The sequence below is a fragment of the Prionailurus bengalensis genome, chromosome B1, assembly GCF_016509475.1.
Source record: "Prionailurus bengalensis isolate Pbe53 chromosome B1, Fcat_Pben_1.1_paternal_pri, whole genome shotgun sequence".
NCBI lineage: Eukaryota > Metazoa > Chordata > Mammalia > Carnivora > Felidae > Prionailurus > Prionailurus bengalensis.
In genome coordinates, this window is record NC_057344.1 from 148,051,897 (window position 1) to 148,123,985 (window position 72,089).

General features: G+C 36.1%; 2 pseudogenes; both read left to right on the plus strand.

The window, feature by feature from the left end:
- The first annotated feature begins 25,057 nt into the window (after positions 1 to 25,057).
- LOC122469260 lies at positions 25,058 to 25,335 on the plus strand (annotated as a pseudogene).
- Positions 25,336 to 25,346: 11 nt separating this feature from the next.
- Positions 25,347 to 26,208, plus strand: LOC122469264 (annotated as a pseudogene).
- Positions 26,209 to 72,089: the final 45,881 nt, after the last annotated feature.

Below are 72,089 nucleotides of genomic sequence, written 5' to 3' on the forward strand. Positions count from 1 at the left end.
TGGAACATCTAATGTTATGGATTCTAGTGATTGAAGGGCCACACTTACCATGTGATTTCAGATTGGCTCTTGATTCATTAAGTATAAAATCTTTGAACAAGGCTCTAGGATTCTAATGTCCAACATTGTCTTTACCCATAGAAGGTTGTATGATTTTATAAACAAACAAATAATAAAGAATAAAGTCCCTTGTTTTGAAAAGAATCTGTGATTTCCTTTTTGTAAATACAAAGACAGTTTACAGAGCCTTTGCCTGAAATGCCATCTCTTTGATGGTTTTGAAAAACATGCTTTTATTTTACTATCAGAACAGAGAATGAGAAAATTAAAATAAAAATAAAAATAGGAAGGAAAATCTTTCTTTAGGAAAAAGATTGAGATCTTAAGGAACAGATTAGATAATGGCAATGAGGTTGTGGGATGCTAGGATAGACCTGACAGGCAAATATAACAGGGAAGAAGAAATGTATAGGAGAAATTGGTCTTAATTAAGCTTTTAGAAAATGGGATATTTCTTCCTTTACTAGATAAGTAACTAATTGAAGGCCTAAATAAATTTAACAGAGGAAAAGAAGCAAAATCTCTGAGAGCAGTTGTCAGAATCATGAACACAATGAAAAGTGCCTTCTGGAAGTCACAAGTAGAGCCCATAGTACCAGTTATTAGGGAAGACATCCTTCAAAGACTGAGGCAGTTATAACAAGAGGTTATAACACATCAAGCATATTTGTGAAAGGAAAAAAAAATCAGCATAACATTTTCAAGGTATTATTAGATAAGTCTTTAAAGTAATACTGTCATTGTAAGTAGAATTTATGTCCCTAGTCTGGATCACTTCCGTGAACTCTAGATTTATATCAAATGGACTACTTCTATTTCCCTGTGTTCTCAAATAGGCACATCACTTTTAATATCTCCTAAGCAGATCATATCTATGACTACGATGTCACCCTCAGTCTTTGTCATTGTTAGTTGATCAGGCAAAATCATTAGATATTGCCTAAGTTCTTTCTTTTTTATACCCATACCCAATCTCTCAGCACGGAGTACTGACTAGGCATTCACAACGTGTCTAGAATCTAGCCACTTCTCTTCACCTCCACTGTTGCTATTCCGGTCAAAGTTCAGATGACTATAGTTGCTCCCTAACTACTCTTCCTGCTTCCACCTTTACACCCACATAATTCATCCTTAGCAGAGGAGCCAGACTGGAGTTTGAAAGCAGATCATGACACTTGATGCATCTCTGCTCAAAACCCTTCAGTCCCTGCTGTAACTCTTACACATATACAAGAAAAAGTGAAACAAAATTTGTGAAACAAAATTATTCAACATTTTACCTGTATCTACAAAGATAAAAATATCTGCACATTCTTTGACCTAGTAGTTCTACTCCTAGGTATATAACCAATACAAATGTGTACAAAATATATGTGCAAGAATATGTATAGCATCACAAATAGCTCTAAACTGGGAACAAACACAAATAGCCATTTATAGAAGAATATATGTATGAATTGGGGAACATGTTGATTTATATCACTCACTATGAGAGATTTTACAAGAGAAACATTGGGCATGGCAAAAAAATAAAAAGCACTAAATTACAGAAAATAGCAATTGCTTTAAAGGTGTTAGAAAAAGAAAGAAATGAACTTACGCATATTAGAGTATTTGAAATTCAACTGAGCCCTCTCACAAGTAATGGGGGACAGCATAATGGAACAACAACAACCCCAAAAAACACTTAAGTAAATGAGTGCAGAAAACATGGACCATAAAGAAATGCAGCTTAAAGATCTGGAATGTAAACACAGGGAAGAAAACAGTGTGTGAGAAGAACATGACAGAGTTAGTGGTCCCCAGCAAGTACTTAAGGTTCCAAACCCTTCATTGTAGCTGTAGATTAGGATTCTGATTAATCTTGGGAATATCTTCAGTTTGGAGAAATGTGGGATCAGGAAGGAAATCTCAAGGCGTTAGGTTTTACAGGTCTAAGCAACCTACTGTGCAGTAAGAGCATTCGACTATGCCACTGTGTCAGAAGACACAAGATATTCGCAAGACACAATAAAGACTCTGTGGCCAGTAGAGCCCACCTCAGTATCACAACAGGCTGCCAGAAGTATGGAGTTCAATGAGGAAGTGGGAAAGAAGTGGGAAAGAAAGGCATATCTAAAAAGACCCGGTAACTGTGGTGGCCACCACTGAATATGTGTAAACATCAATAAGGCAGATGCTATTCTTTCACAGCAAAAAGAGCATGAAGGAAGTTTTTTCCTCTACATCTGTGAAATTTCTAATACAAAATTATCTTCTTGATGACATATTTCCCTACACTGAATATAAGTTCACTGGGCATGAATTCCAGACATCTGCCAAGGCTGAACGGAGAAAATTTTCTCCTTTATTCCCATGTTCCTTTCCCCAGCACATTCTTAAAATTACCAACTGTAAAGTCAACACAGCTGTCATGGGTGCCAGGGAGGGAAGAATGGAGTTGGGGAGAAGAGTGTTTACGTGAATATTTCAGGCAGAATCACTAAGCCATAATTTTTATTACTTAAACCAGAAATAGTGGAAAATGAGTAAGCATTCCAGTATTTCAGGACTTTATTATACACATCACCACTCAGCTGCCATACAGAAGTAAACACTGGCATTTTACAAGCTAAATAACTCCAAGTTGTGACAAACCAATAGTTTTTGTCCACAGTGATATCACACAGCAATTGCCACATGAGCTGTTTCTCTTTGCCTTTTACTTTTATACACATAATTTTGTCATTCTTGGAACAAAATTAGTACCCAAATAAATATGTAAATTCTAGCTGACCATTTGAAAGTTTTTTGAGAATCCTTATAATAGTGAAATAAATAGAATTTCTTTTTTTTTTTCCTAAAACCAGTCTGAAAATAAATAAAAACTAACATTACAGGCTTTGGGTATTAGAGATTAGAAACTTTTGATTTTTTATTTAAACCACTAATTTTCAGATCCCTGTTTTCTTAATATATTTGATATGAACATATAAATTTGTATTCATATCCACTTCAGAAATGAACCCCTTAAAATTACATGCATTTATAAAATAAAACATGCATTTATCTGAAAAGATAAACAAAACTGGTAAACCCTTAGCCAGACTCATCAAGAAAAAAAGAGAAAGGACTCAAATAAGAAGTGAGAGAGAAGTAACAACTTATATCATAGAAATACAAAGGGCTACAGAGAGTACTATGAAACATTATACACCAACAAATTGGACATCCTAGAAGAAATGGATCAATTCCTAGAAACATACAGTCTTCCAAAATGGGATCGAGAAGAAATAGAAAATCTGAATAGACTGATTTCAGGTAATGAAATTGAATTGGTAATCAAAAAAAAAAAAAGTACCAAAAAATGAAAGTCCTGGATCAGAGGGATTCACAGGTGAATTCTACCAACCATTTAAAAAAGAGTTAATATCTATTATTCTCAAACTATTTAAAAAAAACAAAACAAACAAACAAAAAAACTGGGAAAGAAGGAAACCTTCCAAACACATTCTACAAGGCCAGCATTGCCCTGATACCCAAACTGGACAAAGACACCACAAAAAAAAAGAGGACTATAGGTCAAAAACTGTTATAAATGCAAAAATCCTCAACAAAATATTACCAAACTGCATACAACAATACATTAAAAAGATCCCCTTCATCATGATCAAGTGGGATTTATTGAAGAAGTGTAAGGATGGTTCAGTATTCACAAATCAATGTGATACACATTAACAAAATAAAGGATAAACAATCACATGGTAATCTCAATAGATGAAGAAAAAACATTTGACAAAATTCAACATCTATTCATGAAAAAAATTTCAACAAAATGGCATTAGATGAAATATACCTCAACATAATAAAGGCCACATTGAAAACTCAAGACTAACATCATACTAAATGGTGAAAAAATGAGAGCTTTTCCTCTAAAATAAAGAACAAGACAAGGATGTCCACTGCCATCACTTTTATTAGACACAGTACTAGAAGTCCTAGCCACAGCAATAAGAAATAAGAAGCATCCATTTGGTAAGGAAGAAGTTAAACTGCCACTATTTGTAGATAACATAATACTGTACATAGAAAATCCTAAAGACTCGATCAAAAATTGGAAATAATAAATGAATTCAGTAAAGTTGCTAGATACAAAATTAACACCCAGAAATCAGTAGCATTTCTACACTAATAGTGAAGTAGCAGAAGGAGAAATTAAGAAAACCATTCTCTTTGCTGTTGCACCAAATATAATGAAATATCTAGGAATAAACTTAACCAAAGAGGTAAAAGACCAGGACTCTGAAAGCTATAAAATAATGATGAAGAATATGGAAGATGACACAAATGGAAAGATATTCCACGCTATAAAATAATGATGAAGAATATGGAAGATGACACAAATGGAAAGATATTCCACGCTCATGGATAGGATATTTACAAGAATAAATATTGTTAAAATGTCCATATTAGTCAAAGATTACATACAGATTTCATGCAATCCCTATCAAAATAATAATAGCATTTTTCACAGAACTAGAACAAATAATACTAAAATTGGTATGAAACCACAAAAGGCCCTGAATAGTCAAAGAAATCTTAAGAAAGAACAAAGCTGAAGGTGTCACAATCCCAGATTTCAAGATATTCTACAAAGCGGTAGTAACCAAAACAGCATGGAATTGGCATAAAAATAGACTCATAGATCAACAGAACAGAATAGGGAGCCCAGAAATAAACCCACACTTAGATGATCAATTAATCTATGCCAAAGGAGACAAGAAAATACAACCGGGAAAAGACAGTCTCTTCAATAAATGGTGCTAGGAAAACTAGACAGCCACCTGTATAAGAATGAAACTGGATCCCTACACATAAATAAATTCTAAATGGATGAAAGATCTAAATGTGAGACAGGAAACTATCAAAATCCTAGAAGAGAACACAGGCAATAATTTCTTTGACATAAACCATAACAACATTTTTCTAGAATTGTCTTCTAAGGTGAGAGAAACAAAAGCAAAAATGAACTATTGGGACTATATCAAACTAAAAGATTTTGCACAACAAAGGAAACCATCAACAAAACAAAAAGGAAACCCACTGAATGGGAGAAGATAGCAAATGCTATAGCAAATGCTATATCCAATAAGATATTAATATCCAAAATATATACAGAACTTATACAAATCAACACCAAAACAAAAATAATCTCATTAAAAAATGGACAAAGAACCTGAATAGAATTCTTCCAGAGAAGATGTGTAGAGGGCCAAAGACACACAAAACAATGCTCAACATCATTAATCAAAAGGAAAATGCAAATCAAAACCACAATGAAATATCACATTTTACCTGTCAGAATGGCTAGAATCAAAAGACAAAAAGTAAGTATTGGCAAGAATGTGGAGAAAAGAAACCCTTATGCACTGTTGGTGAGAACATAAATTGGTGCAGCACTGTGGAAAATAGTATGAGCTTCTTCAAAAAATTAAAAATAGAAAGGTGCCTAGGTGGCTCAGTTGATTGAGTATCCAGCTCTTGATTTCTGCTCAGGTTATGATCCCAAGTTTCTGAAATCAAGCCTTACATCAGGCTCCATACTGCGTGTGGAGCCTGCTTTAAGATATTCTCTCTCTCTCTCTCTCTCTCTCTCTCTCTCTCTCTCTCTCTCTGCCCCTCTCCCCCATTTGCACTCTCTAAAACTAAAATAAAAAATAAGCAAACAAATAAATAATTAGAAATGCCATATGATCCAGTGATTCCACTACTGGATACTCACCCAAAGAAAACAAAAACACTAATTTGAGAAGATATATATGCTCTTACAGATATTGAAGCATTATTTATAATAGTGAAGATATGGAAGCAACCTAAGTGTCCACCGATAGATGAATGCATAAAGATGTGGTCTGTGCGGCGCCTGGGTGGCTCAGTCGGTTGAGCGTCTGACTTTGGCTCAGGTCATCATCTCATGGTCTGTGAGTTCAAGCCCTGCATCGGGCTCTGTGCTGACAGCTCAGAGCCTGGGGCCTGCTTCCGATTCTGTCTCTCCCTCTCTCTCTGCCCCTCCCCCGCTCATGCTCTCTCTGCCAAAAATAAATAAACATTAAAAAGAAAAAAAATTTTTTAAAAAGATGTGGTCTATATGTACACACACACACACACACACACGAATGCAACAGAATATTATGTAGATATAAAAAAGGATGAGATCATGCCATTTGAAACAACATGGATGGATTTAAGGGTATTATGCTAAGTGAAATAAGTCAGACTGAGAAACACAAACATACAATTTTACTCTTGTGGAATCTAAAAAACAAAACAAATGCACAAACAAAATGCAGAATCAGACCTATAAGAGGAGAGACTGATTGTTGCCAGAGGGAAGTGGGGGTGGATAGGCTAAATAGGTGAAGGAGAGAAAGAGACATAGACTTCCATTTATAGAATGAGTAAGTCATGGAAATAAAAGGCACTACATAGGGAATACAGTCAATGATACTGTAATGGTGTTGTGTGATGACGTAGGTTATCTACACTTGTGGTGAGCACAGCATAATGTCTAGAGATGTTGAATCATTATGTTGTACACCTGAAACTAATGTAACATTGTGTGCCAAGTATACTTTTAAAAAAAGTGTAAATCACAAAAAAACATGGATTTATCTAATATATGTCAAAATAAAATAGATATATCAAATTTCAGTTTTACTGATATATATCAATTATTGGCAAATTATTAATGAAAATATTTCAACAGATTGATGATATTCCAACATTATGTGATGTTATAATCTAAGTTTGGAAGCTAATGGAGGTAAGAGGCTTATAGTTTTTTGAGTTAATTCATTCCATTAGACAATTATTTTTTTTAAGGTTTATTTATTTTTGAGAGAAAGAGAGAGAGAGAGCAAACAGTCATGAGCAGAGTAGGGGCAGAGAGAGAAAGGAACAGAGGATCCAAAGCAGGCTCTGTGCTGACAGCAGAGAGCCAGATGCGGGGCTTGAACTCATGAACTGTGAGATCGTAACCTGAGCCGAAGTTGGACGCTTAACTGACTGAGCCGTCCAGGTATCCCCCATTAGACAATTCTTAAAATGAGTGAATTCCTTAAGTAGAGATTATTTCTGGTAAATATCCACCTAGTAATGTGTCCTCTATTGTTTACAGTAACAGATGTAAAATCTGCTTCTTCTGCCATAAAAATAGTGTCATTATATAAAAGCAGATAAAACAATCCTGGAATTCCAGAATATTGGTTATTTAGCCAAAGTCCCTCTTAAGTTGAAAGCATAACCAGATACAGTCTTTCATATGTAGTCTGACCAGTGTGGGGTTCCAAAGGACTAGTCTCATCCCCTGCGCCATACTGCTGTCAAATATAAACTCCATAGTACTTTGTAGTGTACTGTCAGTACACTAATAAACAAATTCAGTAAAGTTGCAGGGTATAAAATCAATACACAAAAATCAATTGAGTTTCTATATACTAGCAATCAATAATCCAAAACGGAAATTAAGAAAACAATGTCATTTATAATAGCATTAGAAAGCATAAAATACTTATGGATGAACCTAAGCAAGAAGGTGTAAGCCTAGGGTCCCTGAGCGGCTCAGTTGGTTAAGTGTCTGACTCTTGATTTCAACTCAGGTCATGATCTCACTGTTGAGATTGAGCCCCAAGTCTGGCTCTGCGCTGACAGAGTGGAATCTCCTCTTTCTCTGTCCCTCCCTCACGGATATGTGATCTCTCTCTCAAAATAGTAAACAAACTTTAAAAAAAAAATGAAAGCCTGAAAACTACAAAATATTGATAAAACAAGTTTAAAAAGACACAAATTAATGGAAAGACATCCTGTGTTCATGGACTGGAAGACATAATATTGTTAAAATGTCCATACTACCCAAAGTGATCTAAGAATCAATGCAATCCCTATCAAATTTTTTCAAGAAGAAAAATCTATTCTAAAATACATTTAGAATTTCAAGGGACTACAAATAACCAAAGCAAGCATTAAAAAGAACAATGTTGGAGGTCTCACACTTCCTTATTCCCTAAAACATTACAAAGGTACAGTTATTAAAAGACAAAGTCGGATCAAACTATATACTAAAATTAACTCAAATGGATTAAAAACCTAAATTAAAGACCCAAAAACTATAAGATCCTAGAATAAAACATAAAGAAAATCTTCATGACATTTAATGTGACAAAGATTTCTTGGACTTGACACTGAGAGCATAGGAAATAAAAGCAAAAATAGAGAAATGGGGCTACATTATACTTAAAAACTTCTGTGCAAAGGACACAATCAATGGAGTGAAAAGACAACCAACCTATGGAGTAGGGGAAAATATTGGCAAATCATGTATCTGATAAAGCGTTAATATCCATAATATACAAAGAACTCCTATAACTCAACTACAAAAAAGTAAATAGTGTGATTAAAAACTGAGCCAAAAACCTGAATAGGCAGAAGTGCTGCTGAAGATATAGAAAGGGATAGAAAACGTGGAACCTCTGTGCACTTTCGGTGGGATTATGAAATGGCAAAACTCACTTTACCTCTAAAACAGTATAACAGTTCCTTAAAAAAAATTAAGAATAGAATTAACGTAAGATCCAGCAATACCACTTCTAAATATCTATCCAAAAGAGTCGAAAGCTGTGTCTTGAAGAGATATTTGCACATCATGTTCACAACGACATCATCCACAATAGGCCACTAGAAGCAATCCAAATACCCATCAACAGCAAATAGTACAATGGAATGTTATTCAGTCTTGAAAGGAAAGCCTGTTACATGTTACAACATGAATGAATCTTGAGGACATTATGCTAAGTGAAGTACGTCACAAAAGACCAATTCTATGCTTCCACTTATATGAGGAATCTAAAGGAGTCATATTGATTAGAAACAAAAAGTAGAATGTCAGGTACTAGGGGCTAAGGGGAGGAAGAAAGAGGGAGTATTGTTAAATGGCACAGAGTTCAGTTTTGCAAGGTGAGAAAATTTCCAGAGATGTTACACAACAACATGAGTATATAGGTCAACACCTTTGAATTGGACCCTTAAAAATGGTTAAGATGGTAATTTTATACTATATTTTTAGCACAATTTTTTTCATGTTTTTATTTAAATTCCAGTTAGTTAACATACAGTGTAATACTATTTCAGGTGTGGAATTTCATGATTCATCACTTACATACAACACCCAGTGCTCATCATAAGAAGTGCCCTCCTTAATACCCATCACCCATTTAATCCATACCCCTGCTCACTTTCCCTCCAGCAACCCTCAGTTTGTTCTCCACAGCTAAGAGTCTGTCTTCTGGTTTGCATCTTTTTTTTTTTCTCCAATGTTTATCTGTTTTGTTTCTTACATTCCACATGAGTGAAATCACATGGTATTTGTCTTCCTGACTGACTTATTTCACTTAGCACCATACACTCGAGGTCCACCCATATCATTGCCAATGGTAAGATTTCATTCTTTTTTATGGCTAATGTTCCACTGGATATGTATAAATTACATCTTCTTTATTCATTCATCAGTTAATGGGCCTTTGGGCTCTTTCCCTAATTAGGTTATTATTAATAATGCTTCTATAAATATTGGGGTGCATGTATCCCTTCAAATCAGTATTTTTGTGTCCTCTGGATAAACACCTAATAGTGCAATTGCTGGATTGTAGCGTAGCTCTATTTCTAATTTTTTGAGGAACCTCCATAACTGTTCTCCAGGGTGGCTGCACCAGTTTGCATTCCTACCAACAGTGTGGGAGAATTCTCATTTCTTCACATCCTCACCAACACCTGTTGTTTCCTGTGCTGTTGACTTTAGCCATTTTGATAGGTGGGAGGTGATATTTTATTTTAGTTTTGATATGCATCTTCCTGATAAGTGATGCTGAGCATCTTTTCAGATGTCTGTTGGCCATGCGTATGTCTTCTTTTAGAAAATGTCTGTTCATGTCTCCTGATATTTTAATTGGATTATTCATTTTTGGGGTGTTGAGTTTCAAAAGTTGTTTAGATATTTTAGATTCTAACCCTTTATCATATTTTTCATTTGCAAATCTCCCATTCTGAAGGTTGCCTTTAGTTGTGTTGATTGTTTCCTTTGCTGTGCAGAAGCTTTTTACTCTGATGAAGTCCCAGTAGTTTATTTTTGCTTTTGTTTTTCATTCCTCAGGAGACATACCTGGTAAGTTGCTATGAACTGATGTCAAAGAGCTTACTTACTGCCTATGTTCTCCTCTAGGATTTTGATGGTTTCCTGTCTCATATTTAGGTTTTTAAGCCATTTTGAAATTATTTTTGTGTATGGTATAAGAAAGTGGTCCAGTTTCACTCTTTTTCAGGTTGCTGTCCAGTTTTCCAAACATCACTTTTTGAGGAGACTTTTTCCATTAGGTGTACTTTTATCCTTTGTCAAAGGTTAGTTGACCATATAGTTGTGGGTTCATTTTTGAGTTTTCTATTCTTTCCATTGGCCTATGTGTCTGTTTTCATCCCAGTACCATACTGTTTTGACCACTACAGCTTTGTAATGTAACTTCAAGTCTGCAATTGTGATGCCTCCAGCTTTGCTTTGCTTTTTCAAGAATGCTCTGGCTTTCAGGGTCTTTTGCGGTTCCATACACATTTTAGGATTGTTTGTTCTAGCTCTGTGAAAAATTTTAGCACAATTTTTAAAAACCCTGTTATACTTGATGTTCACTAAGAACATGCACCCATATAATATGCTAGTTTATTATGTATGAATTGCTATCCAGTCTTCCAAAGCAGAAATCATTCTTTTTTTATTCCCATTTCTTCTTTATCCAGCCTGGGACTATAGTCAAGGTAAATGTATCTGATGCAAGGTTTAATGAGGTGTCAAAGAACTCAATAATTATGAGAGGTAGTATTTTAGTGCATTATGTTTAAAAACATCCAAATTAATGCTGAAAGTTCCATCATGAACAGAATTATTGACGTTTATATAAAGACAAGATCAGTGAAAGTACCATGCCAACTCATATTGGAGCCTAAGGCAGAAAGAAAAATAGATACTATTGATCCAGGGTTAAATCTTTTTATCTCTATCCACTCTTAGGTGACTTTGCCCCAAACCTACTCATAAGACTGAATTCATCTGATCTAAACCTCATCCCTTTCCTCCTCTTCACTTTAGAACCCAGAATCCACTTTTCCTTTATTCCCATCTCTGAGATGTTCCCCCTGCAAGAATTTGGTACACTTGGACTCCTCTTCTGTCCCAGTGTCAGCCTTTCCTTTAATATGTATTTCTGTTCATGGTACAACCACACTCTCAGATACTCAAGAATACAACTCTGAATGTGTGTGTGTGTGTGTGTGTGTGTGTGTGTGTATGAATTCATCTGAATCTGCTGAATCTGAGCCTTAAATCTGCTAATAAGTCTGATTTCTCTGTCAGCAGCTATAATAACCAGTAAATTGTAAATTCTAACTCCAGATTCTAACCCAATTCAACATTTCTGTTCCTGCTGATGCTCTCTCCTTATTTTAGGTAACGCTTGTGTTTGCAACCACCCTTACCAACACAGTCTGCAATGTGTTGCCAGTTAAACACTGTTCAAGTACCTACTTTCCCATTCATGCATTCATGGCTACAGGGCAATCTCTGGAAGGAATTTTCTTTTTCTCTTCACTTCTGGCCATTTTAACCACTTCCCAAGAGCTAGCCACCTCTTCTATTAAATCTTCAGGGATAAATAAAGCTAGAAATAACCTCCCTGCCTCTATAGGACTATGGGATTTTTGCATTAGTCACGTGTAGTTTGTTTATTTGTTTGCTTATTATTTCAGAGAAAGGGGGGAGGGGCAGAGAGAGAGAGGGAGAGAAAAAATCCCAAGCAGATTCTGTATTGTCAGTGTGGAGCCCAGCGCAGGGCTCAGACTCACAAACCATGAGATCATAACCTGAGCTGAAAGCAAGAGTCAGACGTTTAACTAACCGAGCTACCCAGGTGCCCCTAGTCGCATGCAGTTTAAATTACTAGTTTTGATCTTATTTATGAAATGTCTCATCTCTTATAAATTGTAAGATATTTTATTATCTTAATGTGTATATATATGTACATATATATGTATATATGTATATATACACATGTATATATGTATATATATATATACACATACACATATACATATATATATGTATATATAGACCTTGCCTATATACATGTATATATATACATATATACATGTGTATATATACATATATACATATATACATGTGTATATATACATATATACATATATATGTACATATATACACATTAAGATAATAAAATAATTACATATGTATACATATATACATATATAAATATGTATACATACATATATACATACATATACATACATATATACATACATGTATATACATATATATACACATATATACATACATATATTTACTATATATATATAGTAAAACCTCACTTTGCAAGCATCATTCATTCCAGAAACATGCTTGTAATCCAAAGCACTTGTGTATCAAAGTGAATTTCCCCATAAGAAAAAGTGGAAACTCTGATGATTCATTCCACAACCCCAAAATATTCATATAAAAATGACTGCAATACTGTAATTAATACAAAATAGCAAAGAAAATACAAAATATAAAGAAATATAAACAAATGAACCTGCACTTCCCTTTGAAAACCTTCGTGGCTTGTGTGAGGGAGACAAAGAGAGGAGGGTTATTGTGTAGGATGACTTTCTCTATCACTAATGGATGTTGACTATAGTACAGTATTAATAAACTCTTATCATATACTGTATTTAATGTAGCAGGCAATAAGACAGCAGAGGGAAGCATATCTGGAAGCAGGCTAACCTGGAATGAAGCAAAGCATTTGTAACCTTACTCTTGTATGGAAAAGCAAAGGACTGTCCATAGGTGCTTTGAAGTAACAAAAAAATACACTAGTACCAGTTGTGGGCACATTCCAACATTCTGAAAAATCATTGATTTCTGCCAAATACCGCAGCCAGAGATAAGCATCTGAGCATGGGAGATGATCACCCATAATCCCACAGCGAGAGAGAAAGATCAGAACCATTGGCTCAGTTGTGATCATGTGATATTTGGCATCACATGCTACTCATATTGCAAGACATCACTTGTTTATCTAATAAGTAAAATTTCTTAGAAATGTTTTCTCATTTTTCAGAACACTCGCAGAACAAGTCACTCCCAATCCAAGGTTTTACTGTACTTTCAATGTCAAGCTAAGTGTTGAAACTTCCTCTGTGTGCGTGAGAGAGAGATAAATGAGAAAAAAATAACTTTGAATCTCCTCATCTCATAGTTTCCCCACATTATAGGTTATATAGCACTAGCCACTTAAATGCTGTGGGTCCTGAGGAGAAACAGAGAGCAGTTCATAAAACTTCAGAAATAAAATGTCCCTCTAGGGAATTAAACACCTTTTTTTATTTGTTTACAGGTTAGAAAGCTAAAATGTTCAACATGTTTTCAGCCCAAGGGAAACACTAGAGTGCAACCAAATGCATTAACACTGTCACTTTAAAACAAAATGGATATTTTTCAAGCTTCGGATGATTATCTCAGGTATGCTTCTGAGAACATGAAAGAATTTTTACATTAATGTAATTAATGTAAAATAACATTCTACCAAAAATTTTTACTTGGACATAATATTATCCATATTAGTACCCATGCTTATAACCATACAAACCAAAAACTGTTATCTTCCACAGTAATAAGTGGGCTTACACTGCAGATGGAGAAATGGCTTTTGTACTTTCTCAGATATTCCAGGAAAAAAATTACTCCTTAAAAAGGGAGACATCCAGAAAAAAATGGCTTAGAGACTTCTAACTGCAGTTTTAAGAAACAGCCAGTTATTTGACAAGTTTTTATTGAGCTGCTCTACTGAGCCCTCTACCAGGTTGGGAGCTATATAGAGGAAGGAGAAACCATGATCCCCGCTTTCAAAGAGCCTACAGTTTTGGGTGAACAAAATCCTAAACCATGATATCTATGATGTCTAGTCAGAAAGAGTAAGAGGCGGCTAGCACACTGGAAGTCCTGGTCAAACTGTGCTTCAGAAAATAGATTAACCAAATGAAGAGTCAATTAATTTCCTAGGAGTCCACTGGTGAGGAATCCACTGGCATCACCTCAGAATTAGTATTTATTAGACAAATTTCTGCATCTTGCATGCCCTCCTTAATTTAAAGGAAGTAGCACGATAATGGTAGGCATCTTTACCTTCTGGAGGCAATTCATTGCACACCTAGTGTCAGTTGCATTGACACTAAAAGCTGTCAGCTTGAGTAGAGCCTGGAGCAAAAAGAGCCCTATAGCAGATTCAAACTGTGCTGGAAGCAGATTTTCCACTTAGGCTATACAATAGGGCAGAATCTATGGACTCAGATGTGGCAGGGCTATTGAGATACAGTGTTAAGTTTATGTCAGGCTCCATTAAGATAATTACAGTGCAGATTGTTAGGTTGTGCAGGGTTCTGCAATAAGGCTACTCCATCTGCAGCAGTGAATCAGGTGCCTTTTGAAAAACAAATCTTGGCATGCTCCCGACCCTGATAACATGGCAATGAAACATTAATTCAACACGTGATCACAGTATCCATTTGAGCTGGATTATGTTGACATGCCGAGTCATAACTATGGATATTGTAAGCAGTAGTCCATTAAAAGAATATACGAGTAGATAACCCAGACCCCATTTCACCCTATAGAGTTTTACCAGCACCCCACATTTAGGTCCTATTTACAGGCATGTGTGTGGGAGTGTTCTATAGGTGCAGCTGAAAAAGAAGAAAAAGCTCTGAGCTTGGATTTCAGATAGTTCAAGTTAGTATATGGATGTAAGCTAAAAATGAATGGCAGCTGAATTATAGCCACATGCAGGGGTGACTTTGAAAGACAATGAAAGGGAAAATATTCCCAATGGATGACCTTTAAATGGTGCACCTGGCATCCACTTTGTGTGGAAAGAAAAGTAGGCAGAGATGGAAACTATATATAGATTCCTGGAAAGTGACCAGAAGCCTGGCCAGCTGGCCAGGAACCTGGAAGGAAAACACTGGAATATTGGACACAAAGAGTTCTGAAGTGGAAACATATGGGTGTACATATGGTAATGGGCAGAATGTCCCTCCAGAATGCAGTACACAAACTACAGCTAAAAACTCTAGGTGGTTGTCTCTGTAGAAGAAAGACTATGTGGGCCTAGGAATCAAACGTAGATGTGTTAAGTAGTCCCACTCACCATGTTTCCCAATGACTCACTGGGGGAATTTGTGCTTTCATCCACCTCTCTGGGTTTTGTAGAATTAGAGGTCCTGACTCCTATGGTGGGGTGAACGCCTGCCAAAAAAAAAAAAAAAAACACAGTGAGGGTTTTTTTGAACCATAAGCTATGGCTGTCCTTTCAGCATTTTGAACTTCTCTTGTCTGGAAACCAGCAAGCAAGAAGAGACTTCAATATCTTGGAAGAGATAATTTGCCTTGATCATGAAGAGGAGGTAGGGCTGCTTTTACTAAGTGGGAAAGAATGTGTAAAATTCCATTGATCCACTTGGTTATCTCTTCGGACTCCCTTGCCCATTATAACTGAAAGGACACACGCCTAAAAAGTAAGTAGTTTCCAAGGGCTGAGATCCTTCAAGAATGACAGTTTGGGTCATACCACCAGGTAAACCAACATGACATACAGATAAAAGCTAAGGGTGAGGAGGATTTAGAATGGACAGTGGTGGAAGGAGACAGTGAGTACTTGTGTAGGCCCCAAAACCAACTTCAAAGGCAGAGTCTGCAGTTAGTTCACTAAGCCCTCTCTTCTAAGTTCCCCCTCAAGAAGATAGACCCATGTGGAGCTGCTCCATGTACATGTATGGAGAAGTGGAATTATAATTTGTAAGGTTTAGGCTATGGCAGCCATGGAGTTGGGCCCCTCAAGTCTCTTTTCAAGACAGCATTTGTTATAAACAGTGTAGTTAACCTCCAGACATAGCATCTTCCATATCCCTTCTGCTGCAGACCAAACATTGTCTTTAGCCAGAAAGCTAGGGTAAGTGTAGAATTCACTTTATGCATTCCCCCTCTTGCAGTGACCACAGTCTTGCACTGCCTGCTGTCAAAGTCTGAAAAATAGCTCTCATATTTTGTCCAGTATTTTAGCTGTTTTACATGGGAGAATAATTTCCATACCAATTAATCCTACTTGGTTGGAAACAGAAAGCCACTGAGATCTTAACGCCATGTTTAATAACAGCTTCATCAGAAATCGCACTATGTCTAAATGCATTCAAATTATAGTAAGAATGAAATTCCCAAGTGTTAACTCTACTTTGGTTGCTTTGATTCAGAGGATCATGCATATAATCTCTAAAACATTTCTTATCCATAAATCTATACTTAGATGAACATTAGGATAATTTGAACACACCATGTCGCTTTATTATTGAAAGTTATTTGAATAAATCCTGCTGTTAAAGTAATACCTGATAATACCCACAGCTAAAAAAATCACAGAAATGCTGGAAATTACAAACATACAACTTTTTCAGAAAACTACCTAATTCAAATTGATATACAAGTCAACCAAATATCAGCTCCTGAAAATTTTTAAATGGATCATAATGGCACACAATGGAGATTAAATGCAGCCCTAAGAAACTGCAATGTCATTAGATCATTTAACTATCACATAGCAGAGAAATTGATTTGGAAGGAAATCTAAAGATCACCAGCCTAATTTCTCTATCTTATTTTTATTTATCAATGTTTTGAGGTTTTCTGGTTTTGACTTTGTAAGTATTTATTCATTTTTTTAAGAGAGAAAGAGGGCGCATGCATACATGCAAGAAGGGGAGGGGCAGAGAAAGAGGGAAAGAGAGAATCTCAGGCAGATTCCATGCCCAGCACAGAGCACCAAGCCAGACTCAATCTCATGACGATGAAATTATGACCTGAACTGAAAAAAAGAATCAGATGCTTAACCAACTGAGCCACCCAGGCACCCTGTAAAGTTCATTTTGAATTTTAACTGAAATTAATATTTAAACATTCTTATACTAACCCACAATCGGACTTGTCAACACAGATAAAAGCAGAAAGCTCAGTTCACTGTGGCTCATTTTAGTCAATCTATTTCTTTTTTTTTTTTTTTTAAGTTTTTTCTCAACGTTTATGTATTTTGGGGACAGAGAGAGACAGAGCATGAACGGGGGAGGGGCAGAGAGAGAGGGAGACACAGAATCGGAAACAGGCTCCAGGCTCTGAGCCATCAGCCCAGAGCCCGACGCGGGGCTCGAACTCACGGACCGCGAGATCGTGACCTGGCTGAAGTCGGACGCTTAACCGACTGCGCCACCCAGGCGCCCCTAGTCAATCTATTTCTTGTAGTGCTGTTGGAATTGTTTGAGCCACTAAATATTAAAAATTAGCTAAGGTAATCAGCTGATTAATCTAGTGATAAAGTGGTATATTTGTGCAAAGTTTATAAAGCCGACATGTAAGCTTCTTGTGTTTAATATTAAATTGTGCTTTATCAGTTTCTATGATTCCATTATTAACTTGATCAAGTAGGTAACATTGTGATCTTACTATAATTTTTAATTAAAATGAACTTCAATTAATTCAAAATGGATTTTACTTTAATGTCAGAAGATTCCAATGCCAATTTTAAAAATAACATACAATTGTTATTTATGTAAATTCTCAAATCTCTTTGGTTGCATACTTGTAATTTGGATTCCTTCCATCCATGTTTTATAATAGTGAGATTATCTCATAGTAGTATATAAAACAAGTTTCTTTGTAAGAAACAAATATCAAATATGTTAAAAAGAAAAAACAATTCTGTCAATACATTAAAATATGCTTTAATATTCCCTCCAAAATCAGCATATTTATCATAACCTGCCTATATTTTGCTATCTTATTTCTTTACAAACATCAGTTTTCATATACAAAACATGAAAATAATGTTTGACATAAAAAATTCAAGAGTGGGTTTTTGCAGTATCTTTTGGTTGATGAACTATTTATGATCACACTATTTTTTTTTAAATGTTTACTTATTTATGTTTGAGAGAGAGCAAGGGAGTGTGAGCAGGGGAGGGGCAGAGAGAGAGAGAGAATCCCAAGCAGGCTCTGCACTGCCAGCATGGAACCCGATGTGGGGCTCAAAACTCTGAACCACGAGATCATTACCTGAGGTGAAATCAAGAGTCAGACACTTAACCAAATGAACCACTGAGACACCCTAAACCAAATATATTCAAAAGAGAAAAAATTTATACACACAAAGCATCTCAATAGGTACTGATAAGAAATTTTTAAATAAATGGATGTTTGGCAATATTCAATATTCACTCATTTAAAAATATCTTGGTTAAGTTAAAATATAAGGTATGTACTGAATATGATAATACATCATCTCAAAGCAAAATTCAACCCTATGTGTATACTAAAATTAAAAAAGACCCTCCCACTAATGTAAAAAAGACTTGAGTATCTATTTTCATGTTTCTAACTGTATTTAGAAACACTGTCTCTTAGGGGCGACTGGGTGGTTCAGTCGGTTGAGCATCAAACTTCAGTTCACATCATGATCTCGCAGTTTGTGAGTTCAAGCCCTGCATTGGGCTCTGTGCTGACAGCTCAGAGCCTGGAGCCTGCTTCGGATTCTGTGTCTCCTTCTCTCTCTGCACCCCCCCTCCACTCACACTCTGTCTCTTTCTCCTTCAAAAATAAATAAACATTAAAAAAATTTTTTAAATAAATAAAGAGAAATACTGTCTCTTCAATATTACAAGAAAAATAGATTTTGAAAAATATTTTCACAAGATATGATTATTATCTAAAGAAGTAAGTATACATAGAAAGAAAACTTTAAGTTTTTAAGGTAGTCATTTGTTAAATACCTAAACAAAAATCCATGCCATTTTCTATATATCCATGTCATAATTTTGAAAACACGTTGACAACAAACTCATGGTAAAAATGGAATGGGACTTTGGAGTTATCGAGGAATTTTAAATTTTTGAAGGTGCAAAACAGATGAAAATTTATTTCACAAATGAAATAAAGTGAGTTGAGGAAGCCAGAGATATATGAATACATATCGAAGTGCTGAACTGAAATTTGGATTCCATCTGCCTACAAGAATATTTATGAGGCTGACAACTCAGAACGAGTAGAGTGAGAAAGTTGCAGGTAACCAGTTTCCAATGTGCCCTCCCTATGTGCTGCACAACCCAGGAATCCAGACCGACAGGCAGCCTAATGTTGATCCCCACAAAGCACACACATACTAGAGACCTAGAGAGGATTGCAGGCTGAAGGTGCATTTTTGAGAAAAAGTTTCTAGAAGCCTATGCGGTGATGAGCTGTCTCCCCTCATTTCTGTAACACATATTGTTCTACCCTATACCACGGTGGTATACGCACCCAAATCCTGTAAACTGGCAGCAGAGCCTAATTGTGTGAAGTCTGGGGAAAACCGATCTGGTCAAATTTGGGCAGGAGAGTCTGGGCTGTGAACAGGCGACAGGCCACACATGAGAGGATGCACATTTCCCAGGATGTTATCAGAGTAGAAACTGACACCAACCACAGTCACAAATTCTTTGTCAAAGAAGAAATTTCCTTGACACAGTAGACCAAGGTTTATGAAGTTATAAATTTACAATTCTTAGAGAAATTTTTAACAGGCAAATCCTGCTTTTTTAGTAACTTTGTTCTAAGTAACCTTACTAAATAATGCTTATTATGAAATTAAATTTATTAAAAATTAAGTAAAATGATTGAACATAATTTATTACATTGGTAATATGGATGGGACTGTGGAAAAGGACATTAGGTAAAAACTAAGGAAATATAAGTAAAATATGGACTTTAGTCAATAATAATATTGGTTCATTAATTATAACACATTTATCATACAAATGTAAGTATTGGTATGGGAACTTTCTATGCTACCCTCAAATAATTTTCCATAAATCTAAAACTGTTCTTAAAAAATGCAGTTTATAAGAAAATTATAACCAAAACTTTGGTATGATTAAATTATGAATTGGGTTTACCCATGGGTATGCCTTACGGCAAATTCACACTCAGTTCATCATTTTTCTTTTGTTTTTGTGAAACCTATCAATTTATTTCATGTTAAAGTGTAGCAAAATCTCTCTCTCTCTCTCTCTCTCTCTCACACACACACACACACACACACACACACACACCCATACCCCTACGCACCCCACTAAAAAGTAATCTAGCACATGGTTAGAAGAATATTAAAAGAAGAAAAGACTTTTCCAATCTGGTATCTGATTGATGGTATTTACTGGGCCTTTGCAATGTTCCAAGCACAATTCTAAAAGTTTGGTTCTGTTTTATGTTAGCAATTCACTGTACCAATTAAAAACCCTATGAGGATGTCCATCCTTTGTTACAATGTAGAAAGTTGCAAGGGCCTGTTGCTTTCACCCTAGCAATAAGAGTAAGATATGCTACAACGTCACAGTTTTTTTTTCCATTTATAGCCCTGATGATACAAAGAAATATATACAGATTCCAAACAGCAAAGAGTCTTCTCTAGAAGGAAAGAAACATGAATGTTTCTATTTCTGCCAGAGCTGTAGAAATACGGCATAGAAATGTTCACATAGAAGTTAACTGGTCAAACGTAGAGTGTGCTTTTAGTGGCTGCCATATGTATTAGATTCCTTGAGGAGCCCCAGCAATTCAGTAAATCTGCAGACACACATGCAGGCTCTTTCCCTTGGACTGTCCTGGAATATGCTGCAGGCTGGTAGAAAGACACGAAAGCTGAGAAAGAGTGCACTGAAATCCAAAGTGCAAGCCAGCAGCCCACTGAAAACAGAGGAGCAGAAGAACTGAGGAAGAGGCCTGTATGTGCTCTAGGTCTTAACCACATGCACTTCCCTCAGTGGTCCCTGAAACCTGGAAGCAGGGCATAGAGCAGAAAATAAACTCCCTAAGTTCAGAAAACTGAGAGTAGAATGGAAAAATTAAAGAGCCCCCTAGCTAGAAATATTTTAGAAAAAATAAAACTGTCTTTATTAGCAGATGACGTGATTGTGAGAAAAATCCTGAGCAATCTACAAGAGGCTACAGTAAACAAATTTAGTAAGGTGTCAGGATACAAGTTCAATGTACAAAAATCAATTGTATTCTTACATACTAACAGCAGTTGAAAAATAAAAATTTTAAAATCCATCTCATAATAGTTTGAAAGTTACTTAGAAATGAACTGAACAAAAGACATGAAAGACATGCATTAGAAAAAATTATGGACATCGTGTAGGAACCAAGGGCAGGCTGCCCCCAAAATGTGCCACATTGGCATAGTGATTAAATAAGAAACAACCCATGCAAAACCACCCAAGCTCCTCCTCTGTCTCCCTGCAAGCAGGAAGCAGGTCTCCCATATGAAAAATATCCTTCCTATACTACGAAGTAAAAAGACATCTTTATCACCAGAGATAGAGACTTTAAAGCTGAGAAAATTGTAAACACAAACCTTATTTAATCACCTGCTACCTCAGCCCAAATTCTGCTTAGAATTCCTTACTCATTAAAGGTCCTAAACATCTGATTTACTTATCCTGGAAATTCTCACAGATTCATGGTCTCTTTATCCAAAATGTATAAAAACTGCCTGCCTTGGTTATTTCCTTAGGTCCAATTATCGGGCCACTGTGCACACATAATAAAACTTCATGTTTTTTTCTCCTCTTAACCTGTCTCATGTAAATTTAATTCTTAGTCCAACTGAAAGACCTTGAGGGTAAAAGAAGAATTCTCTCCCCACAACAGGCAGAGAGAAATGAAAATAAAACCCAAATAAATGGAGATATATTGTTGTCCCTGAATTAGAGATACTGTATAAGTAATCTCATCAGTTCTTTCCAAACTGATTATTGATTCGTTATAATCTCAGCCATGATTTCAGTAGGCTTCTAATAGAATTTGGCAAGATAATTTTAAATGTTATAAAGAAATACAAAGAATATAGAGTAGATGATAATAATTTTGAAAAACAAGAGTTTTAGGCTATACCTACATGACTATACTACTTGATTTCAATACTCTGTACCAATTCCCTATGGTATTAGCCTTAGGATAGACGTATAGATGAAAAGGAAAGAACAGTAAATCCATCATAGACCACAACTGAAAAAATCAGGTAATTTTTCAAAATAGACTTATTTAGAACACTTTCAAATTTAAAGAAAGACTGAGAATATAGGGGCACCTGGGCAGTTCAGTCAGTTAAGCATTTCATTCTTGATTTCGGCTCAGGTCCCGATTTCACAGTTTCATGGGTTTGAACTCCATGTCAGATTCTGTGCTGACCCTGAAGAACCTGCTTGGGATTCTCACACTCTCTCTGCCCTCCCCTGCTCACATTCTCTCTGTCTCTCTCAAAATAAATACATTTAAAAAAAAAATAGAGAAGATAGTATGTGAGTTCCCATATAACCCACATCCAATTACTCCTACTATTAACATCTAACATTAGTATGCTATATTTTTTATAATAAATCAATATTCATACATAATTAATCTCCATACTTTACTTGCATTTCTTTAGTTTTTATGTAACATCCTTTTCCTGTTGAGAGTCCCACTCGTAATATCACATTACACTTAGTTGCCATATCTCCATAGGCTCCTCTTAGCTGTGATAGTTTCTCCACTTTCCTTGCTTTTGATGATCTTAATAGATTTGAAGGCTACTGGTTAGGTATTTTGTAGGATGCCTTCTATCGAGACTTGTCTGATGTCCTTCTAATCATTAGACTGGAGTTATGGTTTTTTGAAAGGAAGACCACAGTGGGTAAGTACCATTTTCATCATTATATCAAGCCTACCTAATACTAAGATGACTTGCTCTTGATATTAACATTAACCACCTGGTTGAGGCAGTGTTTGCCAGATCTCTCTACTACAGGCTTGTTCTTTTTCCCTTTCCCATATTGTACTCTTAGGAAGGAAGTCACTATGTATGGCCTACACATAAAGGGTGGGATGTCAGGTACCATCTCCTTAAGAGAAAACATTTACTTAAATCTGGAATTTTTCTGCACAGATTTGCCTCTTCCCCATTTCATTCCTTTATGAATCATTTATTTATAGCAGAATAGTTACTTTATACTTTGGGTTATAATCCAGTGCTACTTTACTGTTTTTTTCTCAGATTGCTCTAGCTCTGGCCATCAGGAACTCTTTTGTTTGGCTCTCATATACCTTTGACATACGTCTCTCAATAAGGGCTTTGAGAACTTCCTGACTTGCAGATACTCTAGGGTACTCCAGTTCATCTTGTATATTTCCTGCCCCAGTTTTAGAATGAGACTTTTCTCTAAGGAGCCCAGGTTTCTTTTATTGGAGAATATTAGAAACCAAGTTCTGAGTTGTTATTGGCACATCAGGCTTTTCCAGTTGACAGAGACAGGAAACACATGTATGTCTACTAACATATACATGATATACATAAAATGTACATGTACACACAAACCCTAAAATGCTCTACATATGTGCTTGTGTGTATAGTATGCATATACTATACACACATAAGTATTTCTATGTGTAACCATCTGTGTCTGTATTAGGTAGGATGGAAGTCTTAAGCCACTGATATAAAGCCTACTCTAGGCGATGGTCTCAGAAGACTGATGAGGACAGCAACAGAATTACTGGACAGGGAAGGGTGAATATACAGAGTATAAAAAAAATAAGTGGCCAACTGCCCACCGAAGACCAAATTAAAATTCTAAATCATACAAGGAAATCTGATAAGGCAACAAAATAAATAATTGAGGCTCACAAAACTCAAGTAATAGGAAATAAATGAGACTTTAAAATAAGTATGCTTAAAATTCACAGAGAGATCAACATGGAATATTAAAACTATGTGTTACAAACAGATGAAAATGTTGGATAAATGAGATAAAAAAAAATAAACATAGTAATGTGGCCTGGCAGAAGCTAAACTGTGGCTTTACTGGAGTGTTAGTACAGAAGCAGAAAGTAAGGAATTTGGCTTCTGGAAGGTGAAAAGAACGAAAATATCACAGCAAGAAATGGTGGAACAGACACAGGAGGAAGCCAGAAGCGAGGCAAGCCCACAGTATGTTAAAAGGTAAAAATTCTCCCCAAATCTCTATGATACTGACAGGGGCTAGACAGGCAGACAGCACACAGTCAGCCCCTTAGGAACTGAGCCAAACCACCTGCTGTTTCCATGAGCACCTCTGTCAGAGCTCCAAATCCCTACAGGGCTGGTAATGCCAAGCCATGATTATTCAGCCTTGTTGTGCACTGTAAAGAGGGATTTACTAATCAATATCCCAGTAGGATCTTTAACAGTTTTAGATGATTTTTCCAGCAGCAATAAGTTAGTAATGTCAACAAATAAGCACAAATGACCAGATGGCAGGTACATGAGGCTTGCTGGACTAGCATTCATTGGGGGAAAAACTCAGGAAGTCAGGATCAGTAGCAGGCTTGCGTGGCCTCCATTGCCCATCACAAGATTGGCAGGTGCAGAGCAACCTGGCAAAACCAGTCTTCAGACTCCAGCAGGGGGATCCTGATGCTTGGGCCATGGCGCTTCAAGATAGCTCATTAACAAAACTCTAATCATTACTCTGGTGTTCTCATGGATTGTGATAGAACATCAATACAACGTAAGAGAATGTTCCTCCTGACATCTCCAGCCTATCCAGGTGTGATCGGGGCTGGTGTCCATGACTAACAGTTACTGGTATTCAGTGATAGAAGCAGGTTGCAGGATTTACCATATCAGTGTTGATGGCTGGGTATGAGCTATCCTCCTTCCTTGGCACTAACAGGGAGCCCAAGTTTTGTGGTTAGCTGGAGTTTGTAGCCCTAAACAGCTGGTGGCAAAAGTAACCTACAGCGGCAAGGTGGAGTCATCTCCGGAGATGCCTGATGGTCTGTTCTGAGGAGCAGCCAACAGTGCAAGCCAGGGAGCCAGCCAGGGACTGCCTACACTGGAGACAGACCACAGAAAAGCACAGGATGTACCAGAGATGGAAGTCCAAGTCAAACATAGAAGGACAACCTCACTAAGCAACCAAGAGGGTCAGCTTTACCCAAGGGGATCTCAGCAGCAAGTACCCATGGCAAGTTTCCAGCCAGAACTGAGACAAGCATTCTCATCTGAGACAGTAAGAGATGGTTACAGTCATATTGGAACATCCAGGTAGCTGATTTCCACATGAAACACCAGGTACTATCAACTGTTTGAAGCTTCTGTCCCAACTTGCACTGGTTGTGGTAGTGCCTGCATCATACCTTTATCTGTAGTCTTCACTAAGCTGTAGGTATTAAGGATCCTGAAATCGACATTGGATTTGGTGCTGTTTTGGAACACCAACTACGACTGTGGGAAAGCGAGTTGCAGCAGCACATTGACCATACAATGAGATGTATCCTGCAAGATGGCCAAATCTTCATTGGCACCTTTAAGGCTTTTGACAAGCATGTGAACCTGATCCTCTGTGATTGTGATGAATTCAGGAAGATCAAGCCAAAGAATGTGAAGCATCTGGAGCATGAAGAAAAGCGGATCTTGGGTCTGGTGTTGCTGTGTGGGGAGAACTTGGTTTCCATGACTGTGGAAGGACCACCCCCCACCAAAGGTACCCAAATGCCCAAAGGCATTTCTCAGGTACCATTGCTGGAGTTGCAGGAGGCCCTGAGGTTGGCAGAAGATCTGGCAGAGGAATGTCAGCTGGTGTTCCAGTTCCCCGGGCTCCTGCTGGATTAGCAGGGCCTGTCCGAGGGGTTGGGGGCTTTCCACAGGGAAGAGGCACTGTAGCAGCTACTCTTGTTGCTACTACTGGCAGCATTGTTGGAGCCCCAGCTCAGTATCCACCAGGATGGGGGACACCACCCATTTCTTTGGTCAAGCAATACCACCTCCAGACATTATGGTTCCTCCACCTGATATGAGACCCACCCATGGGCCCACCAACAAGCTTCCCTCTGCTCGAAGGATGCCAGTAGGCATGCCCTCTCCAGGAATGAGACCCCTATCTCCCCAGGAATGCATCCATGAAGACCCTAGGATACTTTGATCCTTCTTAAGTTACTTTTTTCCCCTGCCATGTGTCTTGTGAAACTCTGTAGAGTGTTTGTGAGCTTTTGTTTCCTATTTGCTGCATTAATACTAGCTAATAAATGTACAGATGCACAGAGCAATTAAACTGCAAAAAATAAGGTAACCTATAGTGTTAGAAGTCAGGACAAGTTGTTCTTGGAACACTATTGATATGTGAGCATATGAGGATATGAGGGAGCTTCTGGAATGCTGCTAAAATTCTTTTTCTTGATCTGGATGCTAGTTACACAGGTGAGCTTAACCTTATGATAAGCTGTCGAAATGTGTACTTATAATTTGTACATCTTTAGATGCATATTATTTTTCAACATAAAATTTAACATTAAAAAAGAAATAGCTCGACCACATCTAGGTGAGATAAAGTACAAAGCAAGGGACAAACACTTTCACCAAGATCAACTGGGGGAAAAGAGAATAACTGCAGTGGATTGTAGCAAATCAGATATGTTAAAATTGGTGAGTTTACAATATTTATTTTTTAAAGGTAAATAGTCCTATGGACCAGGAAGATTTAATTATTTTAAATTTGTAGGCACCTAATAAAACTTCTTCTAAATAAATGAGGAAACAAAATCTATGAAAACTGATAAAAACAAAATTGACAAAAGTGAAGGGAGAAATAGATCTGTACTTAAAGTGGCTATATTTTAATAAACCATTTTTAGTTATTGATGGAATAGGCTTCAAAGATAAGATTTTGTAAATATGAATTACCATATATGTTATGAATTAATATACTGAATCATAATACAATGTTACACATATATATCACATCAATAACTGCAGTATATACATTCTTTTCAACCATAAAAGGAACTTTTTATAAAAATTGACCTTGAATAGGACATAAAGCAAAGTAACAAATTTAAAAGGATGAAATCACTCAATGCATGCTTTCTGAACATAATGCAATTTTACTAAAATTCAGTAATGCAAATATACCTAGATGATAGCCATGCGTTTGAATTAAGAAAATTCTTAACGGAAATTAAGAGAAAATATTTTACCTTATAATGTAAGGAAAACAACATATATCAAAACTAATCTGCACTGTGTCAACATGAATGAGTCTTATACACCTAACGTGGGAAAGAAGCAATGTGCAACAATGCATACCCCATGATCCCATTTTGAAAATTCAAAAATGCGTACTAACAAGAAGTTTGTAGAGAAAACAAATATGTAATTAATATTCAAATAACTTTGAAAAGGTCAACAGAACATAATTTCTTATAAGAAATGCCTTAAAACTGAAGTTATTTTATTAGTAACTAATAAAATAACAGCCCAAATTGTTCTACAGACAAATTTGACTAAAAAATCAAGAAACTCTTAACTCCAAATTTTAAAAAGTTGTTTTTAATGTTTATTTATTTTTGAGAGAGAGAGAGAGAGACAGAGACAGAGGGCAAGCAGGGGAGGGGCAGAGAGAGGAGACACAGAATCCGAAGCAGGCTCCAGGCTCTGAGCTGTCAGCACAGAGCCTTACACGGGACTCAAACCCACAAACCGGGAGATCAGACCTGAGCCAAAGTCGGACGCTTAACTGACTAAGCCATCCAGGTGCCCCTTAACTCCAAACTTAACACTCTTTTATGGAATACAAAAAAGAAACATTACTCAATTCCAATAATATACTGCTATAACCAGAAATGATAGCATAAGTGGTACAAGATAATAAAGCTACAAGCCAGTCTCATTCATAGTCTTAGACATATCTAAATAAAATATTTAAAAACTGAAGCCAGCAACATATAAAATAATACATCATACCAATTTGTGTTTTTATAAGGAATATAAATTTGAATTATCAAACAGAAGTAGAAAGGTCATAATCATGTCAAAACTGGCAAATCCCATTTAATAAAATTCAACATTAATAAGCACAACTATTTATAAACAGACAAGAAGAAAGCTCTCTACATGTTCAAGGGTGTTCACAAAAAAACTGCCATAAACACTGTATTCAATAGTAAAACTCAGTATCAGCAAGGATCCAACTTTTAATTCTATTACTATACTGGAGATCCTAGCCAACTTAGTAAGATTAGAAAAAGGAATTAAAGGGGCACCTGGTGGCTCAGCTGGTTAAGCGCCGACTTAGGCTAAGGTCATGATCTCATGGTTCATGGGCTCAAGCCCCCCCATCAGGCTCTGTGCTGACACTCAGAGCCTGGAGCCTGCTTCGGAGTCTGTGTGTGTCTCTCTCTCTGCCCCTCCCCAACTCATGCTCACTCTCTATCTCAAAAATAAACACTAAATTTTTTTAAAGAAAAATTAAAGAGCATAAAAATAATTCAAGAAATAAACACGTCATAATCTACAGATGACATAACAAAGAAAACAAAAAAAAATTTACAAAAAATATATTGGAATAGGAGAGTTTACCAACGTTGCTAGATACAAAGTCAGTCAATAACTAGAGAGCAACTGCATGCATTAGCAGAAAGGAAAGGATAAAGATCCCACATTTTTACTTTCTGTATTTGTACTGAGTCTATCTTCTTCTTAGATCTCCTTTTCCATAGGGACAAGGGCTCAATGTAAGAGCAACCCTAATCTTTGAAGGATAATTAATCCATTTGGACAGCAGATGATCTGGACTTGGATGCAACTGTTATTTGGGTGTTGCCTGGGAAAGTGAGTTGCCTACAGCAGGGCAAGAAAGTATTTCCTAATACAGAGGGAAAGAAAAGGTCTTATAGAGAATTCTGCTTAAGTCCAGTCCCTCCAGGTTGAAGAAGGGTAAGCGTCCTAGGGCCCAAGTCAGTTTGTTGTCCTTTCATTCTTCTGTCGTCTTACTGACTCAAATGCTCACTTTATGCCTCATGGGACAGTGGTCATCTTGTAATAATGAGGATGAAAGCAATACTGTCACAACGAGCAAACATGAAGTTAAGAGAGTCTGGTCCTCAATGAAACCACTGAGCCACTATCACAGCCCTAGACTGTCTCCCTCCAGGCTCCTTATTGCAAATACATCCTTTCATTTTTTTAGCCACTGCAGTATAATCTTAGCATGTAGCAGAACTTAAAACTAATGTGTACAATTGTCTATATATAAAATCAAAGACACTCAAGGGACCAAATATTAGAGTAAGAGTATCTGTTAAGAGCTCTGAATACAAGATCAACGTAGGAAACTAAATAGCATTCTTCTATAAAAGTAGCACATATTTAAAATTAAATATAAAAAGTATCCATTGTCAATAGCAAGCAATAAAAATATTTCCCATTTTGTTGGAATAAAATCAAAGTAGAATAAAATCACACAAAAAGGTTTGAAACGTCTACAAAAATATTAACCAAAATTACTGAAGAACAAAAAACATCTTAATAAATGGAGAGAGATACCATGCTTACAGAAGACTCAATATTATAAAACCTAATTCTTTCAAATCAACCTCTGAAATCAGGGCAATTTCAATAAAATGACCAACAAAGCTTTACATGAATTTATAACAGATGATCTTTAAGAAAAAACAAATTTAATGTTTATTTATTATTGAGAGACAGAGAAAGACGAGAATGAGCATGGGAGGGGCAGAGAGAGGAGGAAACACAGAATCCAAAGCAGGCTCCAGGCTCTAAGCTGTCAACACAGAGCTCTACATGGGGCTTGAACTCACAAACTGTGAGATCATGATCTGAGTGGAAGTCGGATGCCTAACTGACTGAGCCACCCAGGCACCCCTATAGCAGATGATCTTAGTTCATATGGAAGCATAAAAAGCCCAATAGAGACAAGAAAAGTTTTTTGAAGATGATCAAGCCTAACTATAAATCTATAAATAGTATTTAATAGTATAAAACTATAAATAGTATTTGAAGCGATATTCTTGTACAAATAGACAAAATGATCATTAGAACAGAACAGAGAGCCCAAAAATAAACCTTACCTCACACCAAACACAAATATTAATTCTATACAACCTAACAACCAGAGAAAAGCAAAACTTTAAAATTGAGGGAAAAAGTTGTAGAATAGATTTATGTCCATCATCAGGATAAAATATTCTTAGATAATCACAAAAGACCTATATAAAAAGGAAACTACTGGCATATTTAACCACATTAAATTTGAAGTTTCTGGAACAAATACTACATAGAAAATGGAAACACAAGCTGCAGAATGTGAGACTATCAGCAGTGCATAAAACTAACAAAGAATTGGTATCCCAAGTGCATATAGGATATCTGCTTATCAATAAGACAAAAAAAAATTTTTAAAGAAAATTTGACAAAGAATATTAAAAGACAGTTCACAGAAGTTAAAAGGTCATTGGCCAATAAAGAAACCAGATTTTCTTTCACATCACAAAGTGTAAAGATAGGTTTCTTAAAATTGATTCAGTAACTCAATGAAATTAGGCACAACAACTCCATTATTAACAAACACAAATCTCCCCTAAAACCCCCAATAGACTTCTGCTTACATTATATTATTCAAAATTCAATATCCTCACCTCCACAAGCTGTAAGAAAGGATGCAAAAATGAGTTTTTCTGAAGGTGGCCATATGTTTCTTCCCCTTAACCAAAAAATACAATTTGTATTCATAAGGAAGAAGATACATGTATTCATAAGTGTTTGCCATAACTAGTAATTTTTATTCAACATGTAACAAATAGCAAAATGTGTAAGGAAATAGTATTAGAAATTTACCTAAATGCATTACAAAGGGGTAATATCGAATAGCACACAAATTGAGACATATGGAAGGAATTGAGAGGCTCCAATATATATCTGACACTCTAGAAGTAGAAATTAGAAAGAAGCAATATATGAAAAAAAATAGCTTGATAGATTTTTCTGGAAATGAAGAGACACTGGAGGGTTTTTTGTGGTTGGTTGGTTGGTTGGTTTTGGTTGTTGTTGCTGTTTTAGAGAAGGACACAGAGTAGGAATATTTTTCCCTCTTTCAAATGAGAAGAAATCAGTAGAATACTATTTCTATCTCTGTCCCTTTATTCACTCCACCTCAAAGTACCATGACTTATCTATTGAGTATATTTGAGGAAAATCACTAAGCATGTTCAGGTCAGCAACTCTGCTCCCTTGCTATCAGGAGGGACTCTTCATCTGGGGAGGTCCACTAGTCTGGGCCTAAAAGGGAAAATGTGGTCAGTTCTGGAGTTCAGTAATTAGCACACACACTACCAGACTAATCTAAAATTAATTGACCTCCATGTTGGCCTTTACCTATAATAAAGATGACATTTTGGCCTCAATTGTTACTTCAAAACTTGTTCAAAACCCACATGAGATGGAGATCAGCTACTTACTGAGGCTGCTTTAGAAACCTCAAGAGCATCCTTGTATTTAGAGGTTACATTTAGTGCCAAACAAAAACAATTCTCTGACACATAGTAAAATGTAGCACCTCAGTTATAACATCTTAGAAATTATCAGAAAGAAACAAAAGAGAGAGAGAAATGATGGTCAAAAGAGTAACTGTTAAACTAACACCAGGAGAAAGAAAATGTAAAAGCAAAAGCAGAGTTAGGAATGCACAGGGCTGGTTTTCAGATTATCAAGCATTTCGTGTAATACTGGAGGGTTCACATAGGGCAACCAGAGGAAGAGAAGAGGACTTGGGTAATTGGACCATATTGCCGAGAACTTGGCAGGAAACCATGGCAAAACACAAAAGGCTTTATAAGAATAAGGATTTAACTGGCAGCAAGGAGGAAAATAATCTATGGGAAACAAAAGTCAAGGAGGAAAAGAAGAGATATAGCAATACTGGAATTTGTAGTCTAGAACTAAATGTATGGTGTGGCGATGCGTTTCCACTATTTTTTTTTCCTTTCCAACTTTGTGCTTTTGTCCATACTATTATTAGGCTATTCTTCACCTACTGCTCTTGAACATGGATACACCAGAGTGGGTATAGTGTTCAAATCTTTCTGAATTAAAAAAAAAAAACCTAGACTCTGAGTGGAATTAAGAAGACATTAAGGCTTAGGCAAAACATTTGAGGTTTAACGAGTGAAACCTAAGTTATCACCACGCCACATTCAAGTTTAGGATAAATTACCGTAGGCTGAAAGGAGGAGAAAACAAGAGATGGACAGTTGATTATAAAAGAATGGTAAAGCCAGACCTTGAAAACCTAGCCTCTTGCATTTGGAATGAGATTGCAGCAGGTGGTTTCATGAGAGTCAGGTGTGCATATCCTCTGATGACACAGGTGTCCACACAAAAAAAGCACCATATACCAGTTTCTTTTACACAAAAGGTATTTTTAACAAACAATTAAATTTAAGGTGCAAGAAAAATCAACAAAGGAGCCCAGAAGTGGGAAGATGATGAAGAGAATATTTTTATTCACACAATGATCCAGTAAGTTGGTTGTACACCTGGTACAGAGGTCTTGTGAAGTCCTGGGGTGAAAAGCAGTGCAAATAAATATACTATTAAGGTTGAAGACATCTGTGTGAATTCATGTTTATCTTAATACAGATACAGATTATTATATAGAAAAATATTTATGGTTATATGCAAATATAGCTAGTATCACATATACAGTTCCTTCCTATATTGAAAGTTCCTACAAGCACCCACACCTAGTGACTATCAGATCCTTGCTTCTAAAACCATTCCAATAAAGGCAAGGGAAACAAAAGCAAAAAATGAATTATTGGGACCTCATCAAGATAAGAGGCTCTGCACAGTGAAGGAAACAATAGCAAAACTAAAAGGCAACTGACAAAATGGGTGAAGATATTTCCAAATGACATATCAGATAAAGGGTTAATATCCAAAATCTATAAAGACCTTATCAAACTCAACATCCAAAACAAATAATCCAGTGAAGAAATGGGCAAAAGACATGAACAGACACTTCTCCAAAGAAGACATCCAGATGGCTAACAGACACATGAAAAGATGCTCAACATCATTCATCATCAGGGAAATACACATCAAAATCACAATGAGATACCACCTCACACCAGTCAGGATGGCTAAAATTAACAACTCAGGCAACCAGATGTTGGCGAAGATGTGGACAAAGGGGAACCCTTTTGCACTGCTGGTGGGAATGCAAACTGGTACAGCCACTCTGGAAAATAGTATGGAGGTTGCTCAAAACATAAAAAAAAATACCCTATGACCCAGCATTGCACTACTAGGTATTTATCCAAAGGATAAAAAATTTCTGATTCAAAATGGCACATGCACCCCAATGTTTATAGCAGCACTATTGACAATAGCTAAAGTATAGAAAGAGCCCAAATGTCCATCAACTGATGAATGGATAAAGAAGATGTGGTACATATATACAATGGAATATTATTCGGTGATCAAAAGAATGAAATCTTGCCATTTGCAACAACATGGATAGAACTAGAGTGTATTACGCCAAGCAAAATAAGTCAGAGAAAGACAAATATATAACTTCACTCATATGTGGAATTTAAGAAATATAACAGATGAACATACGGGAAGGGAAGAAAAAATAAGATAAAAACAGAGAGGGAGACAAACCATAAGAGACTCTTAAATACAGAGAACAGGGTTGCTGGCAGGGTGTTTGGTGGGGGGGTGGGGAATGGGCTAAATTGGTGAATGACATTAAGGAGAGCACTTGTTCAGATGAGCACTGGGTGTTATATGTAAGTGATGAATCACTAAATTCTATTCCTGAAGTCATTATTACACTATATGTTAACTAACTTGGACTTAAATTTAAAAATTGTTTTAAAAAAATCTCCAATAAAAAAAGCAATGTTTCTTGTAGAAATGGCTGATTCTACTACTGAGGTGGGAAATATATGAGTCTATAGAATCTTGTAGTCTCAGAAAGTAAGGAAGTCCTAACACACACACCATACACCAAACAGTATATGTCAAAAGAACACAGAAGGCAAGTGAAAGAGCTTCTAAAAGCTAAAGCTGAAATATCTGAGGAACAAAATAAAGTAGAACTGTATTATAACACAAAATGTAAAACAAGTATCCATGAGTCCATACTCATATAAAAGGTTGCATAAATAAATGCATGGGGAAGAAGAGGCAAATCTCTAATGCAGAATCCTAAATAATCAATGTACATTCATCATCCTCCAGGAGGTGGATCATAGCTCCCTACTCCTCACTTATGGGCCTGTGTACATGGATATCATTCCAGAGATACAGTATGAAAAGGAGCTGAGGGAACAGTAATTTTATAGTGGCCAAACCTTAAAAATATTACCTCTACCAAGTGATCAAGGTCAACATTAACAGTGATCATATACCCTGGATATAATGCAGTAAAAATAACTTTTTATTTTTATATTCCAACCCAAATTCAGTGTAATCAGTATAATCATGAGGGAAATTCTACAGATGAATCCCAATTGAGGGACATTCTACAAAATAGCCATCATTCCTCAGAAGTGTCAAAATTATCAAAAACTAGGAACTTTGGGAAATTGTCACAGCCAAGAAGAGCTTAATGACAATTAAATGTAACTTACCCTGGATGGGATACCTAAACAAAAAAGGGATCTTAGGTAAAAACTAAGGAAACATGGAAACTCCCTACTCTCTTTACAATTTTCTGTAGATCAAAAACTCTTCTAAAATAAAAAGCATAGATAGAGTACATGCTTAGGACTAAGAAATAAATAGTAATAATAATTATGAGAAAATTTGGAACATTTTCTTTTCAGACGGAGTTCCAGAGAAGTTTAGGATAAAAATTAATCATATAGTATTCAAACGACATAAATTTGCTAGAAAATTATGAGTACTGTAAGGTCAAAGGAATAAAACTATAAGCTTCTGGTGGCTTTAAAGATACAACTAACGTGTTTCATGCTCTGTCTCTCTCTGTCCCAAAAATAAACAAAAAATAAACGTTGAAAAAAAAATGTAAAAAAAAAATAAAAAATTAAAAAAAAAAGATACAACGTGAATAAAAACTCAATGTACTCACTTGAGAAAAAAAATTCTTCATTTCTTTTTTTAAATAAGTTACCTTTTTAAATTTATTTTTATTTTTTTTATTTGAGAGCGAGAGAGCATGAAAAATAGGGGGAAGGGGCAGAGGGGGAAGGGGGAGGGAGGGGGAGAGAGAGAGAGAGAAAAAGAGAGAGAAAGAGAGAGAGGGAGGGAGGGAGGGAGGGAGGGAGGGAATCCCAAGCAGGCTCCACACTCAGCATGGAGCCTGACATGGGGCTTGATCCAATGACCCTGGGATCAAGACCTGAATCAAAATCAAGAGTCAGACACTCAACCAACTGAGCCACACAGGCACCCCTATATCTTCATTTCTAATACATTTCTAATCTTCATTTATAATCCCAAACTATACTAACAGTTATAGTATTTACTACTGAGCACTTGAAAAGTACAATTTAATGGAAACAAAATCTATACAAACTATGCATGGCAAAACTATGAGTAATCATATTGTTAATATGTGTATTTTTAATATTTAATGAAAGTGGCAGCAAAGATTATATATCCAAAGTTTAATATGGTATAAAATATATAAAAAGACCACAGTATCAATATATTTCACTAGACCAAAGGTTAAGAACTTGATTACTTTAACAGAGGCATTGACATTCGTAAAAGGTCTACTAAGTCACAGCCCAAAGACAGTCTCCTCTTTAAAGTGACAGTTCAGGGAAAGGCACATTTAAAAAAACAGTCAATATTCTGCCAACCTGAATTACCATCACTGTGTGTGGCCTGGTAGCTCAATGTGTCAATAGAGTATAGGTCTGTGTGCTATCCAGAGCCTGGTTTCTAGCTGTAGTCCCCACTGTTTTGAATCATACCATGGGCCTCGTATGAATGGGTGGTCAGATAGAAGAAAAGATATAGAAGACATATTCCTACACATTTGCTTTTAACATTATTCTATTTATTTAAAATATCACAGAGTATCACAAAATAAGTACATCTTTATTATATTCTTATGTTCACTGAATACATCCAATAAAGTTTTTGTCCTTTTTAGTTTGTTTTGAATTCCCATTATTTTATAAGGACTGTAAGTTCTAGGGGATAAGAGAGTGAATAAAACTGACAAAAATCCTTGTTCTCATGGCTTACATTCATTTGGGGAAACAGACAATAATCCAGTAAGTAGACACATACAGAAAACATAGGTTAGTGGTAGTAAGTGTTAAGGAGAAAGCCAAAGCAAAGAAAGGGAATGTAGGGGATAGAGTTTTAATTCTGAATTGAATGGTCAAGGAAAGTCTCACTGAGATGGCTAAGTATTAGTAAAGAAATACAGGAGATGAGGAAGCCAGCTAAATGGATATGCATGGAAAAAGGACTCTAGGTATATATAAATATCTTAAAGAGAAAACAGCTAGGGCAATGTGGCTTGAAAGGAATAAGCAAGGAGAGAATGATAGAAGATAAACTGAGTGAGGCCAGAACCTATAAATTCTTATAGGAGCCATTGAAAAGTTTTGAGTAGAACATGTTTGACTCACATTTTATACTCTGGCTGCTGAGCCCCGGATAGAGGTTGTTGCAATAATACATAGGAGATGTGATGGAGGATAGAATCAAGATGATAGCAGTGGAAATGGTGATGCATGGTCAGACTCTGGACACTTTGGAAGTTGAATCTACAGGATTTGTTGAAGGATTGGATTTATGGGGGAAAGAGTAGAGTCTAATTGGCCTGAACCACTGGAAGAAATGAATTGCCATAGACTATATTTTTAAAAAAGACCAAAAACCACATTTGAACAGAACATTAACAAGGAGTTGCTGAGAGCCACTTCCCATTCCCCACCACTAACTGTTGATCTCATTCCAATACCATTATTTGTAGCAGATGACAGGTGTCGTAAGTAAAGGAGACCCCCTAAGCTGATCAAACCTTTGGCAATCATGGAATAGTAGGAGAGGTGAATCTGGGAAGATTCAAACTAGAAATTAGAGAGAGAGAGAGAGAGAGAGAGAGAGAACCCTTAATCAGGAACTCTCATGACAATGGATTTCATGAAGAGGATCTCAGAGGAATTCACTTCATTTCCTGAGTCAATGAATAACCAAATATTGAAAATGTAAAACTTACCATCAATAATGGCTGGACAACTCTTCATTATGTGAATTGTTATATTCCCACAATTGCCTGCTCTGAATATAAGTTAATGTGATCTGTCTAGATAAGTTTCACTTTCAAAGTATGTCTGTCAGATTTTGCCATAATTCTACAAGTTTTCTACTTCGTATATAAAACCTAATCTGAAATTTATCACTTCATTGCTCGAGATGGCAAGAGAAGGAAATCAAAGAAAATAGTAAACAGAGAGATAAAAAGACATGCAACAGAAATCGGCACATTATCAACCAAAAGAGGAGAGTCTTTTAATAAGAAGGAAGTGATCACAGAGAAAGAAGTATGCAAAATATAGCGGGCCAAGCAGTTAGCCACGGAGGACCCAAACTGCCTCAATAGGATGAGTCTTGCTTTAGCCTTCTTTTGCATGACCCACCTCAAGATCTTTGAGGCTTTGGAGACTTGTTATGTACATAGAAATCTGGCGTTTGGGTGTGAAGATGTGGAAAAGGCAGGAGAATAGCATATAGTCCCAATTCTGCTGCTCACTCTTCATATCCTTGAGTATATGACTGCTACTTTCTGGCCTTCAGTTTCCATTAAAAAATATGGTGATAATAATATCCCCTGTGAATAAATGTTGATGTGAAAGTGTTTGCAGGTCACAAAGAAATGAACATGATATGAAACACAAACATTCATCTCATCTCAAAGCCAGTCTTAAGCATCCCTAGCTCTCTAATAGAACACTAAAAGAATGAATGAGTAAATGGAATTCTGGTCATAATAAAACAAAAGTACTTGAAAAAATTTTTGACAAATTAAATTTTGGTAGGACAAGGATGAATGTTAGTGTAAGAGATATCTGAAGATCACAATCTCATCCAGAAGCCGAGAAGGATAGTCAAAGAAATATGAACTTGAAGAAAGAAAAAAAAAGAAATATGAACTTGTAAGCAGAGGGCAGGAATCTGTGTCTTTGTGAACAAAACAGGCAGAATAAAGCAACTCTAATGGCTTTGACCTAGAGATATATTCTAGATAATAAATAAGAGGCTTACAGTGCTTATCTTTATAGTTAATATCTCAATGTTTTTGATTATGTATTCCCTAAGGCAAACTTTGAGCTAGACATTAAGAGGAAGGTGCATGTAATTCAATATGATTCTAATAATGTCATAAAATAGCCAAGAGACCAGAAGAATTCAAGACTGCAGCTAATGTCAAGGTCTTGGATACTCAGATAATATATGGAACATAGTGAACATAAGAGATAAAAAGGGGGAAAATATTAGAAAATGGTAGCCACAATTTATTGTAATTTTCTTTAGTTTTTGCAATAATTTATTCCAACCTCAATTTTCATTCTTTCTACCTCTTAGAGGAAAGCAAATCAGGTTCAGAGTCAGTTTGACTTTTGTTTTTTAAAATTCTTTTAAAATGCAGCAAGTGATTCAGTTAACAATAGTGGGTAAAAGCTATTTCTATTCCATTCCATTATTAAACCACTCAAAATCAGTGCAAAGATTGCAAAACAGAATATTTAATGATAAAGGTCAAAATCATAAACTGTGATGAATATTTGACAAATACAATAAAGGTCCTCTTGTCTTTAGATCTGAGCCCATAGTAATTTCCTTACACACAATTTCTCTGATTGTAGATCCAGGCTGATCTTTCTTAAATAGTTCACCCTTACAATATATTACCTATGATTTCCAATTTCATTTTTTTTTTAACTGGAGCAAGAAATCAAATACCTGCAAAACAACCTGAGTTCAGCATCCTTTTAGATTTCTTTGGGTTCTTATGCCAAACTTAGAGTAATTTTTAGTGGCTACATCTTATCACTTCCTCACAAAACATTCAACCAGGTTTCAATAAAACCACCCTTTTTGTATTTACATAGTACCATGATGACCTAGCATTTCAAGTAAATTACCAGGTACCAGTAAAATATAAGTGGCATAAACAGATTTGGGTATAAACACACTGATTTTGGTAAACAGCTAAGAAGAGCAGGGAAGCATAAGCACACTAGAGAACTACTCTCTATCCATCAGCCATAAAATCAGAGCAGCCAGGATCATGAAGTCACCACATGGAAGAGATCTACACTGGATAATCACACAGACTCACATATTTTGTGTAAGCAACAAGTAAACTTATGTCAAGCTACTGAGTGTTTGGAGTCAAATGCTGACTCAGCATCACCTAGCTATCCTTTCTATCAAAGCAATCCTAAAAACACTAGTACTTCTTTTTTTTTTTTTTGTACTTTTTTTTTTCTGAAATTTATTGACAAATTGGTTTCCATACAACACCCAGTGCTCATCCCAAAAGGTGCCCTCCTCAATACCCATCACCCACCCTCTTCTCCCTCCCACCCCCCATCAACCCTCAGTTTGTTCTCAGTTTTTAACAGTCTCTTATGCTTTGGCTCTCTCCCATTCTAACCTCTTTTTTTTTTTTTCCTTCCCCTCCCCCATGGGTTCCTGTTAAGTTTCTCAGGATCCACATAAGAGTGAAACCATATGGTATCTGTCTTTCTCTGTATGGCTTATTTCACTTAGCATCACACTCTCCAGTTCCATCCACGTTGCTACAAAAGGCCATATTTCATTTTTTCTCATTGCCAATTTCATTTTTTCTCATTGCCAATTTCTTTATCCATTCATCAGTTGATGGACATTTAGGCTCTTTCCATAATTTGGCTATTGTTGAGAGTGCTGCTATGAACATTGGGGTACAAGTGGCCCTATGCATCAGTGCTCCTGTATCCCTTGGATAAATTCCTAGCAGTGCTATTGCTGGGTCATAGGGTAGGTCTATTTTTAATTTTCTGAGGAACCTCCACACTGCTTTCCAGAGCGGCTGCACCAATTTGCATTCCCACCAACAGTGCAAGAGGGTTCCCGTTTCTCCACATCCTCTCCAGCATCTAGAGTCTCCTGATTTGTTCATTTTGGCCACTCTGACTGGCGTGAGGTGATACCTGAGTGTGGTTTTGATTTGTATTTCCCTGATAAGGAGCGACGCTGAACATCTTTTCATGTGCCTGTTGGCCATCCGGATGTCTTCTTTAGAGAAGTGTCTATTCATGTTTTCTGCCCATTTCTTCACTGGGTTATTTGTTTTTTGGGTGTGGAGTTTGGTAAGCTCTTTATAGATTTTGGATACTAGCCCTTTGTCCGATATGTCATTTGCGAATATCTTTTCCCATTCCGTTGGTTGCCTTTTAGTTTTGTTGGTTGTTTCCTTTGCTGTGCAGAAGCTTTTTATCTTCATAAGGTCCCAGTAATTCACTTTTGCTTTTAATTCCCTTGCCTTTGGGGATGTGTCGAGTAAGAGATTGCTACGGCTGAGGTCAGAGAGGTCTTTTCCTGCTTTCTCCTCTAAGGTTTTGATGGTTTCCTGTCTCACATTTAGGTCCTTTATCCATTTTGAGTTTATTTTTGTGAATGGTGTGAGAAAGTGGTCTAGTTTCAACCTTCTGCATGTTGCTGTCCAGTTCTCCCAGCACCATTTGTTAAAGAGGCTGTCTTTTTTCCATTGGATGTTCTTTCCTGCTTTGTCAAAGATGAGTTGGCCATACGTTTGTGGGTCTAGTTCTGGGGTTTCTATTCTATTCCATTGGTCTATGTGTCTGTTTTGGTGCCAATACCATGCTGTCTTGATGATGACAGCTTTGTAGTAGAGGCTAAAGTCTGGGATTGTGATGCCTCCTGCTTTGGTCTTCTTCTTCAAAATTCCTTTGGCTATTCGGGGCCTTTTGTGGTTCCATATGAATTTTAGGATTGCTTGTTCTAGTTTCGAGAAGAATGCTGGTGCAATTTTGATTGGGATTGCATTGAATGTGTAGATAGCTTTGGGTAGTATTGACATTTTGACAATATTTATTTTTCCAATCCATGAGCAGGGAATGTCTTTCCATTTCTTTAAATCTTCTTCAATTTCCTTCAGAAGCTTTCTATAGTTTTCAGCATACAGATCCTTTACATCTTTGGTTAGATTTATTCCTAGGTATTTTATGCTTCTTGGTGCAATTGTGAATGGGATCAGTTTCTTTATTTGTCTTTCTGTTGCTTCATTGTTAGTGTATAAGAATGCAACTGATTTCTGTACATTGATTTTGTATCCTGCAACTTTGCTGAATTCCTGTATCAGTTCTAGCAGACTTTTGGTGGAGTCTATCGGATTTTCCATGTATAATATCATGTCATCTGCAAAAAGCGAAAGCTTGACTTCATCTTTGCCAATTTTGATGCCTTTGATTTCCTTTTGTTGTCTGATTGCTGATGCTAGAACTTCCAGCACTATGTTAAACAGCAGCGGTGAGAGTGGGCATCCTTGTCGTGTTCCTGATCTCAGGGAAAAAGCTTTCAGTTTTTCCCCGTTGAGGATGATGTTAGCTGTGGGCTTTTCATAAATGGCTTTTATGATCTTTAAGTATGTTCCTTCTATCCCGACTTTCTCAAGGGTTTTTATTAAGAAAGGGTGCTGGATTTTGTCGAAGGCCTTTTCTGCATCGATTGACAGGATCATATGGTTCTTCTCTCTTTTTTTGTTAATGTGATGTATCACGTTGATTGATTTGCGAATGTTGAACCAGCCCTGCATCCCAGGAATGAATCCCACTTGATCATGGTGAATAATTCTTTTTATATGCCGTTGAATTCGATTTGCTAGTATCTTATTGAGAATTTTTGCATCCATATTCATCAGGGATATTGGCCTGTAGTTCTCTTTTTTTACTGGGTCTCTGTCTGGTTTAGGAATCAAAGTAATACTGGCTTCATAGAATGAGTCTGGAAGTTTTCCTTCCCTTTCTATTTCTTGGAATAGCTTGAGAAGGATAGGTATTATCTCTGCTTTAAACGTCTGGTAGAACTCCCCTGGGAAGCCATCTGGTCCTGGACTCTTATTTGTTGGGAGATTTTTGATAACCGATTCAATTTCTTCGCTGGTTATGGGTCTGTTCAAGCTTTCTATTTCCTCCTGATTGAGTTTTGGAAGAGTGTGGGTGTTCAGGAATTTGTCCATTTCTTCCAGGTTGTCCAATTTGTTGGCATATAAGTTTTCATAGTATTCCCTGATAATTGTTTGTATCTCTGAGGGATTGGTTGTAATAATTCCATTTTCATTCATGATTTTATCTATTTGGGTCATCTCCCTTTTCTTTTTGAGAAGCCTGGCTAGAGGTTTGTCAATTTTGTTTATTTTTTCAAAAAACCAACTCTTGGTTTCGTTGATCTGCTCTACAGTTTTTTTAGTTTCTATATTGTTTATTTCTGCTCTGATCTTTATTATTTCTCTTCTTCTGCTGGGCTTAGGCTGCCTTTGCTGTTCTGCTTCTAGTTCCTTTAGGTGTGCTGTTAGATTTTGTATTTGGGATTTTTCTTGTTTCTTGAGATAGGCCTGGATTGCAATGTATTTTCCTCTCAGGACTGCCTTTGCTGCGTCCCAAAGCGTTTGGATTGTTGTATTTTCATTTTCGTTTGTTTCCATATATTTTTTAATTTCTTCTCTAATTGCCTGGTTGACCCACTCATTCGTTAGTAGGGTGTTCTTTAACCTCCATGCTTTTGGAGGTTTTCCAGACTTTTTTCTGTGGTTGATTTCAAGCTTCATAGCATTGTGGTCTGAAAGTAAGCATGGTATAATTTCAATTCTTGTAAACTTATGAAGGGCTGTTTTGTGACCCAGTATATGATCTATCTTGGAGAATGTTCCATGTGCACTCGAGAAGAAAGTATATTCTGTTGCTTTGGGATGCAGAGTTCTAAATATATCTGTCAAGTCCATCTGATCCAATGTCTCATTCAGGGCCCTTGTTTCTTTATTGACCGTGTGTCTAGATGATCTATCCATTTCTGTAAGTGGTGTATTAAAGTCCCCTGCAATTACCACATTCTTATCAATAAGGTTGCTTATGTTTATGAGTAATTGTTTTATATATTTGGGGGCTCCGGTATTCGGCGCATAGACATTTATAATTGTTAGCTCTTCCTGATGGATAGACCCTGTAACTATTATATAATGTCCTTCTTCATCTCTTGTTACAGCCTTTAATTTAAAGTCTAGTTTGTCTGATATAAGTATGGCTACTCCAGCTTTCTTTTGGCTTCCAGTCGCATGATAAATAGTTCTCCATCCCCTCACTCTCAATCTAAAGGTGTCCTCAGGTCTAAAATGAGTCTCTTGTAGACAGCAAATAGATGGGTCTTGTTTTTTTATCCATTCTGATACCCTATGTCTTTTGGTTGGCGCATTTAATCCATTTACATTCAGTGTTATTATAGAAAGATACGGGTTTAGAGTCATTGTGATGTCTGTATGTTTTATGCTTGTAGTGATGTCTCTGGGACTTTGTCTCACAGGGTCCCCCTTAGGATCTCTTGTAGGGCTGGTTTAGTGGTGACAAATTCCTTCAGTTTTTGTTTGTTTGGGAAGACCTTTATCTCTCCTTCTATTCTAAATGACAGACTTGCTGGATAAAGGATTCTTGGCTGCATATTTTTTCTGTCTAGCACCCTGAAAATCTCGTGCCAATTCTTTCTGGCCTGCCAAGTTTCAAAAGAGAGATCAGTCACGAGTCTTATAGGTCTCCCTTTATATGTGAGGGCACGTTTACCCCTTGCTGCTTTCAGAATTTTCTCTTTATCCTTGTATTTTGCCAGTTTCACTATGATATGTCGTGCAGAAGATCGATTCAAGTTACGTCTGAAGGGAGTTCTCTGTGCCTCTTGGATTTCAATGCCTTTTTCCTTCCCCAGTTCAGGGAAGTTCTCAGCTATGATTTCTTCAAGTACCCCTTCAGCACCTTTCCCTCTCTCTTCCTCCTCTGGGATACCAATTATGCGTATATTATTTCTTTTTAGTGTATCACTTAATTCTCTAATTTTCCCCTCATACTCCTGGATTTTTTTATCTCTCTTTTTCTCAGCTTCCTCTTTTTCCATAACTTTATCTTCTAGTTCACCTATTCTCTCCTCTGCCTCTTCAAGCCGAGCTGTGGTGGTTTCCATTTTGTTATGCATTTCGTTTAAAGCGTTTTTCAGCTCCTCGTGACTGTTCCTTAGTCCCTTGATCTCTGTAGCAAGAGATTCTCTGCTGTCCTGTATACTGTTTTCAAGCCCAGCGATTAATTTTATGACTATTATTCTAAATTCACTTTCTGTTATATTATTTAAATCCTTTTTGATCAGCTCATTAGCTGTTGTTATTTCCTGGAGATTCTTCTGAGGGGAGTTCTTCCGCTTGGTCATTTTGGATAGTCCCTGGCGTGGTGAGGACCTGCAGGGCACTTCCCCTGTGCTGTGGTGTATAACTGGAGTTGGTGGGCGGGGCCGCAGTCAGACCTGATGTCTGCCCCCAGCCCACCGCTGGGGCCACAGTCAGACTGGTGTGTGCCTTCTCTTCCCCTCTCCTAGGGGTGGGATTCACTGTGGGGTGGTGTGGCTCGTCTGGGCTACTTGCACCCTGCCAGGCTTGTGATGCTGGGGATCTGGCGTATTAGCTGGGGTGGGTAGGCAAGGTGCTCGGGGGCAGGAGGGGCAGGCTTAGATCGCTTCTCCTTAGGTGATCCACTTCAGGAGGGGCCCTGTGGCAGCGGGAGGGAGTCAGATCCGCTGCCAGAGGTTTGGCTCCGCCGAAGCGCAGAGTTGGGTGTTTGTGCGGAGCGAGCAAGTTCCCTGGCAGGAACCGGTTCCCTTTGGGATTTCGGCTGGGGGATGGGCGGGGGAAATGGCGCTGGCGAGCGCCTTTGTTCCCCACCAAACTGAGCTCTGTTGTCAGGGGGCTCAGCAGCTCTCCCTCCCTTTGTCCTCCAGCCTTCCCGCTTTCAGAGCAGAGCTGTTAATTTATGACCTCCCAGACGCTAAGTCGCGCTTGCTGTCGGAACACAGTCCGCCCGGCCCCTCCGCTTTTGCAAGCCAGACTGGGGGGCTCTGCTTGGCCGGCGAGCCGCCCCTCCGCCCCGCTCCCTCCCGCCAGTCCGTGGAGCGCGTACCGCCTCGCCGCCCTTCCTACCCTCTTCCGTGGGCCTCTCGTCTGCGTTTGGCTCCGGCGACTCTGTTCTGCTAATCCTCTGGCGGTTTTCTGGGTTATTTAAGCAGGTGTACATGGAATCTAAGTGATCAGCAGGACTTGCGGTGAGCCCAGTGTCCTCCTAAGCCGCCATCTTGCCGCAACTCCTCCAAAACACTAGTACTTCTGCCATACATTAAACTTATCTCCTCTTGCAGCTAGGTATGCCAGATTTCAAAGTTCTGTCCAATGAAAGCTAAGAGAGTATCTATAGGAGGCATCCAGGAAAACTTTTACTTTTCATATTAAAATCCCAGATGCAGGTGGTTCTTCATTTTACTGACTTAATTGTAAACATCTTTTGACCATAGGTGACAACCTGAGGATAAAGGTCAGCATGCTAGAGAAGGAAGAGTCTGATCTGTTGAGTAGTTTTACCAATGTCAACAAGCAAATGCTTACCTCTGAATTTGTTATTTGAGGGAAGATTTTTTTGTAAAGCCTATTTGATGAAATAAAAATTAATCAGATAGTCTGCTAGAGCTGAAAACAGTCCTAACAAATACAAGGATCTAACCCTGTCCTATTTAAAATTTGATTGATTTTTAATGAATAAGTTTGTGTCAGAATGTAAATCATCTATATCCCTAAGCATGTTGGCTTGTCATACAGATACTTTTTTGAACTAAGCAGAGTGATGATTTATATTCTAGTGCATGCTTCTTAAAACTTTCTAAACTGCTAACAGCCAGTTATGGACTGGCTACCTAAAGTAGCACAGTTCTAACAATCCCTCTGAAAAATTTTGAAATACCATTTTTATAATCTGTGCTCCTGTTCTAGGACTATGCAAGCTAATAGCATATTTCAAGGTATACTCAATGATAAAGAAAATTCTGGGATTTTTTTCTGGTATGTTTAACAAATTTCACTGCCTTTAATTGCACTTTCTGTGAAAAGTAATCTTTTTTTATACAATATTTTCATTTCTTTGGATCCAATAATTTTTTTCTATGGTAGCTCTCTATCAAATATCTATATTGCCTTTTTAATTTTAATCTTAGTTAATATACAGTGCAATACTGGTTTCAGGAGTAGAACTCAGTGATTCAGCACTTAACACAACACCCCGTGCTCATCACAAGTGACCTCCTTAATACCCATCACCCATCTAGCCCATCTCCCAATCACCTCTCTCCATCAACCCCCAGTTTGTTCTCTGTCATTAAGAGGCTCTTGTGGTTTGTTCTGTCTCTTCCCACACCTCACTTCCTTTATGTTCATCTGTTTTGTTTCTTAAATTCCACGAATGAAATCATATTATATTTGTCTTTCTCTGATTGACTTATTTCACTTAGCATAATATATTCTAGCTCCATCCACACCACTGCAAATGGCAAGATTTCATTCTTTCTGATGGCTGAGTAATACTCCGTTGTGTATGTGTGTGCACGTGTATGTACGTATGTATATATACATATGTATATGTGTATGTACATGCATGTATGTGTATCACCTCTGCTTTATCCATTCATCAGGAGATGGAGATTTGTGCCCTCTCCATAGTTTTGTTATTGTTGATAATAATGCCATAAACATTGGGGTGGATGTTCCCTTTCAAATCTGTATTTTTGTATTCTTTGGGTAAATACCTAACAGTGCCATTGCTGGATTATAGGGTAGTTTTATTTTTAGTTTCTTGAGGAACCTCCATACAGTTCTCCAGAGTGGCTATACCAGTTTGCATTCCCACCAACAGTGCAAGAGGGTTCTTCTTTCTCTGCATCCTGGACAACACCTGTTGTTTCTTGTGTTAATTTTAACCATTCTGACAGGTGTGAGGTGATAGCTCATCGCGGTTTTGGTTTGTATTTCCCTGATGATGACTGATATTGAGCATCTTTTCATGTGTCTGTTAGCCATCTGGATATCTTTTTTGGAAACATGTCCATTCATGTCTTCTGCCCATTTCTTAGTCTGGATTATTCATTGTTTGGATGTTGAGTTTAACAAGTTCTTTATAGATTTTGGATACTAACTCTTTATCAAATATTTTGTTTGCAAATATCTTCTCCCAATATGTAGGCTGCCTTTTAATTTTGTTATTGTTTCCTTCACTGTGCAGAAGCTTTTTATCTTGATGAAGTCCCAATAGTTCACGTGTGCTCCTATTTCCCTTGTCTTCAGCAACATGTCTGGTAAGAAGTTGCTGCAGTCAAGTTCACAGAGGTTGCTGGCTGTGTTCTCCTCTAGGATTTTGATGGTTTCCTGTCTCACATCTAGGTCTTTCATCTATTTTGATTTTATTTTTTGTATGGTGTAAGAAAGTGGTCCAGTTTCTTTTTCTGCATGTCGTTGTCCAGTTTTCCCAACACCATGGGTGGAAGAGACTATCTTTTTTTCCCAATAGATATTCTTTCCTACTGTCAAAGATTAGTTGACCATATAGTAGGGGGTCCATTTCTAGGTTTTTTCTGTTCCAGTGATCTATGTGTCTGTTTTTGTGCAAGTACCATACTGTCTTGATGATTACAGCTTTGTAACATAGCTTGAAATTTGGAATCATGATGACTCCAGCTTTACTATTCTTTTCCAGAATTGCTTTGGCTATTTGGGGTCTTTTGTGATTCCATACAAATTTTAGGATTGTTTATTCTAGCTCTGTGAAAAATGCTCACGGTATTTTGATAGGGATTGCATTAAATGTGTATATTGCTTTGGGTAGTATAAACATCTTAACAATGTTTTTCCAATCCATGAGCATGGAATGTTTTTGTGTCCCCTTCATTTTTTTTTCATTAGTGTTCTATTGTTTTCAGAGTATATAACTTTTACTTCTTTAGTTAGGCTTGTTCCTAGGTCTCTTATTGTTTTGGTGCGATTGTGAATGGGATCTATTCCTTGATTTCTGTTTCAGCTGCTTCGCTATTGGTGTATAGAAATGCAACAGATTTCTGCACAATGATTTTATATCCTGTGACTTTGCTGAATTCATGTATTAGTTCTAGCAGTTTTTTGGTGGGGTCTTTGGGTTTTTTACATAGAGTATCATGTAGCCTGCAAATAGTGAAAGTTTGACTTCTTCCTTCCCAATTTAGAAGCATTTTATTTCTTTTTGTTGTCTGATTGCTGAGGCTAAGATTTCTAGTACTATGTAAAATAATAATGTTGAGAGTAGAAATCCTTATCTTGTTCCTGACCATGGGGAGAGACTCTGTTTTATCCCATTGAGAATGGTATTAGCCGTGGGTCTTTCATAGATGGCCTTTATGATGTTGAGGTATATTCCACCTATTCCTACTTTGTTGAGGATTTTTACCAGGAATGGATACTGTATTTTGTCAAATGCTTTTTCTGTTTCTATTAACAAGATTATTTGGTTCTTATCCTTTTTTTTTAATGTGGCATATCACATTAATTGATTTGTGAATAATGAACCCGTACTGCAGTCCAGAAATAAATCCCACTTGATCATGGTGAATAACTCTTTTAATGTACTGTTAAATTCAACTTGCTGGTATCTTGTGGAGAATTTTTGCATCCATGTTCGTCAGGGATATTGGCCTGTAATTCTTTTTAGTTGGGTCATTGTCTAGTTTTGGAATCAAGGTAATGCTGGATTTGTAGAATGAATTTGGAAGCTTTCCTTCAATTTCTACTTTTTTAAACAGTTTTAGAAGGATAGGTATTAACTCTTCTTTAAATGCCTGGTAGAATTCCCCTGGGAAGCCATCTGTCACAGGACTTTTGTTTGGAGATTTTTTTTTTTTTATCACTGACCCAATTTCTTTGCTGGTTATGGGTCTGTTCAAATTTTCTATTTCTTGTTTCAATTTGGTAGTTTATGAGTTTCTATAAATTTATTTCTTACACATTGTCCAGTTTGTTGGCAAATAATTTTTCATAGTATTCTAATTGTATTTCTGTGGTGTTAGTTGTGATCTCTCCTCTTTAATTTGTGATTTTGTTTATTGGGGTCCTTTACTATTATTTTTTAATAAGTCTAGGGGTTACCAATTTTGGTAATTCTTTCCAAGAACAAGCTCAACATTTCATTGATCTGTTCTGTTTCTCTATCATTTATTTCTGCTCTAAGCTTTACTATTTTCCTTGTTCTGCTGGCATTAGGCTTCATTTGCTGTCCTTTTCTAGCTCCTCTAGGTGTAAGATTAGATTGTGTATTTGGGACCTTTCTTACTTCTTGAGATAGCATGATTTGCAATATACTTCCCTCTTAGGACTGCCTTTGCTGCATCCCAATGGGTTTGTGTTTCCATTTTCATTTGCTTCCATGTATTTTTTTTTTTAATTTCCTGGTTAACCCATTCATTCTTTAGTAGGATGTTCTTTAACCTCCATGTATTTGAGGGCTTTCCAAATTTTTTTTTTTGTGGTTGATTTTAAGTTTTATAATGTTGTGGTCCAAAAATATGAGTGGTATGATTTCCGTCTTCTTGTACTTGAGAGCTGATTTGTGACCCAGTATGTGATCTATTCTGAAGAATGTTCCGTGTGCATTCAAAAAGAATGTGTATTCTGTTGCTTTAGATGAAATGTTCTAAATTTATCTATTAAGTCCATCTAGTCCAGTGTGTCATTCAAAGCTATTGTTTCCTTGGTGGTTTTCTGCTTAGGCAATCTGTCCATTACTGAAGTGGGGTGTTAAAGTCCCCTACTGTATTATTTTCAATGAGCTTTATGTTATTGATTTATGAATTTGTGTGCTCACAATTTGAACGCATATTTATAATTGTTAGATCCTCTTGATAGATGGACCCTTAATTATGATATAATGCCCTTCTTCATCTCTTGTTACATTTTTTTTTTAATCTAGCTTGTCTGACATAGTATGGCTACTCTGGCTTTGTTTTGACATTTAGTAGCATAACAGATGGTTCTCTATCCCCTCACTTTCAATCTGAAGGTACCTTTAGGTCTAAAATGAGTTTCTTGTAGGCAGCATATTGATGGATTTTTTTTATTCATTCTGATACCCTATGACTTTTGACTGCAGCATTTAGTCCATTTACATTTAGAGTTACTCAAAAATATGAACTTAGTGTCATTGTGTTACCTGTAGAGTTGGTGTTTCTGGTAATGTTCTCTGGTCCTTTCTAGTCTTTGTTACTTTTGGTCTTTTTTTCTCTCCACTCAAAGAGTCTCCCTTAAAATTTCTCATAGGGCTGATTTATTGGTCACAAACCCCTTTAGTTTTTGTTTGTCTGGGAAACTATCTCTCCTATTTTGAAGGACAGCCTTATTGGATAGAATATTCTTTGCCGCATTTTTTTTTTCCTATTCAGCACATTGAATGTATCTTGCCACTCATTTCTGGCCTGCCAAGTTTCTGCGGACAGATTTGCTGCAAACCTGATCTGTCCTTCCCTTTCATGTTAAAGACTTTTTTTTTTTCCCCCTTGCTGCTTCCAGGTTTTTTTGTCTGTATTTTGTGAATTTGACTATAACATGTCTTGGCCATGACTGGCTTTTGTTGAATTTAGTGGGAATTTTCTGTGCTTCTGGGATTTTGATGTATCCTTCCCCAGATTAGGGAAGTTTTTAGCTATAATTTGCTCACATAAACCTTTTGCCTCTTTTTCTCTCTTTTCATCTTCTGGGATTCCTGTGATAAACGTGTTATTATGTTTTATAAATTCCCTAAATCTGCCTTTGTGATCCCTAACCTTTGTTTCCCTCTTCTTTTCAGCGTCATTATTTTCCATAATTTTATTTTCTATTTGCTAATTTGCTTCTCTGCCTCACCCATCCTCATTTTTATGGCCCTCATTTGGGTTTGCATTTTGGTTATAGCATTTTTAATTTCAGCCTGACTAGATTTTAGTTCTTTTATCTCTGCAGAAAGGGATTCTCTGGTGTCTTCTATACTTTTTTCAAACCCAGCTAGTATCCCTCTAATTGCTGCTTTAAATTCTAGTTCAGACATTTTACTTATACCTGAATTAATTAAATCCCTGCCCTTTATTTCTTCCTGTTCTCTCTTTTGAGGTGAATTTTCCCATCTTGTCATTTTGGAGGAAGAAAACAACCACAACATAATAGTAATAGAATGAAATAAAAATTTTAAAAATTAAAAAATCAAATAAAGGAAACTAGACCCTTGGTGTGTTTCAGTCTGCTTGTTAAGAGGAGCTGCCATGTTCTCTCCCTCAAATTATACAGATTGTTCTGTTAATCCTCAGGTTGATTTCAAACCATCAAAATGGTTTCATGTTGATTTAGCTGTGTTCAAGACAGGAGAAAAGCCCAGGGTCCCCTTACTACTCCACCATCTTAACTCCTCTTCTCCAGAAAATAATTTTTAAAGACATTTCAAGGAAGAATTAGAGGTCACATTAAGGAACTATATGAAAAATGTAATAAAAATAACTAAAATGGCAACTATTCATATTATGCAGCCATGCCAATTATATCAAATAAATTCCTTTGCTGAGTGTATGGAAACTCTTCTTTGATATTTACCAAAGGATATATCTTTATATCAGAATCCAAAAATAGAAAACTGGTCTAAAGTTGAGACAATACAATTATGTTGTTCAAGAGTTGTGTCCAAACAATTTGGAGAAAAAGGGAAACTTCATGATAATAGTTTCATTTTAGTTTCCTTGTTTAATCATTGTCCTTTGAGTCTTCAATATTATAATCACTGTTGTAAAGTTAAAAATGAATATTTAAATATAAACTATTGGCTATATCACCAAAAATTCTAGAATCTAAATATCTATGTAGATGAAAGGGGCATTGCTTTGATAAAGTGCTTTCTCAAAATGGGATGTGAGAATAGTTTAAGAATATTAAGTAATTCTAGAGCAATACAATTTTTCAAAAGAATTCCAATAATAATTAAAATACTCTAAATTTATTTCAAAAATATTATTAATTCTACATAAATTGATAGAGATAATACTTCTTAAACCATTTCTGGTGAAGGACTAGTTTAATTTTTAATCTCTCAAGATCAATACCTTTGTAAAATAAAAAAAAATTTTTCTAGAAAAAAACTGATCGCATGTTTATATGTCACAGCAAAGTCAAATTTTCATAAAAGTTCTAAATTCATGTGTTTAATTTCTATACTTCCTTATTCATGGACTGAGAACCAATAATTTACAAATTGGCACCGCAGACCACACTTTGAGTACTAGTTTGTTTTCTGTTGGCGACCAAAGAACATTGATGATCCTTACACAGTTCTTATACTATTATTGCCACACTTGTGCTCTGCCATAAAAATAAACAACAATGATGCTTTCCATAGGCATCTATGAAGTAAAGTCTATAATTATTTTGTCTCAAAAAGATGCACAGAAAGTGAAACAATCAAGAGTGAAAAAGCAATCTACAGAATGGCAGATAATATTTGCAAACCATTATCTACTAAGGTGTTAGTATCCAAAATATGTAAGAAACTTGTACAACTCAATAGGAAAAAAACTGAGGCAAAAAAACTAATATCCTTATTGAAAAATAAGCAAAGGACTTAAATGGACATTTCTACAAAGAAAACATACAAATAACCAACAAGTATCTAAAAAGATGCTGAATATCACTAATCATCAGAGAAGTGCAAATCAAATCTACAAGGAGATATCACCTCAGTTACCAGTTAGGAAAACCAATATCAAAAATATTAAATAATAAATGTTGGCAAAAAAAATTGGAAAAAAATAGAACCATGGTGCACTGTTGATAGGAATGTAAAAGGTGCAGTTGCTATAGAAGGCAGTATGGAGGTTCCTCAAAAATTAAAAATAGAACTACCAGATAAGCCAGGATCCCACCTTGGGTATTTACACAAAATTACTTATATCAGGATGCCAAGGTGATATTTGCAGTCTTATGCTCACTATAGCATTGCTAACAATAGTCAAGATGTACAAGCAATGTAAATGTTCATTGACAGATGAAAAGATAAAGAGAATGTGGTGTATACACACACACACACACACACACACACAATGGAATATCCTTCAACCTTATAAAAGAAGGAAATTATGTCATATGCAACAACGTGGATTAGATGCAGGAGCATTAAACTTAGTAAAATAAACCAGTCTCAGAAAAGCAAATATAAATGGATTCCACTTACAGGAGATAGCTAAAGTAATCAAACTCATAGAAGCAAAAAGTAGAATGCTGCTTGCCAAGGGTTGGGAGAGGGAGTAATGGGGATTTGCTGTTCAATGCATGTAAATTCCATTTATGCTACATGAAAAAGCTCTGCTGTACATAATTGTGCTCAAAGGAATAACACAGTTAAGTGTACTGTATACTTAACATTTGTTAAGAGGGTATATCTCATGCTATGCTTTGTACCACAATTTAAGAAATAAAGCTAATAGCAATGATTATATATATATATATATATATATATATATATATATATATATATATATATATATATATATATAAAGTCAGAAGAGAAGGGTGAGATTGGTAGGACACTGGACCCTTAACTCTATCCTAATCTTTGAGTTGGTATTTATCATTCATTATAAACAAAGAACAAGAACAAAGAAAACTAAGGAAAGAACATTGGTAATCTTTTGAAAAACATACTCCATATATTTAAGAAGGTGGAAGAAATATGAACATGATAAATTAAAAACTGGGAAAATATTTTTTAAATGACACAATTAGAATTTCAAGAAAAAAAATACCTGAAATAAAAAATGTATTGTATGGAACTGATAACACTAGTATAGAAAAAAATATCACTCAAATTGAATGCACAGTGACAGAAAACATCCAAAATGCAGCACAACTAGAAAAAACAGAAAATGAATGGGCTTCAGTGAGGGTTGACAATATACATACAAATGGAATCCCAGGAGGAGAGAAGGTGAGGGAACAGGACAAGTATTTGAAAAAAAAAAAATGATTTCCAAAACATGTTTCTAATGTTATGAAAAGAATAAGCCCGCTGGTCAAAGTGGCCAACAAACCATAATAAACATAAGGAAGAATAAACATAAGGAAAACCATATTGAGGTACATCCTAAATTACTGAAAAACAGTGAAAATTTAACAATCTCAAAAGCAGCCAAAGGAGGAAAAAAAAAAAAAACATTTTAAGTACAGAGATACAAACATAAGGATAATAAAATTCTTATCTTATTTTCATGTACAAAATTATCAAATAGCTTGATCAGATTATAGAACACTTGATCCAACAAAATACATCTTATTTTCAACTACACACAAAACATTTACCAAGCTACACCATATTCTAAGCCATAAAAGAATTCTCAATAAGTTTCAAACTACTGAAATCATAAAAGTAATGCTCTTAAAACACTTTTTTTAAGCTTCTTAATGTTTATTTTTGAGAGAGAGAAAGGCAGAGTGCAAGAAGGGGAGAGGCAGAGAGAGAGAGAGAGAGAGAGAGAGAGAGAAAGAAAGAAAGAGAAAGAGAATCTGAGGCAGGCTCCAGGAGCTGTCAGCACAGAGCCCCACACAGGGCCCAAACCCATGAACCAGGAGACCATGACCTGAGCCCAAATCAGAAGCTTAGCCAACTGAGCCACCCAGGCACCCCAAAAGTAATGGTCTTAAATATGGCAGAATTAAACTAGAAATCAATAAGAAAGGTATTTGGAAAATGTCCCCAATATTTAGAAATTAAATAACATACTCTAAATGACTCACACGTCAAAAAAGGAATCGTAGAAGAAAGTAAAATATATTTTGGAGAGACCTAATTTTTTCAAAGGCTAACAGAAGTTGGCAGATGCTCCAAAAGCAATGTTCAGAGGCAAAACTATTGCATTAACTACTTATATTAGAAAAGAAGATCTAAAAATCAGTGGTAAAAGCTTCTATTTAAAAAAAAAAAAACATGGAAAGGGAAAGCAAATACAAAGTCTGAAGAAAGAGAAGTAACTGATAAAACTTAACAGGAAAAAAATAGAGAAAATCAATGAAATCAAATGCTGGCTTGTAAAGATTGATAAAATTTATAAACTTCTAACCATAAACATAAGGAAAAATAAGGCAACAAAAATCATAATATCAGGAATGAGAGGTGACATCACTATATATTCTACAGATGTTAAACATTATTATGAAAACTTTAGGACAATCAATTTGACAACTTAAAGTTGGAAAATTCCCTCAAAGTACCAGAGCTTAAACAAGATACAGATAACCTGAATAATCCTAAACAGCTAAAAAATTAAATTTGCACTTAAAAACATCCCTACAAAGAAAACTTTAGATGACTTCACTGGTGAATTCTACCAAATACTGAAGAAGGAAATACTACCAATTTTACAAAAACTTCCCCCAAAAATAGATATTTCCCAACTCACTGTGCGAGGCCAGCATTAACAATGCTAGTCCCAAAATTAGACCAAATAATTGCAAGAAAAGACAATTAGAGAGTAATTTCAATCATAACCATAGATGCAAAAATTTTAATAGCATTTAGTAAATCAAACTCACCAATGTACAAAAAGAATAATTCATTCAAATGACCAAATACAGTATATCTGAGGAATGGTTTAACATTGAAAAATCAATGTAGTTTGCCATATAAACAAATTTTGAAAGAAAAACCACATAATAGAAAAGGCATTTGACAAAATCCACTACCTATTCCAGATTTTTTTTTTAAATTCTCAGCAAACTAATAACACAAGTTTCTCAACATGAAATACAGTCATCATTGAAATGTTTAACAGTTAATGTTGCCTCCTAATATCAGGAGGCAAGTTCTAATCAACATTGTACTAGAAGATCTGGTCAATGCAATCGGGCAAGGCAAAGGAAAAAAGATACTCATGTTGGAAAGAAGTAAACTTCATTTACTGATACAACATGATTGTATATATGGAAAATTCACTGGAACCTATAAATAAGCTATTAAGCTAATTAGCACATTTAAAAGGTGTGAAGTAATTCTGTACCAAAATCCATTTTATTTCTATCACTACCAACAAATAATTGAAAATTGAAATTTGAAAAACATCATGTATAATAACATTAAGAAATGTGAAGTACTTAAGAACAGGTCTGGTAAAATGTGCAATATATGCACACCAGAACCCACAAAATATTGTTAAAAATAAACGTTAAAATATTTAAATAGAGAGTTCTACCACATTCATGAATTAATATTGTGAAGATGTGAATTGTCCCTAAATTTATCTACAGACTCAACTCAATCCTAAAAGCAAACAAACAAAACCAGCAAGCAATTTTTGGTATTTAAAAAAAAAAAAAAGATTAAGTGATTCTTAAATTAATTTGGAAATACAAAAGATCTACTATGATCAAACAGCTGTAAGAAGTTGAAGAACTAATACTATCCAATCTCAAGATATTGTGAATCTACAGTAATTGAGGCAAAGTGGTATTAACATAACATTAGGTAAGTAGATCGGTGAAGCAGAAGAAATAAACCCACAAATATAAGTCCAACTAATCTTTTTTTTTTTTTTTACCAAAGTGCAAAGAAAATTCTGTGGAAAAATAATGCTCTTTTCAACAAAAGGTGTTTAAAAAATTAGATATCTATATGCAAAAAAAGTACTTTGATACCTAGCACCAAATACAAAACGTAACTTGAAATGAAACATAGGCCTAAATGTGAAAATTAGAACTTGAAAAATGTTTCAACTAAGGAGAAAATTTTTATGACCTTGGCTTGCCAAAGTTTTCTTGGATTCAACACAAAAGCATGATCCACAAAAGAAAAAAACTAAGTGTGTTAGTTTAGTAAACTACGATAAATGTTGGGCTTTATTTTAAATCTACTCCATTTAAAATTTCCTTGCATGAAACAATGTATCAGACAGCACAGAGAAGGCAAAGTAAATATTTAATCTCTTTTCTACATTATCTAGGTCCAAAGTTCACAAATGATGAAACAGGTTTGCAATATGGTGATCAATAAGCTCTCAAGAGCCTAGCCTCAATTTAATCCTTTTATTTTAACTAAAAATCTTTTAATTACTTCATTCTTTATTACATAAACTCTAACCATGAACTTCTCCAGAACTTCATCCAAGGGAGACATCAGTGGACATCTGTACTTACCTCAAATGACTTTCATTTTAACATGTTCCACATTCTATATTTATTACAAACATTAATTCTACAGTCAAAGTCACGGACTTGGACTTTGTACTCTGTTAGATCAAACTGCAGCAATGTTTCTTGTTCCACCCTTGTGGTAAGAATGGAGACCATCTGCAGAATATTATTTTTTCTGTTTCCATAAGGTCCTGGTAACTTTCCATGTCCCTTGAACTCACTGACCCCACATACTCTAATTCTACTCCAATTTTTTTTGTTTAGTTCCTTTACTCAATTCTGCTATATTAACAGCATTTTGATTGGGACTGCAGAAGACCCATTGCTCAAATTCAGAAGATTAACATATGTAGACTAGTGAATGTTCCAATTCATAAACAGCCTTCAATTTACATAGGTCAACTTTCTGTCAAGTAGTAGGAAATCGATATTCTTAAAAATACTTTGGTAGTGTTTTCATTTTCTAAATATTTTCCAGCATGACAAAATACAATGAATTTTTTGCATGCTGTCCTTGTAACTAATCTTGTTAAAGAATGCATGTACAATAAGTTATGTATAGATTAATTTATTACCAATTCATATCTTCTTTGAATACTAATTTCTTCCATTTCATATATCATTCCTTTATTTCACTTTTATTTATTGTGCTGGTTATCAGTGCATTATTGAGTAGAAAAAGGTGTAGCAAACATTCTTGTCTCATTCTTAATGTCAGAAGGAAAGCTTTGTGTACGGTTATTATGTCTTTCTTAAATGTTTGGTATAATTCCCAATAGGACTCCTGAATCATATTCTTAGGGAGGTTTTTTAATTCTGGATTTTTAAAATAATTACTAGAAAACTCCAATTTTATTTTATTCTTATGTGAGCTTTGATCATTTATATGGAGGCTTTATACATATTTTGGCATTTTCTATTTAAATTCATTGGCAAAAAATTGTTATAACAACTTCTTGTATTAATCCAAATTCTATAGGTTTTGCAGTTATCTCCCTTTTTTTTCCTGATATTTGTAATTAACAGTCTTTTTCATGAATTTTGTTTTAATTTTTTTTTTCCAACGTTTATTTTTGGGACAGAGAGAGACAGAGCATGAATGGGGGAGGGGCAGAGAGAGAGGGAGACACAGAATCGGAAACAGGCTCCAGGCTCTGAGCCATCAGCCCAGAGCCCGACGAGGGGCTCGAACTCACGGACCGCGAGATCGTGACCTGGCTGAAGTCGGACGCTTAACCGACTGCGCCACCCAGGCGCCCCATGAATTTTAAGTGTTTCTTCATAAAAACAACTCTGCCTGCTCTTAGGGACATGTTTAAGAAGACATTGTTATTTTATCATTTAGCCCTTGGTTTCCTAGATTTTCATTGCTACAAAGATCACTCTATAGTCCTCATAAAACAAGGAGAAATTTCTTACTGAAACTTTGATTTATTAACTCACACAGCATATTTTTACAACTGAGAAATTTGCCTTAAACATAATTTTTAATAACATTCACATGCTTTGACCTAAATATCTATTATTCTCTGTAAGCTTTGGCTCAGATTTCCTTCCTTCATGAGGATAAAGTTATCTGGCGGAAAAATGAGAATTGGGGTTGTATTTTTCATGACATGTTAAATATTGTTATCATAACAAACCTCAAAATCCTAATGGCTTAAAATAACAGGTTTTTTTCTTGGTCATGGTATAGATCCTTTGCTGGTCAGGAGGGGGCTCTGTTGCTCGCTCTTACTCAAACCAATGGACTGGTCATTTGGAAAGCTGTTGTTTACCACGTAGGATGGGAAAGGAATGTTTCCATTTAGAAATAAATGATCTGACTCCATAAGAGCATGGGCATGCATCACTTCTGATTAAAACTCATTGTTCAGACTTTCTCACACATGACTTTAGCTGACCAAAGGTACACAAAGTGAAATACTCCCATATGCTTAGAAGTGAATGGAATTAAAATTATCTGGTAAGTAGCACTTATTGGTTCAAAAAGATCCACTTTTGTTTCCACTGAGAATAATGTTCTTACCAATTAGCATTAAATGTCTATATTTATGACTTTTTAAGTGTTCTGCACATAGGAGTACAAGAGATATGGGACTTAAAAACCACTGTTATCAGCAATTATTTCTGTGTCAGTTATCAGTGATGTATATACTTTCATCTTTGCTTATGTGTTTTTCCAAATTTTTAGTATTCTTTTTTTAAAAATAAAGTTAAACCACAAAAAGAGACTAAATTGACCGTGAAATCAAGTGTTCCATTTTTCTGCATACTTCTCCATTTTTCTCCTTTCAACATCCTGACTTCAGTCAATTTGAACCACCAAGGTACATGTGGACTGGAGAAAACCCTCAAGATAGATTGAAAAGCAATCACTGGTCAAGGCAGATACTAAAAATTCACTGTTACACTTCATCCACCATTACATATAATATTAAAAACAAAGTATTTTGCTCTGTTTCATGTACACAGAAGGAATTGATAATTGAAATGTTATTGATACAAACTCAGGAGAAACATCACACATCACAAATGTAATTAATTCACAGTAAAATTTGAGAACGAAGAAATCAAGTTGTATTGAATGTGAACAGAAATTCAATGTTATCTACCAACTACTGTTTAATGAGCATTAACACCATTATAGACTTATTAAAATTTGTATTTATACATTGGGCCTCATACTGACTGAGCTCTAAGTAGTAGGCTTTTCACTCACCCAAATGCACATTGTGAGAGATGACTTTGGAGACTGCAACGATTTTAAATATATGAGCCTCTTTTTATTTATTTATTTTTTTTTATTTTTGGGACAGAGAGAGACAGAGCATGAATGGGGGAGGGGCAGAGAGAGAGGGAGACACAGAATCAGAAACAGGCTCCAGGCTCTGAGCCATCAGCCCAGAGCCTGACGCAGGGCTCGAACTCATGGACCACGAGATCGTGACCTGGCTGAAGTCGGACGCTTACCCGACTGCGCCACCCAGGCGCCCCATATATGAGCCTCTTAAGAAGAGTCCTATTCTGAAATACAGACACTCTGCATTAATTTAATAGAAAATGATATACCTCTCATTTATTTTATTTGAGAGAGAGAGAGAGAGAGAGCGCGAGTGGGGGAGAGGGGCAGAGGGAGAGAGAATGAATATCTTAAGCAGCTCCATGCTCAGCACAAAGCCTTATATGGGGCTCAAACACATGACCCTGGTGTCATGACCTGAGCCAAAACCAAGAGTTGGACCCTCAACCAACCCAGGCACCCCCCCTAAAGTTTTTAAATTTAAAAATATAAAACTTCTGCACTTACATAATTTTATCAAACTTCTTCATTAAATTCTATACCCCTGACAAAAATTTCCAAATATCCATCTAAACTTTTGACCAAATCAGCTGGAATTAAGGTCTGTTAAATCAGTTGGTAAGACTAGTCTTAACCTCTATTAAGTTCCTTTAGTTATTCTGTGTATGTGTGGGGGTGGGTGTGTGTATGAATGAAAAAGAATTTGAGTTTACTTATGAGAATAAAATTTTTAACTGCTGGTTGGGGGTGCATGGACTTTCCCACCCATGGTCTCTATGATGATATCAAACAGATCTGGATTCAAGTCTTCCAGCTGTATAACTTACAAGCTAGAAAAATTTACTTAACCTTGAAGTTCTATAAAAGGCAAAATAGCTAATCTGCTTCATTAACACGAAAATGTTAACATAAAATATCTAACAATTTTCATGGTAGTTAGAATAGACTAAGCACTCAATAACTTTTATGTATATACTACCAACAAAAATAAGCATTTTTATTATTAAGCTGTAAAATGTTCTTGTTGGCTTCTGTGAAGCAAAGAAGATATGCATATTTTTCAGTCTATTAATATTTATCTTGGTAAAAGCCCAAGGTTTAGAAATTTCAAGTTGCTTTTCAGAGAAAGTGGTTTTCTACTGGATAGCGTTAGCTTTTTTTAAGATAAGAGGGTTAAATTTTGATTGGCTTTCCCTAACCCATTTCTGGTGAATCAGGATGTCTATAACATTTCCCTATTTTAAACTGTATTTATTAAATATCTGCAGCAATAGCTTACAAAGACATTTTTAAGGCACATGCAAGCAACTTTATGAACTTTGGTTGCACACAGAAGAAAAGCTAAAATCCACTACTACTGACCAGGTCAGACTGGTCCTTAACTAGAAGGTTCAAAAGTGATTTAGAGTTTCTAAAGAAATGCTGGATTTTAATCATAAATCCATTATTATTGTCTCTTTTGTTGCACTCACCCACCAGAAATGTGTTTTTCTTCTCCTTGACCTAGTTTCTGGAAATTAAATTGAATACTCTCCGTATCAATGGACCCCATGAAAACTTCTAGATTCAGAGCCTCTCAGTAATCCTGCTGTTGATTAAATCAAATCAGAGCATATCTCTCCACTATGTGCTGACATTGACAGACATGATGGCAATTATCTGTAGTAATTGCCTGTCAACTATAATTGGGAGAATTAGAAATTAAAACTATATGCATTTTATACTGCTTAGATTATGATATCATTCACAGCTTTGCTCAATTTTCATTCCTAGTTAAAAATAAATACGATTCAGGTTTATCCAATCCCCAACAAATTACAGAGCACTTAAATTGAACATAGTATAGGCTCTGTGACTACAAAAAGGAATGGAACCACAATTCCTGCCTTGGAGTCACTCATGGCATCATGGCATGGATTGAACAAAATGGAAAAAGTGATCATAGAATGTTTTCCAATGCAAATCACATTGTAAACCTATAAATAACCTAATGCTTCCCCTTGAATCCCATCAGTGATAAAATAGTGAAGAGTGTCAGAAAAAAATAATTGTTGATAATTGCTATATGCTGAGACCATGCTAAGTGTTTAAATATTTCATTAAACAGTTATAACAACATTGCAAGACAGAGATCATTCTTATTTGATAAAGAAATTTTCTTATTTAATAAATGAGGCAACTAATACTCAGGATTCAGTAGCTTGCTCAAGATCACAAAGCTAGTAAGTGGTAAATTTAAAACATGAATTGAAGGTATGATGTAGTAATAGAATAAGAAATTAGGTTACAACCTCTGCAACCATGCATGGGGACAAAGGAAGAGTGGAAATAAGCCACCAATGTAATCCCCCAAAGCATGGTAGTCATCTCATTTTCTCTATCAAGCACCTAGATCACTGAATTTTAACTTTCTGATTTACTTTTCTTCTTCACTAGATCATGAGCTCAGTGAAAGCAAAGACAGGGTCATGTTCATCTTTGTAATTTTTTTTGCCTTGAATTCTGCTCACTAAATGACTTCTGAATAATATTTGAACTACTTAAGCATTTCTTCTTCTATACAAGAGCTATCTTTTGATATTTCAAAGCAACCACTTGAAGGAGGCATGTAAGTTTCAGAGGCCAATTCTTGGGTCACAATTCTATTCTGCTGTAACACTTAAATGTGTACTTGAAATGCAACATAGAAGTTCCATCTTTCAGTAAAAGAAATATCTTGCTGAAATATGACAAGATTCAAGTTCATTTTTTATTTTTATATTTATTGCATGCAACAGTCACTATTATGCTACCAGTTCCCTCAAAAGTTCACCATATTAAAAATTCCTATTAAAGCTTTACATATTCATTAGTCAAATGAAGACTGATACATTGTTCTCATTCTCAATTCTCCCCAATACCTTTTGTATTATAGAAATAATTAGATATCGATATCTTTAGGAAGATTTTCTCATAGCAAGGATTTTAATATGTCAAAGACATAGAATTCAAGGAGATGTCTCTTCAGTTTCCTATAGTTCTACATGTTTTAATTATTCCCACTCGTGGATTTGAATCTATTCATAAATTAAGGGGATTTTTATTGAGCTATTTTTGTAGATGGACAAGAAGAAAAAGACATTCTCCTGCCTTAAATAAGTTCACAATAGAGTTATAGAAGCCAACAAACTAAAAAAATGAGTTTTTAAAAAAGAACTCATGATTTTTTAAAAAAAAAGTATGTGAATAAAAGATAAACAGAAGAGAGAGTCTCAAACTTGAAAGGGATTTTAGGGAGACTCCAAAAAACAATTAAGCTGGGTCTTGGAGGATAAATAGGAATATGACAGGTAGCTAAAGGGGTAAAGATATTCTAAGTAAAAGGATCACAATGCACAAAGGCACAGAAAGCGTGGTGAAGAAAACCATGAGACAAAAGGAAAATGAGATTTTTTTTAAATTTTTTTAACGCTTATTTATTTTTGAGACAGAGAGAGACAGAGCATGAACGGGGGAGGGTCAGAGAGAGAGGGAGATACAGAATCCGAAACAGGCTCCAGGCTCTGAGCAGTCAGCACAGAGCCCAACATGGGGCTCGAACTCACGGACCGCAAGATCGTGACCTGAGCCAAAGTCGGACGCCTAACTGACTGAGCCAACCAGGCGCCCCGGAAAATGAGATTTTAAGCCATTCTGAGCAGGTGACTTCCTTTGGGATCAGGTCTTAATCATTCTTTGCACATAAGAAATAGGTATTTTTCTTATTTTAAATATTACTTAAAATTTATAAACAAAGGAAAATTAGATTTATAAACAAAAGAAAGCTACAAAGATATGGATACCAAAGTCTTCCTATATTCCATGATTTGAACAGGGATAAACAACAGTGACGCCTGTAGAATGGACATGTCTGCTGATTTAGAGACTCAACTCTGCCAAACCACTTTGAACCACTCTATCAGTGTCTCAACAGATGGACCACTGTTCCTGCCAAGATCTCTTATTCTCCCTTCCACATCAAAAGTTGTACTAACAATCCAAAGTGAATTTACCAAATAGGCAAGACTTCTCTCTGTAGTGTTCAAAATTACACTGTACATTCTGATGTGGTCACATACATCAATTCATTCAATAAATCTGTGCTGGACTCTACAGCCATGGACCATGGTAACACTTATAAGTTATTAGGGGTTATAAATAACTAAACAAGAATTCACTGTACCATGTGACAGTACTAGAGGAGTTTTGAGAAGCTAGAAAACACTTCCCAGAGGAAGTCTTACCTAAACTAGGACCTGAAGAACATATAGTTATAGATCAGTTAGAAGAGATGTGTAGAGAACAAGAAATAAACAAGGTTACCAGGTTAGTGAGAAGGTATTCAAACCATTGACTCTATGTTAAATTAGAGAATTCATCCAGTTGATTTTAAAATGTTTTAATAGTCTGGCTTCACTTTGAAATAACTCTATTCAAGCACTTGGATAGGCATTAGCGGTCTACAGTGGAGGACACTAGCCTTCTAGACACAAGTGCAAATGCATCATAGAATGACAACAGCACTAAGAGATTCATGTTACGGGTCAAGGTTGTCCTAAACATTAAGTCTCTCATGGAGAGGCAGATTCATTCACCTTCAGAGTATGAGTCACACTCTTCCTGATTTAAGTGTCTTACTGACCACATGGAGAAAGGAAAGGGCACAAAATTGCACTCAGGACTAGATTTAACAAAATAAGCAATACTAAAAAAAAAAAAAAATCTAACTTGGTAGTTTAGGACTAAAATTCTTTTTTGACTATTCTTTTGGATAATTCCCTAAGTCACAGAGAAGTAGAGTGACAATATAATTTGACATCTGAACCAGCACTATGTTGTCAGTTAAAGGAGATGATATTATTAATTAGGATAGGAAAACAAGAGGGCAGTGGGAAAGTCTTGGGCAAACCAGGGCATGTGGTCTCCTAGGGAAAAGAAGAATTATTTGCAATGAATATATGATGCCAAAGACTTCAGAATTCACAGATGGTGTTTTAACTAGAATGAAAGGTTACCTAAAATCATGTACTTAAAAGTCTTCGTAGACTGCACCCGTTACTATACCAAGAGACTAACTAAATTCCACTACAAATGTACCAATGTTAAAGGTTTAATGAAGTATACCATTTCCAAGTTATATTTTAGTCCCCTATTTTGTCAGGGGAAAAAAAGGGTTATTCTAACTTAATTTCATGAAAAGTAAAAATGATTATGTTCAAAATGCATCACATTAAGACAAGTGCAATTACTTTGTTAGATTTGTAAATATTTAATGATCCCCTTATACATAACATCTCTACACTGCATTTTAGTTGACATTTAAAATATTAATATAGATTATGCATATATTGTAATCGAACATTACATATGCTTACAAATTAATTACATGTTTAATTTGTTTTGATATAACTTTATGAAGCATGCTGGGTTTTAAATTCCATTTGCATTTTCAATGTCCAGCATATAGCTATCAAAGTTAAACAAGTCTTTGTTATAATGAATCCCATGTTTTAAGTATGTTTAATGCTTAGTTCCATTACTATAATCTGATTAAAGCCAGGGCAAATCAGCCTGGGGTACCATTTGCAATAGCTCTAAAGCACAATTTCATTTTTCAAATAAATAGGCTTTCTCTTTTATCAAAGAATACTTATAAATAATTTAGAAACTTGAAAAGCACTAATCAGTTTATAAAGGTAACTATAAGTTCCGCCCCATCCATCCTCATTTTCCAAGACCTTTAGCCTGAAGCAACTATTGTAGGTGTTTCTTCCAGTAGTTACCTCTATGTTTTTAACAAGGTGCAAGCTGTTTTCTTTTTTAAATTTTACACATTTGCTGACCTCCTGCAAAGCAAAATTTTATTCTATTACCATTAATATGCCTATACTACCCTTGTCCCCACTCCCAATATACTATAGGCATATCAAATATTGAAACCAGAATTTTAAGTATGCAAATATTGCTTCTTGGAGGCTCACAGAGTATACTATAATTGTATTTTACTTGCGGAATTCTTGTTTGTTACCTGGGTTAATAAATGGCCTTGTTCTAAATCTTGTTAGATTTCGATGCATCTATTATTGTTCTCCTTAGATTCTGTAGCTTAACTCTAACATGCCTCTAAACAAGGTCCAAGACATTGATCAGCTTACTACTTTTGAGAAATACCTCTGGGAATTCTCATATCTTTGTATGCAAAATACCTTGTATCCTGCTCTAATCACAACCAATTTGTTCTCTAGATCTATAGCACAGATACAGTCCTGGGAGAGCTCTTTACTTTTTGGGCATTCTCTGTTTCTTCTGAGATTTGGTTTCCAATATCCATCTTTACTTCTGTCTTGCAATATTCCCTTGTTTTGGAAGAGCAGTAGCTTTCCCAATAAAAGGTTGCATATTTTTGAAGACAAAGTTTATTCTACCCTCACAGTTGATTGGGAGTTTGACTGTTCCCTCAGCATCTTATTGTGTCATGGATGCACTACTTTCTCTTAACTCTATGAGGATATTAAATGGTTTGTTTTACTTCCTGCACCATCATGGACTTCTCCAAGATACTTTGTTATTGCGGTATTTTGGTGAATTCTCCAAATTAAAGCTCTTTGATAGGGATAGGGAAAAATTTGTTATAAGACAGCTGACAGGACTGATAGGGAAATTCCAGTTCCCCACCAAAGACCCCACTCCCCTTCCAGGTTCTTCTTCCTACCCCACTAGCTGCAGGTGCCAAATTCCTACTAATGTGGAATGTGGAAGTAACAGACTATAAATTGATCCCTCTGCTTATGCTTGGGACTCAGATCTCTGGAGAGTGATGTCTTCTGATTCCCTGCCCCCCACATGAAATAAACCTCTTGCCTTCCAGGATCTCCGAGTGTTGTTGGGTTCTTACACCAGGTGATTCAGACCGGTTCTGTAGGTTCTGTAACACTAACGTTTTTGTTCATATTTGGTTTGTTTTTTTTTAAAGAGAAAATTATTTTAAGGAGAGAGTTCAAGTGGGGGAGGGGCAGAGGGAGATCTTAAAGCAGGTGGAGCCCAATGCAGGGCTCAAAACTATGACCCTCAGATCATGATCTGAGCTGAAATCAAGAGTCGTATGCCCAATTGAATGAATCAACAAGGCACCCCTGTTTGTTCATATATGAATGAAGCTCTACAAAGCCTGATTCAGAATTTGTGTCATTCATGGACTTGTGGACTGGTAGAATTTTCTATAGTGTACCTGAAGCACAGATGGCTATTTTGTTTTTTTTTTAATGTTTATTTATTTTAGACAGAGAGAGACAGAGCATGAGTGGGGGAGGGGCAGAGAGAGAGAGGGAGACACAGAATCTGAACACGCTCCAGGCTCTGAGCTGTCAGCACAGAGCCCAACACGGGGCTTGAACTCATGGACAGGGAGATCATGACCTGAGCCACCCAGGTGCCCCTCAAGATGACTGTTTTCTTAAAGTCTCCCAAATGTCAGTATTTATAGGTTCTTCCCGTGGGACAGGTGGTTTCTTCAGAAATATTTTACTTCCTGTTTGGGTGACATAAGAAAGTTTTCCAGCATTCTATAAGCCAAGTGACAGCCTAGCAGAAGCATTTTGTGTGATAACGGTGAGGGAGATTGTGAATTCATTCTACTTTATAGAAACTTTTATTTAATTCTCCTGATTTAAGTAAAACACAGTAAAACTATTCTCCATTGTGCTGATATATAAACCGAGAAACTTACTCTTGAGAACAAACCTTTCTTCTTCAGTGACAGAGAAGGTGAATTCAACTGGCTATGAGGGCTTAAGAAGAGAATCAGTCATTATAATTAATGCTTCCTTAGTACTTCTCAAATACCTGTGAAAGTTTGAACAATGATATGACCAAGCCTATTAGTACTCCATCCCAGGGCCAGCCAACATGTAATTCAGTTCCAAAATTTGATTTTATTTTAGAGTTCTTAGAGTTTGCTCCTAGAACCATCCTCAGCAGCATCTGCTATAGGTTGGATTCCCTGAGATTCTGAGACAGAAATTTGCAGGTGATTGCAGAGATAGGAAGAGGAGAAGAAGGGATGTGATTTCAGGAACAGCACCTATAAGGATGTGACAGCAGCAAAATAGAATGAAGGCAAAGGTGAACTCCAATGCAGCTTCAATTGAGACTTTAGCCAGTCTCACAGGGAATTCTTGATCCTGGGATGCCCTTCAGATATTCTGATTAGAGGTAAGAAGCCTAAGTCTTTATGCCCCTATGTTGGCCAGTTATTGGATGCAAGCTGCTGTCCACAAGGAGGCCTTATCCTTAAGTGATGTTCCTCCCTTTGGCCATGGCAGTTCCTGGTTGTTAGCAAGCAATACTCTGAGCAGTGGGAGGAAATAAATATCTTGGTCCAAAAGAGGGGATCAGAGTAATGCACAACACCCACAGTATGCAGTTCAGCTGGACACTTCTGCATTGCACTGTTACCTGGCCCTGCCAATCCACCTGCAAGTACCTCTCAGTTCCAATCCACAATTAGGCTTGGACCAAGGAAATATACACCTTTCCCCACCACTGGCAATCACGTAGATCTGTTGCTATGACCACCCTCCCTCCTTCCTTTAATATGAAACACAAAGCCATCATCTTTTCTCTGTAGGTAGGGGTTGGACACTGGCCTATGTGAACCTCAAACTCCAGACCCTCAAGTAAAACTATGTTCATGGTGACCTCAACTCTGGGTGCCCCTCATTTGGATTAAGGTTGGAAAATTCCTTTAAAAAATTCCTCACACAGGGGCGCCTGGGTGGCGCAGTCGGTTAAGCGTCCGACTTCAGCCAGGTCACGATTTTGCGGTGAGTTCGAGCCCCGCGTCAGGCTCTGGGCTGATGGCTCAGAGCCTGGAGCCTGTTTCCGATTCTGTGTCTCCCTCTCTCTCTGCCCCTCCCCCGTTCATGCTCTGTCTCTCTCTGTCCCAAAAAATAAATAACGTTGAAAAAAAAAATTTAAAAAAAAATTCTTCACACATTGTTTTCCTATTGAGTAGACCAATGATAGTGACAGAAGGGAAGAGGAGTATTTAGAAATCATTCAGCAAGTCTGACAGTATACATAGCATTTCTTTTTCAACTGATGGACCCTCAATTTTCACTATCATCACATTAAATATCTTGTTATATTCTGAGTCCAATTAAGTCTGCAATTTCCACTGCTTCAAACTCTCTGCCATAAAAGTTTCTTTGAGGAATATTTGAACTATCTGCATGAAAGGGGACACAGCTCTTTACATCTTTACTGTAAATGAAGACGCAAGTGCTTTTTGATATATATAATATTTGGAATTACTGAAATTTTTCATATTAACATTAAAAGACCTAATTATGGAGTATCCCACAAATGTTGTTTTTCTGAGGTTTATCTTTATATTTTCAGATAGTTGCATTTGTCTATCTTCTTTGAGTCACTAGGCTTCAGCGAATATTTTCCAAAATCAAATAACTTAAGATCAAAAATTAATTAGGTAACAATGACAGAAACTAGACTCTATAGTAATAAAAGTGCTCGGGATTCACATGAGGATATGACTAAGTATGGAGCCAAATATTAGGAATAACCTGTCCTTGTTGATCATTTATGTTGTTTGTGAACTACATTATATTAATTTCTCACAGCTATATTTGTATATTTTCACTCTGGAACAGGAAATGTTCTAAATTATTTATATGTATTAATGCTTTTAATCCATAATAGGCCAGCAATTTGTCATGTCTCTTGTTTAAACTATAAGACCTATTACATTTCAATACCTTAAACCTCTCCTGGAGTATGGAGAAACAATGGCTAAAGTAATTTCACTCTATCACATCATTCCCAAGTTTATTAAGCTAGCATGAATCCAAATTAAGGGACTAAAAGTGATAAATTTCAATGTATCTTTAAGACAAAAAATGAGATGATCCATTAATCTGGAAGAGTTGTTATTCAATACATTGTTTCCACTGTCTAGTGAATCAGATAGGACATGCTGTATGACCTGAATTGGATTTTGATATCCTCTCATAACTTTCTGCTCACAGTAAATTATATAAAATATGGTAGAAGTGCTGTATTTTATTAAAAGTTATAACTGAATAGTAAAATGAACATCAAATTAATAAAGCTGAGAAAGAAAAAAATACAACGAGGTAAAGAAGAAAAATAGAACTGTATATTCATCAAGTTACCAGAAAGCATTGGATAAAATTCTACTAACATCCTTAATAAAAACTCTAAGTAGATACACATAAAATAGCAGGCATAAAAATAACCTGTGAATTTCCGTTTTACTTCTCCTTACTTCTAAATCATAGTGCCCTCTCATCTTCTTGAAGTTTCTAAATGAATTTTCCCCTAAATGAACCATCTCTTTCATACTACTCTCTCAGCGGGAAATTGGGAAGAGCTTTTATGCTTTACATAAAGGTGCTCTGGATTTCCTTTAAATGAGAGAAATAAATCTTTAGCAATTAGGTGATTCAAGTTTAAGCATTCATGTGGATTGGCATCAATTAAATGTTGGCAAGGTCAACGCAAATATTGAAAATGGAATAAAACTGGTGAGGGTCTGGTGATTAAATAAGCAGTGGGTGATTAGTCACATTAACAGCCATTGGCTATACTTTCATCCTGCTTAAGAAGGATTACAAAACGCAACATCACATACATGTAGTTCTGGAAAGAAATTGGTTGTTTTGCACCTAAAAGTTCCAGGTCAAAATGATATCTTGAAAATGAAAGGTCTGAGAAGCTAAATGTCCTGTCCCCTATGTTCCTCAGACTCAAGCATGACAGATCATCCATCAGGAAGGCCGATTCCCATCTAACAATGGCCCATCTATTCTTCAAAACAGTACAAGGAAAGAACATGAGCTCACACAAACTGCTTAAATTTTGGTTCCAATACATATTTGATGTGTATATTTTAGCATTTAGGCAAGCTCTATGCATCTGTTTCCTTATCAGTAAAATGTACATATTTATATTTACCTGGCAGAGCTATCATAACATTAGTAATAAAGAATATAAATTACTAAGTACAGTGCTTGAGACAAAGGTGTAAGTATTTCTAGTTGAAAACAAGAGAATTATATTATGTATATAAATAATATAACTAAGGTTCTACACTGGAAGAAACAATAGCTATTATTTTTAGATAAAACATATGAGGTTTCAAACTGAGAAATAGTATTGAAAAAGTCCATTTCTGCCAGTGGATAATTACTAATATTACAAGAGTCAATAATTATAGACTACTCACCATATGCTGGGTAATGTCTGAAGTACTTTATATTAATCAGCTCATTTAATCCTCACAACTTCTTATATGGTAATTACTTCTCTCAACACTACAGATCAAAAAACAGGCACAGAGTAGTTTAGTAGTAGGCATCAGAAGTCTGGCTCCAGAGGTCTCATTTCTAAGTACTATACCACGTTATCTTCCATGATTTGACCCAAATGATGCAAACAGATCATAAAAATGTAAAGCTAGAATTTCCTTAGAACATAATTTCTATGTCATTTTAGGTAGAAGAAAATATGAACTTAGAGGAAATTCTACAGCTCACATAATTGCTATGTAAAAATTAATATTAAAATGTCTTCTGAAAGTAATGAAATCTATCTCAAAGAGATACTTACACACCCACATTCATTGAAGTTTTATTTACAATGGACAAAATATGGAAACAAGTAAGTGTCCATCCAGGAATGAATGCATAGAGATAGGAGACACACACACACACTATGCAGTCATAAAAAAAGGAAATTTTGTGACATGGATCGAACTTGAAGACATTATGCTTAGTCAGATAAGTGAGACAGAGAAATAAATACTTTATGTTCTCACTCCTATGTGAAATATTAAAAAGCTGAACTCATAGAAACAGAAAATGGTGGTTGCCAT